The sequence below is a fragment of the Podarcis liolepis genome (genome assembly GCF_965112155.1).
Source record: "Podarcis liolepis genome assembly, chromosome: 1".
Lineage (NCBI taxonomy): Eukaryota > Metazoa > Chordata > Lepidosauria > Squamata > Lacertidae > Podarcis > Podarcis liolepis.
Window position 1 is genome coordinate 83,849,614 of NC_139554.1, and position 70,706 is coordinate 83,920,319.

The following is a 70,706-nucleotide window of genomic DNA, read 5'->3' on the forward strand; positions in this document are numbered from 1 at the left end:
AAGGTAGCCGAAGAGTCCCAGCAGGAAGATGATCTCCGGAACGAAAACCAGGAGAATCTTGTAGTAGTTCTTGAAGTGGCTGTAAAAAGGAAACGAGCAAACAACAGAGGGAGCGTGAGAATAAATGTGTCAGGATCATAAGAAGATCCCTGCTGGGTCAGGCCAGAGGTCCATGCAGTGCATCATCCTGCTTGCAGAGGATCCAGATGCCTATGGGAAGACCACACGCAGGAGCCAAGTGCAACAGCCCTTTGCACACTTAGGGACACTCAAGGAACTACATATACAAAGGCTTCCCACTTCCAACAATGTACGTAGCATACAGTCATCATGGCTACTGGTAGTTTTATTTTCCATGAGTTTGTCTAATCCCCTTTTTGAATTCCTATCTGTTGGCTGAAAGCAAGACAGGATTCCTTTGGCAGGAATCAATGGGTGAAATGGCGCCAGAGGGGTCCTTCGCGTCCCTCGCAGGAGCAGCTGCAGGTGGAGGAGCAGCCCAGTACTTACATGTAGTTGAAGATGCCAAGGCAGACCCCAAAGCTCATGTGCACAATGCCCAGGATCACAGACATCTTCATCTTGAAGGAGTTCAAGAAGGTGAGATGGTTGATGGCCAGGCTCCAGATCTGAGTCACAGGCGTGGAAGGGAAGAATCAAGAACACACAGACATGATAAGCCAGCCTCCCCCAACCTGGTACCCTCCAGATATTTTGGACTACAAGTCCCATCAGCCCTGACCACTGGACATGCTGGCTAAGGGCAGATGGGAATTGTAGTCCAAAACTACACCAGGTTGCAGAAGGCTGCACTCAATACACAGCGTGAACCTCTTATAGAAGAGGGGATGAGGATGTTGTTGCCCAGACAACAAGACCCCCCTCTCAGTCTCACTGATGTGCTCCAAAGGAAAGCAGAGCAATACGTTTGCCACCAGCTTGGCTGCAGGAGTTGCCAGAAGGAGATGTATAAGACACTATCCAACCGCCTTAGGGACTCCACTCTGGATTTGTGTAGGGTTTACTTCTTAGCCTTTTCTTCTCCTGAAGATATCCCGCAAGGCAACGGTGGTTAAGGATCAGCTTTCCGTCTCCTAGATGGGCTACCTTCCCAGGTTGATAAGCCCGATCTGCCCCTCATTACCCTCTACAGCACGTGCAGAAACAGTCTTCCTTATGCTATTGGTCTCATCTGCTCAATTTTCTGGATTCGCATGCAGGGGACAAAAAAGTCCCTAGCCCACTGAGGGTTTGAGACTCACTGGCTACCCTCATGTGGTTCAGCCATTACCCGGGGTGTGGCTACTGTCACATGTCAACAGCTTCTAGGCGCCACAGGTGAGAGCTGAGTGCAGGGTGGGGTTTCAATGGTGAATGAACTACTTGATGTGTCCCCTACCAGAGACACTGCCCCTTCCCTAACACCCCACAGCACACCCTTATCTGACCTGCACACATCAAACAGCAATTACCAGGGGTCTCACACTGTTAAATCAGTTAAAGCAGCCCCACACAATCTGGTGCCCTCATGGGCACTGCAACCCACGAAGGGCACCAGCCTGGGAAAAGCTGAGAAACAGCTCTTGTGTGCTCTTGCAGTACTTACCGGATCTATCCCAAAAGGGTAGGGACCTTTGAAAACTCCCGTGACATTGGGGTTCAGAGCAAGAACAGGGTTTCCAGCTAAAAAGTCCTCGCTGTAAGGAGAAGGAATTGCTTCAGCACATGAGAATGATGCAGCCATCATGAAAGAAGAGGCCGCCAGCATTGCTTTGGGTCATGGGCTAGTCAGTACCTCCAATTCGATTGGTTGGCCATGGTAGCGATGCTCCAGGCAGAGGGGAAGATGTTGGTGGCCTTGCTGAAGCACTCGTTGTAGATGAAGCCCGTGTAGATAGAGAAGGCGCCCATCAGGAGGATGAGGTAGCGGCCCTCAAAGAACATCTGCCAGATCTGGGGGCAGGAAGACAAGGGTATGTTTGGCAAGATGGTAAATCTCTGGTGTAGTTAGTGTGACTGATCAGAACCTGGATTAGACCCAGGTTCAAATCCCCACCTGGTCATGAATCTCACTGGGTGACCTTGGGCCTGTTGCTATCTCTAAGACTACCTCACAGGGTTGCTTGCAAGGGTAAAATGGGGGCGAAGGAGAACCAGGGCTTTTTTCTCAGCCAGAACTCAGTTCCGGCACCTCTCAGGTAGGCGCCATTGCCACTATAAGAGAACAAGGGAGGTGTTCATGGTGAGTTCTGGCACCTCTTTTTCTAGAGAAACAGAACTGGGGAGAACCGTACATGCTGCTCTCAGCTCCTTGGAGAAGAGGTGGGAGATAATGGTACCAAATAAAATAGAAACATATCCCGAGGTGTATTGCGGAAAGCATGTGATCCTTTTCCATCCACCCAAAGCATATCCCCTCCCACCCGCTGCCTCTTCCACAATCTGGGCCTCACCTCATTCTGCACCTTCTTCATGCTGGGGCGGTTCTCAGCCAGCACCATCCAAAGGGCAAAGAGGAACATCAGCAGCCCATGGCCAACATCCCCAAACATGACAGCGAACAGGAAAGGGAAGGTGATGATGGTATAGGGAGCTGCAAAGCAGGTCTAGCGTCAGATAGGAAGTCCAGGCAAACACCCCCCTTTGCAACCCCAAGAAAACCACGGAGTCAACTGCCATTTCACCGAACCTAGCCCCAAATCAAAAACCTCTCCTTTCTTTGAACTGCAGAGCATCAAATCTAATGATGCTAATCAAGTTAGATATAGAAAATATATAATCCACTCTTGCCCTGCTCTGCTTGACTTACAGCAAGGGCGAGGAACCTGTGCAACTTAAGACATTGTTGGACTCCAACTCCCATCAGTCCCAGCCAGCATGACCACTGGTCAGGGTTGATAGGAACTGTAGTTCAGTGGCATCGGGGGTGGGGGTGGGACAAACTCTCCACTCCTGGCCAACTGTGAAGACAATTCCACCCACAAGACCCATTCTAGTTTTCCTCCTTCTTCTCTCTGTCCCATAGCCAGAAAGCCCAGAAAACACACAGCCTTCCTTTCTTGGGCGCAATCTTTCAAATGTCAGTGCGCAATGCCCTGGTGCCCTCCCTCTTTCGCCGAAAAGAGGATGTTCCACTGAGCAACTGTGCATGCCCCTTGCAAGGTCAAGAGCAGGACGCGGCAAATCTGCTCACCTGGGTTCACCTCCTGATAGCTGGATACCCCGTAGGCATCAACAATGCTCTGGAAGCCGGCAGTGAACTTGTTGGTGCGAATGAGGGTTGGGGGGCTCTCAGTGCAGGGAATCTGATGAACAAAGCACTCCACCCCAGAACCGCTGCGGTGCTGTAAGGGGAAGAGAGGGTTAAACTGGGCAGTTCAGGAGCATCAAGTACAATGGTTTGCCCAGGAGCTCTAAAAAAGGAGAGAGGAATTCATGCAGCTGGGTGTGGTCCTGGCTAGTGGGGGATGGGGAAAGGGAGAGAAAGGGAGGGAGAGGGGAAGGGGAGGGAGAAGAACATTGCCTTATCCTAAATTTGTCTCAATATATTACCAATGTACAGTTGTACCTCGGAAGTCGAACGGAATCCATTCTGGAAGTCCTTTTGACTTCCAAAATGTTCGGAAACCAAGATGTGGCTTCCTAATGGCTGCGGGAAGCTCCCGCAGCCAATCGGGAGCCATGTCGAATGTTCGGGTTCCAAAGAACATTTGCAAACCATAACATTCACTTCCAGGTTTGCGGCATTCGGGAGCCAAAACGTACGAGTGCCAAAGCGTTCAGCTTCCAAGGTACGACTGTATTGCCCAGAGCTGGCCCTACCATTAGGCCAGCCAAGGTAGCAGCCTCAGGCATAAAATCCTAGGAAGCAAGAGAGCAATGGCAGCTCCACCCTACTGTTCCCACAGAGCCCCAGAAGCTACCCTGGTCCTGTGCTCCCTAAGCTAGCCTGCTGCCCTCAGGCACAGTGGAGGATACTGTGATGTAGTGGTTTAGAGCGGTGGACTCATAATCTGGTGAACCAGGTTCGTTTCCCCGCTCCTCCACATGCAGCTGCTGGGTGACCTTGGGCTAGTCACACTTCTCTGAAGTCTCTCAGCCCCACTCACTGCACAGTGTGTTTGTTGTGGGGGAGAAAGGGAAAGGAGATTGTTAGCCGCTTTGAGACTCCTTAGGGTAGTGATAAAGTGGGATATCAAATCCAAGCTTTTCAAACTAGTGTTGAAGGACAAGTCAACCTGCCAGCAAGGTGGACTTTTGTATATGGAATGGGGAGAGAGTACCATCTTGTCCTTTGCATCAGGCAGCAAAATCTCTTGGCCCTTGCCCTGCTGGGAGCCCTATTTACCTTCCTTTGGCCCAACCCACGGGGAGTGGGGAGGACAACGCACATATATCAACTCCTGACTCAAAATATTTTGCTCTTTACTTGTGCAAACAGGGAGGCGTACAAAAAGAAGGGAGAGGGGGACATGAAATGGAAGATACGTCGAAGGAGAAGCAGAAGGGAGCCAATATTCTGCAGTACATACCGATCCCTCACGCAGAGCCTGCTGCACAGCAGGAAGGTCACGGACGGGGCACCAGACTTCCCCGATGAGGCACTTGTCAGTGATGTTGAAGCTGCACTGGTTGAGGATGAAGTAGATGGCCTTCATCTTCTGTATCCGCACTTGCCAAGCCGGCAGTTCCAAGAGCACCTTCTGCAGCAGCTGGTCCAGGTATTGCTCCGTCTTGCCCAAGACCTGTTTTCTCATAAGGAGTATGAAGCAGAACTGAGGGAGACGGTGGAAGACTTGGAGCAAAAAGGGGGATTTAGGAGGGAAAGTACTTCCTTTTTTAAGGAATCAGTTGAGCAATGGAATGTGCTGCTTAGAGCTACTAGTCTGGATTTTGGCTGCACACGGGGCCACAGGAAGTACGGAGTGTGGTTGCAGCTTTGAAATGTGATACTCTGCATGAATGCAGTGGAGAAAACCATTGTGGGGAGGAGCACTTGCACCAATATACTGGCCTTTCCCGCCCAGAGAAATTAGGATCTGGGGTAGGAGGAAAGTACGTTCAAGGCCCCATCTGCACTATACATTTACAACAATGCCATACAAATTTAAACAGTCATGGCTTCTGCCAAAGAATCCTGGGAACTGTAGTTTGTTTAGGGTGCTTAGAGCTGTTAGGAGAACCCTACTCCCCTCACAGAGCGGCAGTTCCCAGAATTTCCTGGGAAGAGGGCTTGACTGTTAAACTCATAGAATTACAACCCTGAACGGTTTAAGTGCCCTTAACCTCCGGTTCCCAATATTCTTTAGGGGAAGCCATGTCTGTTCAAAGTGGTGTGATCCTGTTTTAAATGACGAGGCCTTAATTAAACCCTGTGATGCTCATCTTTTAGTGGTTTGGGGTAGGACTTGTCCTTATTTATTGCATGGCTGGATGAGCATTTTAAGGATTTTTAATTGTATGCCATTCTGGGTTTTTTTAATCATTTCACCTCTTTGTATTTTGCTGCTAAGTCACAGTGAGACACTTCTTTTTGTATAAAGAATCTAGCAAATACAATGACAACAAAGGTTGCAAACCAATTAACATACATCAACCACCCCCTCCCCTATTTAAAATCTGGAAAAGAAATTAATCATCCGCAGTGGTATACTCTCACCACTGCACCCATGCAATTTCCTTTCCTACCCCAGAACTAGAAACCATGGATCCTCTCCAAAGCTCTCTGACAGTATTTCCTGGATTTCAAGCCCGCCCTGTGTACTACCCTAAGCAGCCCTTATCACCTTACCGTGGTCAGATCTTCAATCTGAGTGCGCAGTTTATACAGTGTCTCCAAGCGCTCCGCCTCCTTGTCGGCGTAAGGATACAGGTGGCAGTGAAAGCTTTGGAGGGACACAACACAGAGTGAATACACACAGGCACATGCACACATACTGGTGGGGGAGGTGGCGGGAGGCAACACAGAGGAGCAGAGGGAGCAATTTGTTGGAAGATGGCGGGCATATGGATATAGATTTGAATTTCTTTTTTATAATTTTCCATTGTAAAATCAAATAAAAATGATTTCAAAAGAAAAGATGATAAGATAAGATAAGATAAGATAAGATAAGATAAGATAAGATAAGGTAATGTAATGTAATGTAAGGTAAGGTAAGGTAAGGTAAGGTAAGATGGTGGGTAGCTTGGCCAGTGTGTGAAGATAGGCAGAGCTGTCTTAGGGAATAAGGAATATAGTCGGTGTCTGACTTTTTCCTCAGCCTCATGGTCTGTCAGACACCACTGGAACAAGGCACAGGGGAAAATTTATAACTTATCTTAAAGACCATTGTAAACAGTTAAAATTGTTAGTAGGATTGGAATATAACTTGTAGTTTAATGGTGAATTTTGGACACAATGGAGAGATAAAAGATTTGGAAAAAGATGCAGGAGGAAATGATTAAAAATAGAACCCACAAAGGGGAGGAGGGAAGTCCAAGAGATTCATTGGAATCTTGTTCTTATGTTGTATGTTAGATATGTGACTGTAAAATCTCAATCTGAAAAACCAAATAAATAAATTTAAATGCAAGGCACATATCACAGGAATTGATTTGGAGGGTGGGTGGGTGCAGGCCTCTTGAGGAGGTAAAAAGGCATGTCATGTGTCAAACAGGGTGAAACATTGCAGGGCCTGTGATTTGCTGGACCTTTGGGATGTTATGGCACCAGGGCAGGAAAATTATAAACAGCGAGCAGAAGGAGACCAAGGCAGGCGGATGAAGGGTGTTATTCAGCATCAATAGACATCAGAGGGAACACGCACCACCCACAGCACTCACCAGTCAGCAATCTTGCGGATTTTCTGCCCAATCTGTTCCCCCCAGAAGGAGATGAGAAAGATGACCCAGGTGACGCTCTCGCCCTACACATGAAGGGACAGGTTGCTCAGAAACCTCTGCACTTGAGAGGAGCAGGAGAAGGACCATTCGGGCCTTCAGGCTAAGCCACATGACAGAGTGTACTTGCAGCCTCCCAAGCTGTGCCACACCCTGCTCCACCCAAACTCAGGCCTTGAATCTCACCCCTCCCCCTACATTGCCTGCCACCCCTCACAGGCAGCCATCTTACACCTCACCCACCCATTTTCTTCATTTCGTCTCACCGTGGCTGGGTTTTCCATGGGCTCCGGCATCTCAGTGAAGTTGGCCACAAGGTAGCCACGGCATGCGCGCCACAGCAGCCGTTCAAACACATTCACCCGCCATGGGTGGATCACGCCTGCGATAAAGCTTGAGAGCAAAGGGGAGAGCATACAAAATGTACACTGAAACTGCACACATGAGGCTAAGCACACAGTGCCCTGTGGCAACATAACAAGCCCTTAGCATCTAGATGCTGCATTTGTAGTCTACCAAGTGCCTCATAAACATTATCATAGTAATCCCTGTAACAACCCTAGAAGCTAGATGAGCATTCACCTTAGGTAGCCAAGGTCAATTTCAGATGACCTTCTTCAGATGCCCCCATCACCTGAGGAAAGGGCCTTCTCAGTGGTGGCACTCCAGTTACAGAATGCCCTCCTGAAAGTCTTGCCATACTTTCCATGCTGTTTTACTCCCTGCTGACAAAAATTTCATTCTGGATTTTGGTTACTTTTAATACTGGATGGTCCAACTGAACAGTTTGGCTAGCGCAAGGCACTTTAGACTGTGCAATGGAACACCTCCCCCTTCTCCTCTCCTTGCACACACCCTGTGTGCCTCTTAAAGCTGTTGTGGGGTTTCCCCTCAACCTTCAGGAGCAGCTTTAGGGGGCACTGAGGGAGAGGACAGGTATGGGAAATTCCTGAAGAGCTTTCCCTAGCAGAACTGCCCACTGTGATTATCATTATTGACTATTACACAATTATAATACTGTGGTTATTACTGAACATTATTCAATTATTAATAATATTGGGGTCATTATTAGTAGTTAAATAGTGGCTTATGGCCACATACAGTTTGTGACACTGACATTTTTATTTTTAAAAAATTGAACTGAGGATGTCCTGCTTCATGTTCTTAACCATTAGGCTACATCAGCTCTCACTTCAGGAACAATGGCTTTGGTTTACTTGACAAGCTTCATCTCTCATACAGAAGGGTTACCCTGTCAACCTGAATGACCTGCCCGCCCCCTCACAACTCACTTTACTTTGAGGTCAAGCCGCTGTGCCATGGATGGGTCAAGCAAAGGTTCTCTGTCAGAGAAGGTTCGTGGGCGAGCTGGTGATGCTAATGGCACCTGCTGATGGGAAAACAGCCTGTGAGAGAAGGGCCTGCTACCATCCCAGGACTCGTGAGCTCCCTCTCAGATGTCCCAGGACCAGCTTCAGTGTTCAACATCGTAATATTCTTAAATTTGATAGGCTGCAGTAATAAAATCCAGGGTCAAATTAAATGCAACAGGGACAGCCAGAGTTGTTCTTCATGTATTTGCTCATTCAAGTAAAAAAAAAAAAAAGTCACAGGTGGAAGAGTCAAGGTGATTTTTTAACAAAAAAATTAAAACATGCAGGCAAGGTGAGGCTCTCCCCTCCTAACCGGGCTGTGCTCCACCATGTAAAGTAGTTTTTCTCTTCAGTCAAGCTCATTTGCTCTACCAGAATCCGGCTAGGAGAAAACTGCTTCAAGTGATGGAGCCCAGGGAGGGAGGGAGTAGAGAGTGCCAGGCACTGACAGGTCAGTTTGTGTTTTTTTGAGCAACAGGCCACTCAGATATTGTCAAATAATATTCAAATAGTTTTAAAGCATTAGGAGAAAATCACCAGCGGGCTTGATGCTCTATGCCTATTATTATTAGTACAGTGGTACCTCGGGTTACATACGCTTCAGGTTACAGACTCCGCTGACCCAGAAATAGTACCTCGGGTTAAGAACTTTGCTTCAGGATGAGAACAGAAATCAGGCAGTAGCGGCGCAGCAGCAGCGGGAGGCTCCATTAGCTAAAGTGGTACTTCAGGTTAGGAACAGCTTCAGGTTAAGAACGGACCTCTGGAACGAATTAAGTACTTAACCCGAGGTACCACTGTAGTAGTAGTAGCTGTCACTGTGAAACATGACACCCTTTTGGGGGGGGAATGAATTATTTTCTTTTTAGCATATTTTTATTCCATATTGCCTCAAGGATCTCTTCCCCGTTATTGCATTTCATTCTTGCTGCAAATTGCTTTAAGTTTTTCCCCCCACTATGGGAAGCAATGTACAATTTCAGCAAGCCTAATCTAACTTTCAGTCAATCGACTGCAGTTGCATCCCTTTCTCCTCCAAGCGCACCAGAGAGTCTTGATGGAGCAGGAAGCGGAAGGGGCGGAACTCACTTACCAGTTGGCCAGTGAAACGCTGTCCCTCCTGCAGCACCTGAATGTGCTCCCGCAGCTCCTGCAGCCGACCAACCAGCTTCTCGCGGTTGTGGCTCACCTCCCTCAGCTCCTGCGCCAGCCGCTCAGACTGCTCCTGGATCTGCAGGGCATCCCGAGCCAGAGGAGCCGGTAGGTTCTCCTCAGGGGGTGTCAGTGTCAGGCCTGCCTTCCACACTTGCTGTGCTAAGAAAGCTGGAGAGGGAGATTAGAGACATGAGGAGGAAGAGCAGAACCTGGGACTGTCCTCTGCTCCCAAGGTCCAGAAAACATTCAGCTGCAAGAGTTTGCAATGAGTAAATACTCCCTCAAGGATCCAGAACATGGGAGATGAGAAGAAGATAAAGTCCCGACCAGAGACAAATGGCTGATGAAGATGGTGGACTACGCCAAAATGGCGAAATTGACCTCGAAAATCAGAAACCAGGAAGAGAGGAACTTTAAGAAGGAATGGGGAAAATTTACAATATACCTAAGAGAACACTGCAAACAACAAAAAACTGGCAGGATTTTGGCAGGATCCAAGTAATGCTTGTAATGTATGAAAAGCTAAGGTAAAACTACTATTTTAGAAAAACAGAGAAAATATGTGAAGCAGTGGGAAAAGATTGAAAGTGGTAACCATGGAAGGGTGGAGGGGAGTCAAAGGATTCAGGGAATCCTAAATGATGGTGATGTTTAATGTCTGAATTTAAATTTGTAATGTATAACTCAACAAAAAAGATTTATAAATAAATAAAAAGATCCAGAACATGGGACACAGTTGGTTCTACCCGTACTCAACCTCTCCTACGTTAAACACAAATCTCTTCAGCATGCCCAAATTTTATTAGATGCCAGGATTGGACACTCACCCTCCCATCTGTTCTGAACACAGGAGAGGCGCAAGGACTGTTTCTCTGCGACTGAAAGGGGCTGGTGCAGGTGCCTTCCCCCCACTGATGGGGGGCGGTTGAGAAGAGGCACACTGACACCATTTTGTGATGCTGTTGCCTTTTCCTGCTCTTTGAGATGCAGCAGCCATTTTGTGTTACGCCTTGTCCTTACGGCTCCCATTTTGGGACAGGGGATCGCGGGACTTTCTCAAAATGGGCCTACTGGCCCCAAAAGGTTGCCGGCCCTGGTATAGCCGCATTTGGCTGGACGTTGTACAAGCCTGCCAAAGATGTACCACACAAAGACACACAGCATATATTTAAACTTTGGAATTTGCTACTCCCAAGGTGTAGCAACGGCCACCAACTTGGTTAGCTTTAAAAGATAGCTTTGAAAGATTTTTCAGAGGATAGCGAGATAGCTCCGTTGGTAAAGCATGAGACTCTTAATCTCAGGATTGTAGGTTCAAGAATGTCTACTAGTCACGACTGCTCTGTTCAGTGCCAGAGGCACAATGCTCTGAACAGCATTTGCCAGGGAGCACAAGCTTCCCATTTACATCTCATTGGCCCCTGTGAGAGCAAGATGCTGGAGCAGATGGGCCTTTGGCTTGATTCAGCCAAATACTTAAGTAATTCTCAGGCTTTAGACGGGCTTGTGAAAGTCAGGAATTTCCTAAATACGCTAGCTTCTACAATTACAAGAATTACATTGTTATGAAATTGCAAGAGAGAGCTTCCACTTCCAGAAAGAAGTGAGCCTTTGGCTCTTCTAAGCTGAGCACAGGATGTCAGAAATAACCACTATAATTTTCGTTTGCTGCAACTGAATCCAGGAGGCACAGTAGGTGGTGACCAGAGCATCTAAATCATAAACAGCACTGTGAATTTGCAGAGTACACTGTAGCCACGGACGTAAGCAGACATATTTTTCCTAAAGTAAGAAAAAAAAGAGGTTTCCTCTGCTTTGTTCTACTGGGGGAAAGGCTTATTTTACAAAAGTGGATTGCTTCCTAAAATTACAAACATTGTATTGTTTGTATAAATTGCATTGTTTAAACATTTTAATGTTTGCTGCTCGGAGCTCTGCTGGCAAGAAGGGCAGGATAGAAATTTAATCATTCATCACCATCATCCAATAGTAAAAAGGGCCTTTACTATTAGTCCCCACCCTGCCCCTTCCTCAACTTCCATACTAACTACTCTTCTTCCCCAGCCAGGACAGAATCAGGACCCTGCTGTATGGGAATAAGGAGGCTTTAATTCTTTACCCCTTGCTTCAGTGCTGAATCAAAATGGACAGGGGCAAACCAGCAATTTGCATCACCCAAAAAGAGCTGTTCAGACAAACTGATCCTTTTTTGGCAATGCAGAGTGCACTTGTGCAGCCCCCAATCTGGATTGAGACTACAGTGGGCAGCAAAGGATTAAAGCCCCACCCAGTGCCAGACTTCCAATCTGGATTGGGCCCAAGTGGCTCCCATTTGCACTGGGGAAATTTTCCCCTTTGGTACAAACAAGCCCCCCCAGCAAATTGCACAAAGTGTGTGTGTGTGTGTGTGTGTGTGTGTGAGAGAGAGAGAGAGAGAGAGAGAGAGAGAGAGAGAGAGAGAGAGATGCAGCCTCCATTATCTCACAGGAAACATGGCTGACTAGGGAAGGTAACCCAGCCCTGAACCAAACAAAACACATGAGGACTTTTAAACTCTTGAAAGCACCATATACATGCTTAATATTAGCAGTAGCAGCAAGTGTGCTTTACTGGATTTCCCGCGAATCAAATATTTCACATTAACAACTTTTGACTACTGGAAAAACTTTTTGAGATACGTTTGTTTCATGTAATAGTAACATGATGTGCTTTTCAAAATGCTCTTAGTGCTTTCCCAAAACGTTCTGAGTGCCAAAAAAGTCAAACATGTTAAATGAGATCTTAATCAGCTAAGGACATTAGAAAAGAAAAATATGGAATATGCAAACCACCCTCAAATGCTACAGACTGATGATAGAGGAAGAAGAAACAGGAAGTCACAACAGGCAGGTGGAGGGCAGGAAGTGCAAATTATAGCAGCCAGCTATCACAGATGGCCAATGCACCAACTGACTAACCCCTTCTCCATTTTTACAGATGCTTCAGTTTGAACAAGGACAGTAAAAACAGGCCGAGAGGGGAAGTACAACTATCCTCAGCCAGAAACCAGAAATTACATCTAAAATGTTGCATTGTTTGCAAAAGTCTCATGATTTCCTAATGCAATTTCAACGGCCAGAAACTTGGCCCTGTCTTTTGACTGCTCTTGGCAGTGTGGAAGGCAGTTTTGTGGCAACATGGCTGGCCTGGGCGCGTCTCCAGAAGATTTTTGTCACCGACCAAATGGCAAGGTCATCATCCAAGCCACCCAGCAGAGAACAGCCCTCCCCCTCCCACTACAGGAGTGCCACTCACTGAAGGATTTCTCCATATCTTCACACCGCCGGATTTCCCCCACAAAACGTCGCTGGAAGGCGCTGACATGGGGGTTCAGCTGGAAAGAAAAAAAGCACATTACTAATGAAGAGCCCACCAAAGATTGCGCAGATAACACTGGAAACCAGGCAGCCCAATTTTCCATTGCTTGCTGACCCATTCTTAAGGCTTGCATGGCATCAAGACCCTTTCCCCAGGTATAAAACATCCATTTCTCTATCTCACCCCATTTCTACCATCTTCTCCAGGTTTCCCTGACCATTTTATTAGGGCTCATCCACACTCACCTTTTGCCCTGCGCTTTCTAGGCATTCCTGGTCCGTGTCTGAGCACTCCCCACCCCCTTTGCCCCAAGAAAACATCGCTCTTTAATACTGAATTGGAATGAACGGCAATTTGGATTTTCAACAGATTTGCCATTTGTTCTGGTTCAGCAGTGAAAAGCAGGGTTTTTTAATGGAAAAAGTGATGGAGAAAAGAAAAAGCAATCAGACAGGAGACTTAAAAGCAAAGACCTGTCATTACATTTCTGTCTTAAATTTCTGATGTTCAACTTGTTTTTAAAATTTTGTATACTATGTTTTATTTTATTTACTCATTTTATAATTTCTGTAAACTGCTTAGGGATTCCTCCCTACAAAACAAAACAAAACAAAAAACAAAACACCTTAAGAAGTATATAAATCATTTAAATAAATAAGCAGTAAAAGTCAAGGAAATCTTGAATCCCTTAGTCTATGAAAACGGCTACAACATGCTTGTTTGGTGTCCCCACCCCCCAAAAAAGGTTCCCCAAACCCTCTTGCACGTACATCACGGAATTCCACAAGTCCTTGCTCGCCTAATTCACTGACACAACTGTATGCCGAAGCCGATTGCAAGAAGAGCTGGGCCAGGCAAATCTCTTCGCTGCGGAACATGGAGCCCATGTTTGCTGGAGGAGACCAAGGTGGAATCTGGAATCTACACACATATTTAAAACGCTGTGAAAATGCTTTAAAAAAAAAAAAAAAGTTTGAAAAATACATTGAATTTGGCATAGCTCACTTTTGCCATCTAGTGTCACATTTGTATATTGCACTTTACAACAATTTAAAGGGTTTTATTTGCAGCTGCATAGGTGAGTCCTAAAAGGGAGAGGAGAACAGAGTTGATGAGACCCAAAGGGAACTAATATGCACATCACCTCCCTTGACAGGCTAATGTTCATTTGTACTGGGACTATGAAGGCAAAGAGGGATTTGGGATGTCCTCCCCTTATTAACAAGTGTCGTACTACAACGAATTGATGACTGAGAATAGGAGCAGGATTGTGCAGAGGAAAGAAGATGCCTTCAGGGACAGGTTGCCCATTGGAGGGGAAATAACAGACCAGCAAAAAGAGGCTCAGGAAGGAGGGCACAGACAACCTGCAGAAGGTCATCACTAAGAATGTAGGAAGAGTCTACATGAAGCTCAGGTGCAGTAGCAGCGAAAGCCCCCTAAGTCTACTTGGTAAAAAGGGTTCTCCCTTACCTCTAGGTGTTTCACGAAGTGGAAAGATGGCAGGAAGATGGGGCCAATCCTGCAGGAGCTCCACAGGCAGCAACTTTCCTGTTGTGTCTCTTGCAGCTCCGAGGGGCTGACTGCTTGCAGCTGGCGCCCAGACTCTGCTGACTCACATAGGATTTTCTGAGCTCTGGGATTGCGACACAATTTCCAGGGCAAGACCTGGCCTCCCGTTTCACAATGGGCGCCTGACTCAGAACTCCCAAGTTGCTCACTGAGAGGTCAAAATGTCCCGAGGTGGCAGAGCACCGCAGTACTCAGGTTGGACAAAACAGGGGAGAGATCCTTGCAGTCATGAGCCGGGCCTGAGGAGAAGCAGAAGCAATAGGCAAGATCTGGTGGTCAGTCAAAAAATCGCATTTCCCCCCCAAATCTTCATTCTCAATTTCTCTTCTCCATATTGTTAGAAGTGCCTGAGAAGTAACCTCAGTGAGTTCAGCTGAAATGACTGGCAGAATCCGAGACCAGGGGAAAGAGACGGCGGAAGAAGATTGGAAGAAATTCAAAATTTACCTTAAGAAATATTGTAAAATTAATGAGTGCTAAAATGTTGAGGTTATAGAAAAAAGGGGACTACAGCTGCAAAAGATTAAGTAAAAGAAAAGAACAAAGGAAAATTAGATAAAATTAAGGGGGAGGATTTGCTGAAATAAATTTGGGAATTGGGATGCAGAAAGGGGAGGTACGGGGAAGTCGGCGAAGTAAGGTTTAAGAAAAAAGGATTCGAAATTATACATGTTTGTTTATGTGTTTGTATGTTTGTATTGTGTATTGTTTGTGTTTATATAAATTGTGAAAAACCAATAAAAAAATTTACAAAAAAAAAGAGAGAGAAGTAACCTCAGTGGTGGATCACTTGTGCTGAGAGAAAGCGAATCTCCCCTGCAAAGAGACGGCAATAGCAATAGCAATAACTGAAGAGCAGCACCTCCCACAACTCTCTGCTTGTCTGGAGAAACTATGAAGACTTACCAACCGTCAAAATACAGTACATACAGAGATACATGTCTAGACCACAGACACCACTGCAAGGCTACGGTTAAACAGAAGATCTAGTATTCCAGGTCAGCAAACTGCATAAGGCCATTTCTTGCTACTGAAGCTACATATTCATAGCAGGGCACCCTTCCATGGGTGTCCAGGGGGGATGGGTGTCCTCTGGACTCCTGTCCCCATGAACCACAATCCCCGGATTCCTAGTTCTTTCCCCCTCCCTCTTTTCATAAGAATAAATTGCTAGCATTTATGGAACCCAAGTTATGAGGTAAAATGTGCAGCCACTATTCTTCCCATTTTTTCCCTGAGAAACTTGCCAGCTCACCGCTTTCAGTGTCTCGCTCCCACCCATGTACCCTGCAATCCATAAGCTGGTCTCTGACCGTAATAAATTATCTATCTATCTACCCTGCAATCCCCTCAGAGCATCACCTCCAAGACATGTAGGCCTAGTTTCACCCCAAGCACCTATCTGCTACTTTGAAGATCCCCTTGACTCCAGGCTGATTACTGTTTGGATGTTACTGAAGGGGGATGCACCTTATATGAGGACAGGCATGGAAAACTTATGGCTCTCCTGATATTTATGAACAACAACTCCCATCATCCCTGAGCACTGACCATGCTGGCTGCGGCCGATGGGAGTTGGAGCCTCAACAATATCTAGCGGGCGCAGGTTCCCCATCCCTGTATTAGCACTTGACATAATTAGTTAAGACCAAGTCTTCTATTCCTTTAAGGGTCTGGTCAAGAAGTGCCAGAGGTGCCAATTTATTCCGTTACAATTCTGCAGTGGCAAGAGAGAATATGTGCACACAATGAACACTGCCTTTCTTCAGCGCTCCCAAAGGGAAGGAATCCTGTCCCAGAGGGGATATATTAATTTACTGGCAGAAGACCTAGGCACTCCCTGCTGCGTATTAGGCCTTGTGAGGTCCTGTGTAGAGTCTCCAGAGGTGTCTAAGAAGCACATTTCTCTCCCTCTGTCTGTCTCTCTCTCAGAACTCTGTGTTCCCACACTACACAGAAAAAACACTGTGCAACATAACAAGACTTAAAATGAAGGAACGCTGGTTCATGAGTGCCAGACGACTATGCCACTACCTGAACATTTTATTTCTGATTATGGATTGCAAGTACAAATTCATGCATTATTTTCCCCATCTTTGTGCTGTGTTAGTCCCAGAGAACAAAAGATATAAGCAAAATAGTGTTTTTTATTTGATGAACATGGAAGTGTACAGGTGTGCCCTCTTCAAATTGTACAGCCCATAGCACAGATACTTTAAAGAAGTACCATTCTAAACAGTCATGGCCAGCCCCAAACAATCCTGGGAACTGTAATTTGTTGAGGGTGCTGTGAATTGTTAGGTGCTTCTGTTTTCCTCACAGAGCTACAATTCAGAGTATCAACAATCAACCCCTCTTCTGTGCCAATTCTGGGAACCATAGAATCATATAAAAATAAAAAGAAGAGGGCATGGAAAAGTGAAAAACAAGTGCTGCAACCTTTTTTTCCAGGGGTCATGCCTCTAATCAGTTTTTTCGCTCAGGGGGTACTCAAGGGTACGAAGTACTGGCACCTCCTCCCCTTTTTTGGTTCTTTAAAAGTGTGGCACTTACTATAATAACTTCATGGTTGAAAAAAAGCACTACCTTTAATATTTTTTATTCTGAGTGAGGAAGTTGTAAAAAAACAAGGGAGGTTCTGTGAGGTCACCATCACTTCCACAGAGGACCCTTAGCATCAGAAGAACATACCCTAACAAAAAGATACAACTTCACCTACTTGTTATCTTTAGGATTTGGAGGTGGGGGTGAGGGGAATTCAGTAGCCATAAACTGTGTTTGAAAAAGTTTGGGATATGTATACGGAATTTAAAGCACATACCCCTATACAGCACACTGAACTACACAAACTACACTTCCCACGATTCTTTTTTTGTGGGGGATGATGTATATACAGTTGACTAACCCCACCCAGAGGATCTAGAACCAGATCACTGTAGATTCCTCTCGATTCTCAATCCGGCTATAGAACTGCGTTTGGAAGCCCACCAAAAAGCAGAGGTTGGCTGCTCTTTTCACCCTCACCGCCACCCTCAAAGAACAGCCGCACACGAGCGCGGCCATTGTGAAGGCAGGACGGCATTTCCGGAAGGAAACCACCTTTTCCCCCGACTTGCTCAGGCACGTGGGTGGATGAGGAAACCCAGCACTATCGCACCCCAGGAAGGAAAACAGGGGCCCGGCTAGATGTGCTCCCCGACCCCGGCTCAAGTAAACGCAAATGGAGGGAGGCCAAGAAATCCCCTCCGCGAACCACCCGCCAACCTCCTTCTCGAGCAACCCCACAACTCCCACCCCATAAGATCACCAACCAATCCACGCTCTCGCCCCTAACCATTACCTACTCTCCCCCACCGGCAGCCACAACTGGTTGCGCGCACTGCGCCGCTGCCTCCGGATCTGCGGCTGATCCACTGCGGGAAGCCCCCTAAACCGAGCGCCGCCTCCTTCCGTCCCTCCCAGGAACAAAGAGCAGCGGGGTGGGGTAGGGGACCAGTCCCGGCGGGGCGAAAGGAGGCGCAACGGAGGAAAGCTGCTTTCCTGGGGAGACCTGAGGCCGGTTCCGAGGCAGCGGATGCAGCGAGAAGGAAGAGCAGCCCGGCATGGAGGAGGGCGGGCGGAGGCCGCTCGGAGGAAGTAGGGCACGGGTGGGGCCGGCCGGCAAGGCGCCGTACCAACCTCGCGATGCGGCGGAAGAAACGAGCGGGCGCCTTGGAGCGCGGCCCTGAGAGTGCGGAACAGGCGCTTGTCCTTCCAGGAAGGACCGAGATCTGTCCCGCCCCAAGAGGATTCCCCGCACGCGGTTCCGAGGAACTTCCTGCTGCTCCAGCGAGGCCGGGGATGGGGCTAGGGGGAGAGAGAGGAGATGGAGGACGTCGGTGGCCTGGTTGCCTTTCGCCTCCCCAGCAGATGAGGGAAAGGCACTTTCCTCCCCTCCAACAGAATGGAGGCTGATCTGTTCCCCTCCTTGGAGTAAATCCCACGTGCTGCCCCGATTCTGCACCTTTTATTCAGCGGGCCTTACTCCCAGGAAAATGTCCGGGGGGCTTTCCGTGGCTAGACAAAGCGATGCCCCAAAGGACGTGATAGTGCACGAGGGCCTGATGGCCACCCAGACAAGGGCACCCACCTCGGATGCCCACCACCTCCTTGACATGCAAGGGTTTGGTTATGTGCTTGACAGCCTGTGGCGCACCAGAACCAGCAATGGCAAAAACTGCAGGAATCTCTGGCCTGCCTAGACTGGGCACCTGCGGGCCTGGATGTGGCATGGAGGGAGGCTTATGCTCTTGCCTGCCTGCAACACTCAATTCAACTATGTAGAAGCAAATCAACAAACCAGTGGAAGCAGCATGTGTAATGCAGAGCACGCTGGAGGGCCAGCTATTTATTTATTGAATTTAATTGTGCATTTGTAACCCCCTTTTCCTTTAAAAAGGAAGTCCAAAGCGGCTAGCATCACACCACAGTTACAATATTAAAGGGCAGGACTTTTTTCCCCAGCCGGAACTCAGTTCTGGCACCTCTCAGGTGGGCACCATTGAGAACAAGAGAAGCGTTCATGGTGAGTTCTGGCTCCTCTTTTTCTAGAAAAATAGCACCATCAAGAGAGATATTTGACAGCTGGTGTGGGACCTAAGAGACCAGGATTCAAAACCCTACACTGGGTGACCTTGGGCCAGTCATTCACTCTCAGGGTTGTTGCAGGAATAAAATGGGGATGATATACACCGTCCTTGAAGGAAAGATGAGGTATAAACATAAAAATAATACAAAAAAGGCAGCCAAAGAATATGAAAAATCCCTCAAGCAGCTTTTCACAAAGTGGCAGACATTGAACTAGTGACTTGCTGTGCACAAGGGATGTTCCCTGTCCAGAGATATGGTGTCAGGCAGTTTTCCAACCCCATTAAATACGCCTTTTTATTTCAAGTCTGTATTTCTCTTTGTGGTCTGGTATTTTGAATAGCTCAGATAAAGATGCTGTTTAGCCTGGGATCTTATGCCACGCTGGAGTGGGCTACAATCATTTATTAGTAGCTTTTATTCATAACCTAATAAATCAGGTGATGCACAATGAGAGGGGAGGGTGTTAATTCTGCATTGTTACCAGTGCTACACCTGATTATTACATGGTTTCAGGGGAAAACAACCTCACTGGCCAAATGGCAAATTCTACTGGGCCAAGTCTGGCCTGTAGGCTGGAGATTCCCAGCCAGTCCTAGTTTATATTGCAATTATTAGCAACACGGGGGGACGGACAGAATACTAAGACGTGTTGCAGGACTATTCTGTTTATGATATAACTTAGGTGAAGCTCTTTGAATACCATATAGCAAGAAGGAACCTCTGGCATGCTAAAAAATAAAGGACAGATCCTTTTATGGACTGGTAATTGGTCAAACAGAACCACAGCACATGAATATAAGTACTAGATCTCTCCAAAAACCAGTATTGGTAATTCAACATACCGTACATAAATTATCTGGAGTTGGGGGTGAGCAGCAAGGTGGCCAAGTTTGCTGACAACATCACATTATTCAGAATGAGGGACTATAAAATGAATGAAAGCTCCAAAGGATCTGTCTAAAGTGGATAGACAATAACATGGCAAATGCAGCTAAATGTAAGTGTAAAGCAGTGCACACTAGTGCTAAACAGCTCCACATATACACTGATGAGGGCTGAGCTGGCAATAACCTAAGAGAAGAGGGCTATTGGAGCCATACTCAAATAAAAATGTTGACTCTGTGTGGAGTAATTATATACAGATGCTGTTCTGCACCGTAATTTGTTTTACAATAATCAGATGCCTCAGGTGCCTGTTAAGAAGTGTGCACAACTTAACAACATGCTCCACTGAACTAGGGTTGTGCTACTGTAGCCCCGAGCTATTCATCAGCAGCTTTTGTGACAACTAGCCCCCTCCACCTTATAAATAAGCAACACACTACTGTCCACTTCCATCATGACAATCCTTTATCCTCCTTTATACAATGGCATATACATGTTCAAACCAAGGTAGTTCAACTGAATTTAGCTCTAAATACAATTCACGCTTCATTAAGAGATTATACGGTCATTTGATTTGAAAAGCTACACATGTGGAAATGCCAGCTTGCTCATCACCAGCTGCCCAGTTTACAAGTTTCATTTTCTCCGATGGAAAAGCATTTGACTCCCTCTTAGTTCCTTTTTTCCCATGACATGTCTCAAATACTATTTCAGGTTTGGTTATACATACTGATTCATCCTCACTAAAAATGTATCAGTGGAAATACAGTATCGGAAATGTTTGCCACTAAGCAGATAGCTTCTCATACTTATTGCAGGTACACAACCACAATTTTATACACTGCTATCTACCTTTTCCTGCCTGGAATGTGGTGGCAACTAACTTCCCACTCCCAGTATTCAGTCTCCTCCCTCCCCCAGCCTCATAGTGGCACCCTTCAACTGTCCAGTGTTTGAAGCTTTCTGTCCTGTACAAGAGATGGTGTGTATATTAATGAGAAGAGAAAGCATTTAGGAAGAATCTTAAGCAGGTTACTATAGACTGAACTAGCAGGTCATGCAGACCTTATTGGATAGAACTGATTGAAACAGTAGTATGCAGATAGGAAGCTATTGTTCTCCTGGCTATGATCAGTGCATCAGGAGGAGGCAGCACTGTGATAAACAATTGTATGCAGATCTCAGTGTACTTTTGAGCTGAAACGCTTATCAATAGTAAATTGTTATCAACACGCTTACAATGTTTGTAAGTAGGGATTTTTTTCTCTTTGCACCAGTACTGCTTTATTCCAACCTTCCCCATTCCTACTCATAAGTAATATCTTTGTTTTCTAAGTGCTGATAGCTTTAAAGATGCTGTTGGTAGAAGAAAATTACAAAATGAGGGGAGATGGCCCAGAGTATAAGATGCCCCCTAATTTTTGACATCATTTTTTAGGGGGGGAAACCTAGTCTTAAACACTGAAAAATACGGTATATAGGCTACTGTTCCACAGGGTCAGTGAATCCTAACACAACCGTGAGCTTCCAGAATTTAGGGTCGGTGCTCTGCCACAACAGAAATAAAAGCTATGTGACAACACTGCATCAGAACAGGAATTCAAAAATGTGCAACACAACTCAGATCATGTTCCAACAGCAGAAGAAATTGGCTCCATCATTAAGAGAGGATGGGGGTGGGAGAGAAAGAATATTTTTGTTTTTCAAGGCTGCTTAAATTATCAGAGTTCAGAGATAATGCAACCCAAGTCCTGAGAGGCCTGCTGGAACTCCCATAAGTATGGTATAGACCAGTAGTGGTGCACACCATGTGAACAAAGAAAACTATTCTTTCTGCATGGAGAACAGGGTTTCTAGGACTGAACAAAATGCAAGAGGCAGATAAGAATTCTCCCTCTTATGGACAATAAGCAGCTAAACAGCTGAAGGTTGTGCCCGCTTCTCAAAGCAAGACTTTTATGAGTTGAGTGCATGTTCCTCCTTTATCCACTCAGGCATATCTTAAACAAGCAAGTACTGACAAAGCTTTTACTGCAGAATAGAGAGATAAGAATGCTTTGAGCAGTAGCTATCTTAGTACAAAAACAGCTTTTTCAACTCTATTCAGAACCAATTCAAATATTCTGAAAAAAAGCATGCAGTATAGGATTCCCACAACTGCACCAAACTGAATGCACCTAGGTGGAGGGAGCTAAGTTACCTCTTTAAAATTCTCTCTCATGTGAGAAAAAATACCTTATGAGGAAAGGTATTCTGTCAGTGGGAAGGTTCTTGCTTAGCCCACATTGGAGAAAGGTAGCTTTCTGCCTGCATCATGTTTCTAACCTTGATGGAACCCTTAACAAGTTTTCCAGAATATCTGAATTGATTCCACAACGTTCTGAATGCAGTGGTTCCCAGGGCTTACTGTAAAGTGAAGTGCTGGCCTCTAGCTGCTGCCATCTTCCCACACTGCCTCAGTGCCCCACATGGGCCCAAGTGCATTCCCACAAAATGAAGATAAGTGCAAGCTGGAGGCCAGTGCTTTGCAGCACACTCTTGTTTGCTTTGTAAAAAAAAAAAAAAAAAGGAGCCCCGTCACTGCTGCTGTGTGGTAAGCTGGTGAGAGTTGAGAAATGAAGAAGCTCAGGTAAGCCAACTGGTGGCAGGAAGGTGGAGAGAAAGGACAGGAATCTGTGCAGATGGGAACTATGTGTGGTTTGTGCGCATGCATGTTCACCAAGTCTGAGGAGTGTGTGTTTGGGGCCCCTACCCTACCAGAAATGGGAGCCATGCCCAGCATAAAAGCCATTTTGTGATTCCACACATGACACACACCCAAAATTCCAAATATGCATACCTGTCCAAAAAGTTTGAGACCACTACCTGAAATATGAGTAAATAATCTTTCCAACAGAAAAGGTCTATGAAACAAATCTGGATTCTCCTTTCTCTCACCTTATCCATCAACTGTTCCCAGACCAACACCCTTCCACTGCCTCTTAAATTTCTCCCCTTAGAGCAATAAAAACTCCTACATTAAAAGAAAAGATGGCTCGTGCGCCCCCTCATCCTTTCCTCTCCAAGTAGGACTCTGCATTCTACATTATCTTCAAAAAGTTTGCCTACAATGTCTTCCTCATTCTCAAGACACAGGGAGACAAACAATGAGTGCATGCCCTTTATTGCAGACTTGGCTTCGGCTGGTGAGGATGTGTGAGGGTTGTAGTAAGTGCTCCATCACCGGTACAAGTAGTCAGCTTGTATGTTAGCAGCAATCTCAGCTTCCCACTTGTCACCATTGTTGAGCAGCTTCTCCTTGTTGTACAGAAGCTCTTCATGTGTTTCCGTGGAGAACTCAAAGTTGGGCCCCTGCAAAACACAGAATGGAGGATGAAGTCAAATAAAAATTACATGTACACACAGATATGTCCATACTGCATACTCTCTCTCCGAGTAGCTCCATCTTCTAGACACAAATTGAAAGTGGGCAAATGTAACAGCACCTCTTCATTAGCCTGAAAACCCCCAGCCCATTCACCTCCACAATGGCGTCAACTGGACAAGCTTCTTGGCAGAATCCGCAATAGATGCACTTGGTCATGTCAATGTCATAGCGAGTGGTCCTGCGGCTGCCATCAGCACGGGGCTCTGCCTCAATGGTGATTGCCTGTGAGGGAGAAAGAGACGTAACTCACTAGCATGTGGCATTCCCCAAGTTATGGAAGCCTTGAAAACCCATGCTGAACTAGAGGAGCAACAGCAAGTTTATCCCTGCTGGAATGAAGGCAACCTCATTTGCAATCAAGAGGCTAGGGGGATTCAACAGAACTGCAAAGATGCCATGGAAGAGAAGGGACCCAAGCTTAGAGGGATGTCACAGTCAACACAGTAGTTCAAAAAGAGCCTACCATCCTGCTCAAAAAAGGAAGCCCTATTTCAAGCACTAGCTCAGCAAGGGTGTGTGCACACATGGATGTGTAGCAGAAGCAAGTGATATACCATACATTGTCATTTTTATCCCAGCATTGTAGCACCAAGTAGACAAATTATTTCACTTCTTGCTACCAGCTGCATGCAAATGAAAGAGAATGGACATTCACGTAGTTCAGATAAAGAAAGTAGGTCCCATGGATATGGAATTTACTCACAAATAGAATCTGAACAGGACTATATATAGGCCCTATTACCCAATCCATACAGGTTGTGTGAGAGTTTATCTCCCAGATGGCTTGCAGCTTTCCATTGGCTTACAAATGTCACGTGCCACATCAGAAAGGAAGCAAAGAGCTGATAACAAGGGCCTTACCTGAGCAGGGCAAACAGCCTCACAAAGCTTACAGGCAATGCACCTCTCCTCTCCAGATGGATATCTGCGTAAGGCATGCTCCCCACGGAAGCGCGGACTCAGGGGACCCTTCTCAAAGGGATAGTTGATGGTGGCAGGTTCCCTAAAGAGGTAGCTCATGGTCATAGCCAAGCCTGAGGGATAGGACAAAGCAGATGTTTTATTTAAATACACAGTTCACTCTCAAACTTGGAAGTGTGTCAAGAACAGAGTTCAAACAAATTTTAAGACAGTTATTTAACTGCTAAATATCAGATACCTAGAACTAAACTAGATTTAATATTCCAATTGTTGCAGTGCTACAGCTTGCCTGCTTACCTAGAACAAGTCACAATTACCACCAGGTACAAAGTGCAAGTAGATAAATAGGTACCCCTCCGGCGGGAAGGTAAACGGCGTTTCTGTGCGCTGCTCTGGTTCACCAGAAGTGGCTTAGTCATGCTGGCCACATGACCCGGAAGCTCCCTCGGCCTATAAAGCGATATGAGCGCCACAACCCCAGAGTCATTCGCGACTGGACCTAACAGTCAGGGGTCCCTTTACCTTTACCTAGCTCAATGGCAAATAATGCCCTGGTAGGGCACTATTTCCACTTTCCCATGTACTTAAAATGTTGGGGGAAACTAGGGGAAAGACACAGCACGCCAATTGAATGCGTGTAAATTGAGAGTTGCCTGTAGTTACAGTCAGCCAGTCAGCATGAGATGATAATACCTTGTCATGGTTCAAGACAAAACGGCTGTGGAGACCATGGATATGAGGAGGTTGCCCGCTCTCTGGATAATCCATTCTAGGACTGCATATTAGAATCTTCCCCTTCATGCCCACTCGGACAAACTGCTCAAAGTTACAAAACTAGTTTCTCTTCTTTACCAGCTCAGCCTTTCCAACCATCATTCTGGTTCTCACCTCGGATAAGTTCTGTCCACAGGACGGTCTGTGCAGCCTTGTCAGTAATGGATTTCATGTCTGTCGGCTCCTCTCTTAGATTTACATATTCTGCAGCCAAAACAGTAAAGTGTAAGCTGTTGCTGTCCAAAAACATCACAGATTTAATTGTAATACATTCCTACGAAGAATTTCCCATGTTAGTATTCATTAAAACAAAGATTTCAAAGAGAAACATTCATGTGTGGTGTCACTTTTGGGAACATGCAGATATTATCAAAATTCATATCTATGCCATGAAGAAGAGCCTCTAGGACCAACATCTAGAGACAAATGTTCTAAACTATCCTTTCAAGTAGTTCAGACAGAGAGAACACCATTATGTACTTACTGTAGGAAGCTCTTGGGGTTGTGTTGCTGAGATGTCGGGTAAGACCTAAGCATACTGGAGTCCCTAGAGAACAGAAAAGTTGGGCAACATGCTAAATAAGAATAGAAACACTAGTCCCAGAGTCCCAAAGAAGCATAGAACCACACCACCATTATTTAGTCAGATTCATATGCAACTTCTATTACAGTGTAGGTCCATAACCTTGTGATTTACATGTACACTTTGAAATGAAACTATGCAATTACTTTTCCAGAGAATTCCAGAGATTCTGCCAGAAGCACTTCAAAACCTATGCTGTGCCTTTAAGCAGGCCAATGCTACAAAATTGGCTGAAGCACTTGGTGTTTATGTAGACCATAAAGGTCGTGTTAGGAAAGTATTACAAACAATTAAGTTCCAACCACACAGTCTTCAAGATTTGCACAAGAACAATGGCATCCACAATGTGTGCACAGAATTCGTATCGTTCCCTTCAGGTTCTTCAACTGTAGAATCCAACTAGGAGACAGCCAGAACACTGGAGGACTTTCCTAAAATACTTCTTCAAAACAGTTAAATATACTATCATAAGAGGTGTCAGAGAAGTTGTTCAAAATCCAACAAGATGTCTACTTTCATCGCCCGCGGTAGATATTAGATATTAGAAGGCATCAGTCATTGCAACTTTATTTCTATGGCTTTACGGTCTACATAAACAAATATTCCTTCTTGGATTCTGGTCAAATGCCAACTTTGAACTCGAATGACTTTTTAGTTGCAGCCTACCTATTCGGGAAGCTTGGCGCATTATCCACAACACAGGCATGTTCAATCTGAGTCTAGGACTCCTCTGCAAAGGGAACAAGGAAGGAAAACAAAAACATTCTTGTAAAAAAAAAGGTAGCAGTAATCAAGTTTGTTAAATCTAATCTTGTTAATCCATCAACAGTTGTGTTTCATATGATGAATTAAAATATTCCACAGGAAAAGTGCAAGTTCACCAGGACTCAAAAAACTTGATGTTAAAAGTTTTTTTTTAAGGAGGGCAAGAAAAAATATATTTCTGGACATGTTGAAGAAGCCCCCATGTGCAATTTGTCATAATCTTAATATGGAGTGATGGTGGCATTATGCAGATATAGCATACAATTCTATACACACGTATTTGGAAGTAAACCCTATTGAACAAACCTGCTGTTACTTCTAAGCATAATATGTAGGATTATTATACAAGCCAATGTTCACTTACTAGCAAATAAGCCCTACCAAACACAGTGAGACTTCTGAGTACGCACACATACAATTGCACTGTTGACTGGGTTAGACTGTGGAAAAGTACAAAGAAAATTTCAGGCTGCACTGAAGGCTTATTGGCCAGGAAAACAATGACTATTCTCCCTTTGAAAATACAAAGGACAGCAGTCATTCAGATACTATTTTATTATCTACACCCCACCATTTCTCTCATGAGAGCCCAGTGCAGCTAATAAGAATGCAACATTAAAAACAAAATTAGAACTGCAATGCAAAATATTGGCGCCTCAATATTCCCCAAGGACACCACAAGTCTGGCCTCCCTGCAAACTGCAAAAACCCAGTTGGCAGGTGCCGGGGGGGGGGCCCATACCCATGAGTCTTAAAGCACTCAGAGTTTTGTACACTTGTACCAACACCTCGAACTGAGTCCCGTAGCTCACCAGCAGCAAGTCCAGCACTTTCAGAATGGGTGTGACACGGTCCCCGCTCGCTGCAGTGACACTGTGTCACCGGGATAGCTTCCAAGGGAAGCCCCACCAAGCACACACTGCAGCAACCCAGTGGGGAAGTTATCAGAGTGCACAGGCTGCTATAGTTAAATGTTAAAATAATCCCGGTCAGCAGCCCACACAGGACCGGGCAGAGGCATCCCAGAGCCAGAGGCGCCGCACCTGCGAGGCGCCCCCTGCTCCTTAGCGGGTGGGTATTCCTTGCCCACCCGGGGCCTAGCACGGCCCTCCCGCCGGAGACGACGACGAGACCTGGGGAGGGCGCTGCTGACACTTACTCAGGCAACCGAAAGCGCAACGTGGGGCGCAGGGGTCGATGTGGAACTCAGGGGGCGGGGCCTTGGTTCCTGTTCTCCCGCCTCCTGGGCGGTGCCAATTCGGCCTTCCCCCTCAGCCATAGGAGCAGAATAAATCCGCATGCGCACACCCCCCTGCCTGCTCCTTCAAGGCCCACCAGGCGCATGCGTCGTCACAACCTCAGCCGGCCTCACGCATGCGCAGCTCCATGTCCTTTGGCGCCCCCGTGAAGGTCCCCGGCGCACAGGCGCCGCTACGGCCTCCGTTCCCTCCCTCCGCCCCTCTCCTTCCTCCTTTCCCGCGGATAGAATTTCCAGGAGCCTGGAGGGGGGAAAGCGCGCGCTCGGCCCGGCGTCACGGAGCGTCAAGAAGGACGCCAAGGAACTCACCCGCGACAGAGACCGCAGCTCCGCTCCAAGCCGGTGGCTTGCGGGAGTAAGAACTGGGACCAATCGCCGCTTTTCTGAACGTTCATTGGCTAGGAGCTCCCCGAGAAGAGGCGGGATCTCTTCGCTGGTTGGTTGGATCGAAGGTTGGGAAGGGGCGGAATGTTTTGAGGGGAAAGGGTGGGTTGATGATGCGGACAATAACAGTACGTAATTGGCTGCGAGCTTTTTAAAAGTCCGCAGGGATTGGCAGAGATGGTTTGGTGAAGGTTCGTGGAATTCCGTCTTCGCGTGGTGCCGCTGCGGGTCTCCCTGCAGCGTAGACTTTTACTAGCAAGCGAAGTGGATCGAAGCGTACATTAAAAAATCTTATCTATTTATTTGCTACATTAATTACTGTATTTCTTCTCCACCCCTCCTCCAACCAGCTCAGCGCAGCATTCCGAGTTCTTCCCCGCCACCTCCGTGTTATCCTCAGAGGCACCTTGAAAACTAACAAATTGCAAAAGCTTTAGTGGACTAGTTTGCTCCATTGGATGCCTGAAATGCTATCCTGAGTTGCAGCATGTGCATGAATCCTTGGGGGTATTGTAAAGTGAGGTCAGAACGAAAGGAGATGTAGAAGGAACGGGGCTATTATGTTATTGCGAGTGAATGTTCACGAAAAACATCTTGACGTCGGTGAGCTAGTTAACATCTATGATAAAAAAAATCCATTGTCCAGTCCTATCCACAATAACACAGTCCCTCCTGATTACTCGTAATTCAGTAGTTTAACGGATTCTCTTTTGAAGTTCCTCTCTGTCAGTAAGATTGCCTTGAAGTCAATTGCAGAGTACCTTGGTAAGTTGAATGATTTCATATTGGTATGATCATTTCTCCTCTTCAAAATATCCATACAAACCAGTTAGCGAGATAGCTGTGTCAAGAGTATACCAATAACTTTTGTTTTGATATAAATAGGTACTGTGGGCCTTATTACCACATAAAAACAGCTATATGCCCACCTATTTTAGCTGTAAGCCACACTGAGTCCCTGTCAGGGAAAAAGGTGGGATATAATAATAATATATAATTGCAGTTTTTTTAAAAAAAGATTTAATTACAAAATAGGCACATATCTGATTTCCAGTTGTATGTAGTGCAAATAGGAATGAATACACATATATGTGCAGCTGTGATCATAACTACAAGTGAATGATAGGCAGCTTCCTCCTGTGCAACCCACTTTGAGGGCTCAGTCTTTCAGCCAATTGAGTGAAGAGGAAGGGTTTCAAAAGCTGCATGGAAATACAACCTGCCCTCCTAACAGTTGATTACAATTTACAATGTGGAGTGGAGAAAAGGTGGAGAAAACTTGGAATCTGAGAACATGCAGAGAATGATAATTCATTAAAAACATTCATTATGATTGATGAAGAAACCTGATAACGTGGATAAGCAGACATTCTGGATGGAAATTTCCTTGTTAGGAACCATTTATGATTTCTTCACTCAGTACTTCTACTGGTCCCTTTCTGTTCCTTGGGGCAGGAAATTACTATGCTAAGTATACTGATGGCACCATTTGAATAATACAAGTGAACAACTGGTTAGATTTGATGCAAGATCTTTATTACAGAAATAAAACATTTACTTGTAAAATGTTCAGTTATGCAAGCAGTGTTAATAAGGCTGCATTCATAAGCATAATTACTAGCAAGCAAGCCCCATTGAACTTGGTAGGAATTAACTTTTGAGGACAGATGCTTAGGATTGCTTAGTGCAGAAGTTATTGATGGGATGAGGAATCTGAGTTAAGGATGTGGCTAATGTACAGAAATGGATATCAGAAGAATTGTGGTTACTATAAGGGGTGCATCTGAGGGATAGTGCATGACTGCATTGAGGGTATAGAACTAAAATAAGATTTGGCTGTACAAGAAGTTGCATGGATTTAACTTTGGATCTTCTTGGAATTAAATTGGTTTAATTGGCCTCTACTTTCACCCATGAAAATATCACTCCTTAAGAAATCATACAGATACAGATATATTTGTGAGGATAGCTATTCCAGTGTACAGTGTTCACCAGTCTTTACAAAGGAATTGGTGATCATGGACATTAAATCAGTAATTAGCTTCATAAAACTCTGTTAAAAGGGAAATCAAACTCTGATTTTACCTACTGCAAAAACCTTGCAAGTACTTCGTTAACTGAAGTAGGTGGTCCTATACATTGTATGACATCAAAATATAAGCACCAGCTAGGCATTGGACCCACCAAAACTGGGGAGCAGAAAAAGGGGAGGGGTGGGAGGGCATGTAGCAAGTAATCAGGATAATGGGGCAAGGCTTTTCCAGGAGGTAAGAGTTTAGGCAAGTGCCATATTGGGAGACGAGGAGAGAGCCAGATAAAACAATCTTCTCTGTCTCCAGCAGCTAAATTCTTCCAGCAGCTCCTGGGGCCAGAAGGCATATGTGATTCATGGAGTTCACAGCAAGGTGCACATGCCTTTACGCTTGATGTCAACAAGGGAGAGCAACAATTGTAATTTGCCTTCGGTATAGGGAGGGTAGCGAACGGTGTTGATTGCTTCCAATCCCATGCAGCGCAAGAGTGTACCACGTTGATGAGTGAATGTGTCGAAGCTGAACTTGCCATGGTACTTGCCTAAGCCACTGTATCCTGCAACAGAAGAAGAAAGCATACAGTTCAGATCCTGCTTCCTGGCAAAAGCTTAGTGTTTGCCCAACCGCCTGGGCATGGCCCAGCCAGATGGGTGGGTTATAAATAATAAAATTATTATTGTTGTTGTTGTTGTTGTTGTTACTACTACTACTACTACTACTATCAATTTCTCCAAGCCAGATTGCAGCAGGTGTGCTCAGAAAGAGTTCCCTTATCACAGCCCTTGATGTTTATCTTCAAGGCATTTTCAGGGTTTTGAACCCACTTGGCAATGCATCACAACCTAAAATCATTGACTAAAGATAATCTAGTATCTCTGGGCACCACAATTCAAGAAGGACACTGACAAACTGGAACGTGTCCAGAGGAGGGCAACCAAAATGGTCAAAGGCCTGGAAACGATGCCTTATGAGGAACGGCTAAGGGAGCTGGGCTTATTTAGCCTGGAGGAGAGGAGGTTAAGGGGTGATATGATAGCCATGTTCAAATATATAAAAGGATGTCACATAGAGGAGGGAGAAAGGTTGTTTTCTGCTGCTCCAGACAAGCGTACACGGAGCAATGGATCCAAACTACAAGAAAGAAGATTCCACCTAAACATTAGGAAGAACTTCCTGACAGTAAGAGCTGTTTGACAGTGGAATTTGCTGCCAAGGAGTGTGGTGGAGTCTCCTCCTTTGGAGGTCTTTAAGCAGAGGCTTGACAACCATATGTCAGGAGTGCTCTGATGGTGTTTCCTGCTTGGCAGGGGGTTGGACTCGATGGCCCTTGTGGTCTCTTCCAACTCTATGATTCTATGATCTTATTACCTGATTCTACCTGCAAACAGTATATACTTGGATACTTTGTTCTGATGTTCGGCAAGACTTCCCACTTTACTATCACTAGTGAAAATGATCCATGGAGTGGCACATAAAAAATAATAACCAGCTTTTAAAAAATGTAAAGAAATTCAGCTGCAGGCCTCTGCACTCTTGCCTTGGAGCAAGACTTCAGCTTAATGGAGCTAATGTCTGAGTAAACATGCACAGGATTGTGCTGGACATGTGAAACACATTCCTTTGATTAAGCCTGCCATATGAATACTGGAGGGGAAGGAGATGCTGCATTCTGGCAGATTTGAATACAAAAATTTGTTGCCATATTCCTACGGAGACAGGTGGTTATCTTGGTGTATATGCTGCAAAAGTGTAATGTGTATGTATACAAATAGTACCTATGAATATGAAGCAACTACTACTTCTAGAACTAGAGGTATTGGGACCTGGCCTGAATTGAACAGTGATTCTTCCAGCCCCACAACAACAAAGTTAACCCAGAAGGATTGCTATAATTTGGTAAAGGATGGGTTCAAAGCCTAGAGCCCTTCCTGCCAGCAGATCCCCAGACTACAGCTTCTAAATGGCACGCTGGGATGCATGTTTGCAGCTAATTCCCTTTTCTATTTTGCATTTTGTGTGTGTAATCAACAAATGCACCAAGAGCAGTACGGAAACCTTTGAGGCCTTTGGCCTTCACCCATGGGAAAGGAAGGAGTATCAAATTGGGAGGAAGCATGTGCAGAGGTAGGGGAAAGAGACAACATGGGGGAGAAAGGCCTTATTCATACCTATGCCACCAAATGGTAAGGAGACCAATGTTGAGTATATAATGGTATCATTGCCACAGAAGTTGCCACTGTTTGTACAATTCAATACGTGGTTCACAACCTATGGAGAGAAAAAGAGCAGAAGAATATCAAGGGCCTTGTCCCTGGTAGCCTCAAGTTTGGGGTTTGATAGGTATTAGCTTTAGCAATTAGAGACACTTCCAACCATTTATTTTCTTCAGAGCTGCATCATCAAACTTGCTCCAATAATAGATGTTTATTGACATTTTGCATCTCAAAACCCAAATGGAAAGTCCCTTACCCTATGAGGTAGTGCTCACTGAGTACTGTCTGTTTTTGTGAGTCGATACATTTAATAGGGTTTTTCCATTCATGTTCTCTTAGTCCTTTCTAAAAGTTTCTGTACTGATGGCAGTGTCTAGCAAATCATCTGTGAACTGCAATGCAGGCATATGCAAATGTTCCATATGGGGCTCAAACCTGCAACCTTGGTGTTATTAACACCACACTCTAACCAACTGAGCTATCCAGGGGAGATCGTGTTCAGTAGTGTCTCTATGACAATCATAGCAGGTGCTCTGACTTTTAAAGGATGCAATATCAAATGCTGTGGGGCTACTGTCTAGAAGTTTGCTAAATCTAAAGCAGGGGTAGGCAACCTAAGACCTGGGGTCCAGATCCGGCCCAATTGCCTTCTCAATCCGGCCTGCGGACGGTCCGGGAATCAGCGTGCTTTTACATGAGTAGAATGTTTCCTTTTATTTAAAATGCATCTCTGGGTTATTTGTGGGGCCTGCCTGGTGTTTTTACATGAGTAGAATGTGTGCTTTTATTTAAAATGCATCTCTCGGTTATTTGTGGGGCATAGGAATTCGTTCATTTATTTTTTTCAAAATATATGAACCACATGGTCTGAGGGACGGTGGACCAGCCTATGGCTGAAAAAGGTTGCTGACCCCTGATCTAAAGGAACTGCAAGACATGTGCGCACAGCTGATGCACTGCAGGAGTTGCAGTCCTCTGTTAATAAACGGACCCCTTGCATTCAGAGTCTGGATTCTTAAAAATAAAATTACATACAACTCAGGCTTCTGATAGATAGAGGCAATGAGTGGGAAAGTTTACAGAAGAACTAAAACGTGCGTGCAAATACATGTCAAAATGAAATAATAGGTGTCTGCTGCACTAGCACCATCTGCTGGCCATTTGCAGCAGTTTCGGCAGGAGCTTACGTTTCAGAGGCAGCGAAGTCACCCCAAACAGGAAAACAGTGTTACATTTTGAAGATACATCATCCAACTGTTTTCAGTGCCCATTTGGTGAATGAATTCAGCAAACGAGGTTTTGTGAGTCTAATACAAGCCAAGTCACAAGGGATCTGGGATCGGCCGCAGCTCACTGCCCAGCAAATCCTTGTTGGCAAACATGATGTTGCCACAATGCAGCGCAGCCCCTTTACTGGGGCTGGGAGGGTGAGGTTCAACTCAGCGGCAGAGCTGATTTGTATATAGAAAGTCTCAGTGGGTTTGATGGCATCTCTAGGTAGAGACAATGCTGAGCTGGATGGGCCAGTGACCTGACTGTTTAAGGCAGCTTCATATGGGCCTATGAAAAACATACACATCTGGGGCATGAATTGACACTTAGGACTGTGGCACAGTTTCCATTTATTTCAATGGCATTTGTATAAGAACTTCTCCCAATGGATTGTTCCCATGCGCAATATATCACATTTCAAGGGTTTCCCCCCTTAAATAAGGTGGTTTATTTTAAATGTGAACTGAAATTTTGAACAAAAACAACACAGAGTCTTGTGGCACATTAAATTCAAGCTGAAATGCTATACAGATTTTCCTGAGCAGCAAAGAGCAATCCAGACCACTAGGCCTGCTGGCTAGGAGGGGTTTGGATGTTGTGGACGTTGCATGGGGTAAATCACGAGCGTGTCTGACCCCTTGCAGATTTCCCCACTTTGAATTGCACAGTAAGCCTCCACTTAATTCAGTGGAACTAACTTTCACATGAGCGTGTGTATAATTGTGTTGGAATGGCCATTTTGCCACTGTTCATGTGACATATGAAATTTTTGAAATTGAGCTATTGTTCTTTATTCATTCATGCTGCACAAAAGTTAGCTTCTAGAATTTTCATGCAATCTAGGACCTTTCCACTCACCTTCTCACTGGCTAGCACAAGACATTGCATTCTGAAAGTGTGTGTGTGTGTGTGTGTGTGTGTGAAAGAGAGCTTGCACTAGCATCAGACAAAAGGGGTGCACACCCTTCAGAGATCTTTTAAAACTAAAATATACAAAGCATTGGGTACTCCCTCCTCTTTAAAAAAGAAATAGTGGGCTCACTCGCAGGTAGGTGGGGGAATGGAACTATACTGCAATGTCTGAGCCACTATCCAAGGAAGTACATGGACACTAACACTGTCACCTTCCCCACATCCAAAGCTCTCCCAATATTCATGCTACTTGAGTGCAGGAATTGCTGTTTACCAGCAACTCTGGCTAGGAAGAAGGATTTACCTTGAAAGGCGGTTTTACAGAGCACACTGTCTTTTGTCCAGAAGCCAGAAGCCTCTGGGTGTGATTTATGCCACTAATACATATAATAACTGGTGTATTTACAGGCTGCTTTGAAGCCATGATTAAAGTCTCCGCCACCACAGCTATCTAAAGATGTTAATAACTTCAAGTATACCAGCAAGGTATTCTCACTCACTGCAAAGGTAGTTGGGCTGCCAGTTTGGCAAATGAACCTCTTGCTCCAAAATTACTATTCACTGCTGAAGGGACAAAACTGAAATATGGCACACTTGCTGGTTTTTTAAAACCCTAAATCCTCAGCTCTACTTTCTGTCACTTGGTGATCACCTTTTAATGTTAAGCTAAGGGACTGGGGAATAAATAGGAAGAGAGTTGGCCATAGACCAAATTCTGAACTACTGCTCTGCAAACTATTTTTCGAACAGCTGCACACTAGATTACTTGTAGCACCACTTTATGGTCCTTGTTCTGTGTATAGCTAGATACTTCAGTACATTTTTTATTTTATTTTTTAAAAAGGCTTAGTGGGCATGTGTTTGTATCCTTGTCCATCACAACCACAAACAACCTCAGGTTCTATGTCTGTAGGTCAGAGCAAATTAACTGCTATCAGAATTCACTGTGGTCACAGATTTTCACAGGACAAATATAGATTGTTCTTTCTTGCTCAGGCTACAATCCTATGCATACTTACGTGGGAAACAAGGCTGCAACGCTCTATGGAAATAAGCCCATACATGTTTCTTAATAATGCTGTAGCTAAGTCTTCTTTACCTCCATGGAATTCACTTCTTAAGAAACAAGCCTCGGGCTGTGCATTTACCATATACACAAACATTTGTTGTATGTTACAAAGAATCTCGAGGTCCAACTTGCCACCTTGCCACCGGCGCACTGTTTAAACACTGTGGGCATGCAGAGATAAGCTGCTGGGAGCTGCTTCGTGGACATTATACCAATGTTGATACAGCCAAGCCTAAGCACATTTTGAAAGCAGCACCACACTTCTCTGGCTGTTGGCCAGCTTCGGTCACGTTCCTGTAACCATCCCCAACTTCCTGGATTAGGAGAGCTCTGACCCTAAAGCTGATCAGAAGGTCAACGGTTTGAATCCCCGCGACAGGGTGAGCTCCCGTTGCTGGGTCCCTGCTCCTGCCAACCTAGCAGTTCAAAAGCACATCAAAGTGCAAGTAGATAAATAGGTACCGCTCTGGTGGGAAGGTAAACGGCGTTTCCGTGTGCTGCTCTGGTTCGCCAGAAGTGGCTTAGTCATGCTGGCCACATGACCCGGCAGCTGTACGCTGGCTCCCTTGGCCAATAAAGCGAGATGAGCGCCACAACCCCAGAGTCGGCCACGACTGGACCTAATGGTCAGGGGTCCCTTTACCTTTACCTTTACCCCTAAATCATACCTTGCAGTCGCAGGAGAAGGCATAGGCAACCAGTGGGCGTTGCTTTCTATTGATGTAGTGGATGGCCTCGTCCAAGTCTCCCACAGTGAAAATGGGCAGGATGGGCCCAAAGACCTCTTCTTGCATGATCGGCTCCCACTCCTTCACATCAGCCAGTACAGTGGGGGCTGCAGGCAGAAGATTGCATCAAGACACATGATATTCTCAGATTGCTCCCATGCCTTCCAATTCAGCCATGGCCTTCGTTTCACCCAAGGCTGCACTTCCCAGTGCACAAGCCCACAATATGCCTCTGAATGCCAGTTACTAGGGAGCGCAAGTGGGTCCAGTGCTCTTGTGCTCAGGACCTGCTTTTGGGCTTCCCCCTAGGCATCTGGTTGGCTACTGTGAGAACAAGATGCTGGACTAGATGGGCCTTTGGCCTGATCCACCAGGGCTCCTCTTGTGTTGTTAAATGTTTTAAATATATTTTAATTCTGTTTTGTTACATTGTTTACTGCCAAGGCCTCCTTAGGGAGAAAGGGCAGGATATCAATGTCAAAAATAAAAGGGGGGGGATATCAAAGAGGGTCTTCCGGTCTTTTCCCCACCCCAGGCTCCCTGTCATCAGGTCAGGTCACTTGCTCACCAATGTAACGGTCACACTCATCAGACTCTCCACCAATGGCCACTCGGCCACATTCCAGGAATGCTCGAAGGCGCCGGAAGTGCTTATCGTCGATCAGACGGCCAAAGTCAGGCGAATCCTGGGGGCATTCACCGTAGAATTCACGGATAGCTTGGCGCAGGCAAGGCATCAGCCTCTCCTGCGTTTCAATGGTGCAGATCACATAGTCTGGTGCAATGCAAGTCTGGCCAGCGTTGAAGAACTTCCCCCAGACAATTCGGTTGGCCGCGTTCTGGAAATTGCAGCATTTATCCACGTAGCAGGGGTTTTTGCCCCCCAGCTCCAGAGTCAATGGGGTCAGGTGTTTGGCTGCTGCAGTCATGATAATCTTTCCCACGCGGGGACTCCCTGCAGAGGGATGGCAAGATTTAGTGGAGCCACGAGAGAGATACACTACTCCCCAAACTCCCACCTCACATTCTGCACCAAGATAACCCCAAATCATGTGCTTAAAGAAAGAATCTGTGTAAAAATGAATTCTGGAAATAACATAGCCCATATTTAATTTTTCATAATTTACTGCCGTTCCAAGATCAAGGTTTGCTTTTTTAAAAAAAGTGGAAATCTGGCATTCTGTTGGGATGTGGCTTATGAGGATGCTTTAATTTTATAAGCACTATATAAAGGGTGATGGTAATAAAAATGGAGGTGGTTGTTTTACATAAAAAAGAGAGATCACCTGTGAAAAAGATGTAATCAAACTGGTTCTCCAGGAGTTTGGTTACCTCTTCAGTGCCACCTGTCACTACAGCAAAGGTTTCCTGTAAAATAAGAGAAGGTTCACATTAGTGAAATTCATGCAGGATAAGGCTACCAGTGGCTATTGTTATGAAGAGTGCAGCTCTCCAAGATCAGTGATAGTGATCCTCTGAATACCAGTTGCTGCAGAACAACGGCAGGAAAGTGTTGGTGTGCTCATTCCCCCCTGGCAGACCTCCCATAGCGATCAGGTTGGCTACTGTGGACTAGATCCAGCACAGCTCCTCTTATGCAATTCAGTTAACCACTACCACCACCACCCTCCTGAGAGATAGTTCAGTGGTGGCCCCTGCGCCACCACTTGACAATACCCATCACACCGGGGAAGGAAGACAACTGCAATGCTCAGGAGCAGAAAGAAGGCACGTCCAGTAAGTTGGCATCAGTTGTGCTCTGAGAAAACAAGAGGAACTCACCGGGTCAAGATAACAAGGCAGCGCTTCGGCAAGAAGCCTTTCAGTGTGGCGGGCTAGCTCTGAGGGTTTGAGAATCACGCAGTTCCCTGGTGGGAGAGAAGGGACACATTACTATAACGACCGGAGACAGAAAGACTACAGCATGCCTGGAAACAAGGAGCAGCATTCGCTGCCGCTGTAAAGAGACCAGTGGAAGAAGGGAGATGCTGTGAAGCACTAGATGGAGGACCTCTGATGGTTTTTCACTCACCAGCTGCGATGGCCCCCACAAGAGGCACCAAGAGAAGATTGATGGGGTAGTTATAGGGTGCAATGATGACGACCACGCCGTACGGGTCCTTGCGGATGAAGGCACAGTCAAGCTTGGTGGCCTATAGGGAAGTGAAGGCACACACAAAAATCTATGAAGCAAGTGGAGCAGAGTGAAGAAGAGTGAAGCGAGTTGTAGAAATGAAAGCCTGAATGTGCATTTCAACCATTGCTGATCTTTAGTGCGAAAATGCATTCAGTCAACATAGCTAAAATGGGGCACTTATGTGATCTTACTAAACCCGTGGGAATTTGAGTGCTGCTGGCACAGGAACTAAAGTACTAGGAGACTAGCTGCTGGAGGCCCCAGTTTGAGACCTTACATACAAATAGATGTATGTAATACAGTACAGTACAGTAAGAATAGTGAATGAGTTAAATGACTCCTTTGAACAGAACATCCATATAACAGTTTTGAAAGGGCACTGCACAGATACAAGATCCACCCCCAGTTTAATGAGCACAGCTCCTAGACTTTTCTCCCCATTTAACAGACGAAGTCATCTTTCCTCTTTTCTCAACTCAGCCTCCTTACCAAGTTCTTGCTCACGTTCTCATCCTTCATCCAGCAGCTCAGATTGTTAAGGGCATTGTTCACCTCACTCCTTGTGAAGGCAACCTCAGCGACCTCCCCTTCGAAATGGGGCTGTACAGAGGACGCAAGAAAGAAAATACATTAGCAGAGTCCATTCTGGGCTGAAGAGCCACACCATGCCGTAAGCCTTGTGGTTCCTCTGATCTGGATGACCACACTCACCCTTCGCATGTCTTGATTCAGAGCATGCAGGAGATCTGACCTCCTCTCCTCCAGGAAGCGATTCAGGGCCTCCAGCTGCCCTTGCCGATACTCCATGGGACGTGTCTTTCCCGTCAGCCAGGTGGCACGCAGGCAGTCCACAAGGCCAGCATAGGGGTTCATTCTGGAGAGAAAGCAGAAAGCTTTATTTTACTTATTTGAGGCTTGTGTATATCACTTTTCATTGTATGGACCCAAAGCAGATTGAAGAGCGGCTGCAAGACCCCCATGGATCATTTATGAAAACACCATCACCTAAATCAGGATGCCCCAGAATTGTATCATCCTTGATGGGTGTCTGCTTTCCTTATTTTGTTTATTATTGTGTGCCTACCTGGGGAGAATCATCTCCTGCTTAACAGCTTCTCGTTCTATTAATGTAGATGCACGAAACCCTATTGTGCTTCAGGAAAGGGTCAATGAAATGTTTCTCCTTCGTGCTCTGGAGTGGGGTGTGGGTCACGTTGGGGCTGGTATGCATATTCCACACACACAATAGGGTCTGGTATTTAGGAGCTACCACCACATTTACCTCACAAACTCAGCTGATAACGGTGACATTCAGAGAATCAACGGAGCCCCACTAAGAACTGGCTGCTCACTGGACAGACTGCACATTAGCAATACTTGCCTCATCTGTTCAAAGTCAAAATAACTTTGGGCTGCACTGGATTGTATTGGGCTAAGTCCAGAGCAGAGCCACTGAAATGAATGAATGTTTGTTCACTTAAGTGGGTCTACTCTGTGTAGGACTAGCATTGAATGCCACCCACTGCAACAAGAAGCAAAGGAATCTGTCTACAGCATGTTCTCAACTACTGTGGAGGGTCATCGATGGGGTGCCCACATCCACTACAATACTGCAACAGGCACACCATGATGCCCATCGGTTGAGCTGAATTTTCCATGCTGGATTTGTTCATCAAATGGTCCACCTTCACTGCCTGCACCCACTCCCTTCTTGTCTGATTAGACAGACTCCAACTGTAGTGGCTCAGTAATAAAAATGCTAGCACAATTGCAAAGCTAAGCAGGGTACAATATGGTTTCAAACTGGATGGGAGACCGTGTGCTGAGATGCCTGCATTGCTCGGAGCTGGCTGACCTGACTGGAAGAATCCGCAACCAGAAAGAGGAGGAAACACAAGAAGATTGGAAGAAATTTAAATAATATTTAGTGAGATATTGCAATATAAGATAATAAGAAATTCCTAGAAGTAACAGATTAGGCTAAGGGATAGAAAAAGATTAATAATGATGACTATTATGGATTATAATTGGAAGTAAGGATAAGAGTTTGTAATGAAAGAAGATATTGATGTTATAAATATGAAATTGGAAACTGCTAAATATGAGATATGATGAAATTCAGATTGGAGGGTTTCGAGAAAGTCTATTAGCAATGTAAATATACCTGGGAACAAGAAGAAAAAATTCTTCTTTAATTTTTTGTGTTTTTGTTGCTGTTAAGTTTTTATGTTGTGTTAAGTGTGATGTTTTCCTTAAGTGTAATGTGTGTTATAAGAGAAAACCAATTTTAAAAAAATTGGGGGGGGGGGAGATGCCTGCATTGCAGTGGGTTGCACTAGATAACCCTCAGGAAGCCTCCCAACTCTACAATTCTGTGATTTTATGATTCTGTAAGAAAGGAGATGTAGGTGCCACAAGACGGTGTGGAAGGACTAGAAGGGAGAACAGAAGACTAGAGAAGAAGCAGGCATGAGAAGGCACGCCCCATACATTTAAAGCACATACACATCCCATGAATCCTAGTTTGTTAAGGGTGCTGTGAACTGTAGCTTTCTGCAGGATAAAGCAAAGCAAAAAGTTTAGCACCCTGCGATCCAGGATCGGTCTTACTTCTGGAGAGGAGTATCATAACCTATGAATAACAGATGTTGATCAACCTCCAAAAACCTAACCCAAACCTCCAAAAACCTAATCCTGTTTCCTGAGCTATTTCCATCTCCAACTTTTCCCATTGAATAGGCTCCACCCTGAGACCTGGCCTGGCACTTGCTGCTGCAACAACCTTGCTGCTGCGTACAGGTTGCATGGATGCGGTCCTGTCATGGTGAGTAGCATTGCCCTTGTCTCAGCTTCCCAGCAGCTGATTGGACAGCTTTTGCTGACAGGAAGACTGCCAGTTTGAACCCAAAAAAAGGTTGGTGGAGAAGTGAAAGAGGAATGGGGGAAACCTCCACCCAAGCTTTCCCCTCTGATTATCCTAGAATTTTTTTTCAGGACAGTTGTGCAAGGCAGGAAATGAGGAGGTAGGATTGCTGGGGATTCTTGGGATTTTTTTGGTGTAGGAATCTCATTGAACTTTAATTCCTTAAACACTGGAGAGCAGGACGAGTTGTTGTGGTTCGAGAACAATACTTGCTTTAGATTCCTGGCTCAGGTTCATCATTGTAATCAAACTACTTTTAACGTGCTTTCGAACTGCTAGGTTGGCAGGAGCAGGGACCGAGCAACGGGAGCTCACCCCGTCGCGGGGATTCGAACCGCCGACCTTCTGATCGGCAAGTCCTAGGCTCTGTGGTTTAACCCACCACGCCACCCGCGTGGTGACTTTCTTAGTGCTTATCCATAAACCAGTTTTGCCAGTCCGCTTACATTGTGCCTGATTTGCAGCTGGCTCCACGCTTCCAGGCGTGGGCAGCTGAGCTAGCAGTCTTGATCTGCCTGTTCTTTCTTTCTTTCTTTCTTTTAAGTCCTTTGACCAAACACATACTATAATCTCTCTGTGGACTGAAGCAGCTTTTGTTTCAAATTTAAACAAGGCTTGAGATCACACTGTCTCCCTTGGAAACCCTTCCCTGATACTCAGTACAGAGAGTTAAAAAAAAACGTTTGTACCTGTTTCCAGATGCAGGTGCTCACGAGTTTTATCATGATTGCATGTATTCCAGGGCTGTGTCCATGCTCAAAGGAAATCATGCCCTGGCTGACACAAATTGTGTGTTTCTCAGCAGATCAGCTGACTGACACATAGAGGAACTAGCTGACCCAGGTAAGGCAAATGCAGTGCAATTATTGAGCAACCTGCAGGACATGCCCGCATTGCAAACCTTTGATTGCATAAACCTTTCATTGCAAACCTTTGATTGCATAAACCTTTCACGTGGTATTCAGCTGAGTTTTACATAGAGTAGAAATGAAGGGACCTAAGAGTTATGTTCATTCATTTCAATGAGTCCACTCTGAATCAATTCATCTGAATAGTTTTTCCATGATGGTTGTGGAGAAGAACAAATTGCATTGGAAGAAGTCTCAACAAAACACCCATGCCATGGCAACCCAATATTACATTATGTATTTTGTGTTTTTATATTGTAAACTGCCCTGTGATCCTCAGATGAAGAGAGGTATGGAAATTCAGTTAACAACAACAACAACAAGAGCAACAACAACAACAATGGGGTGGTTGTGGAAACTGGCTGAAACAACCAGAAAATGGGCCTGGGTAGATAAACAGTGTGGCTTCTTCGCTATGCCAACCTTTGTAGTGACTCCTACAGTCCTGTTGTTGGTTCACTTATAATAGGAAGGCAGCAACCTATTATGCTTCTTGTATAGAATTGGAGCACTGGGCATGGATAGAAAATGACAGGCAACTATGTAAAAAGTGCATACGTTGCAAACAAGTTATATACATGCCCAAATGACCTGTATTGTGGTGGAGCAACCATGGGTTGTGTGACCCATTGAAATTAATAACCACGACTAACTTAGGTCCATTAATTTCAATGGGCCTATTCTGAGCAAAATGCAGTTGGATGCAACCCCATTTCTCAAAGCACCTGAATAAAATGCAAAACTCAGCATGTAGACTTCACCGTTTTTGTGAAAATGAATAGGTAAGCTTGCATTCTATGCTCTTACAGTAGTATTCCATAGTATTCAAACACGCAAATCTATTAGAAATATTTTGGCATGGATTTAGATGGTGCAGGACACAAAAAGAAGGAAAATGTTGGCTAGGGCAGCCGGTGAGAAAGATGGAGAGAAGGGAACTCAGCAAGGCATAGGGAATGCAGTTCTGAAAGTCCACCTTTTTGTTTTCTTTTTTAAATGAACTATGAGGCACACACTCACCCCAATAATCTTAGGAACAGTAGTTTGTGAAGGAAGCAGGGAATTGTAGCTCTGTGAAGCTTAAACTTCAGTTCCCAGGATTAATATTTTTTCATGGGCCATGTGTTTCAAATGTACATCTGCAGCCTGAATCCTTCATGGGCATTAATCGCCAATTTTCAAATGTTTTCCCAAGCTGCAAGGATCAAAAACCTACCTTAAGAAATGTTGAGATTTCCAGGGAGGCAAGTTCTATTTTAGGGTCTAGTCTAGATTGTGTATTTCATGGTATGGTTCCCTATGAGTAGCTCTGCATATAATGCTGTTTTATGCATAATTACTTAGCATGCATTTAGGTGCTGTAAAATCTATATATTTTAAGTAGTTTTCCATTGAGTTGAGTGGGACAAGTTCACACGAGCAAGGACACCTTTAAAATGCAAAGGTCTTCTACAATTGTTATCCTGCTTATCCTCACAACTGAACTATGAACTTAGTTGTTATTATTCTCATTTTTACAGATGGGAAAATAAGGGTGTGAGAAAGTGATGCTAACAGGACTATTCTAGTGAGTGCCTAACTGTAGCAGTAAAAGGAGGAAGTTGCTTTCGTTGGTGATGATAATGATGCCTCTTTTATCACAGTTAAAGGTACAGAGTCTCTTTTGGGAGAAGTGGTTATATTAACTGAGTCCCAATCCATACTTGGCTCTCTCTCCCTCTTTCCAACCCCCTTGTGGGATGCAATGCTAAGCACCTTTTCCTGGAGCCCCACTGAATCATCTGACTGTAAGGTAGGGCTGCTATACATCCGGATCTTCCAACTTTTGGGTTTTCCTAAAAAAAAAATTTGGGGGGTACGTAAGGTAAATATGCACAGAATTCAGGTGCAGTGTGACTTATTTGTGTATCCTCATCAGACTCTGAAGTTGTGACTATGTACTGTACACATACCTGAACTGAACAGAAAATAGGGTCCAGTAAACACAAGAGATCCTTTCTAACTTGTCCTCTCAGTGCCCATTCCTTACCTAGATAATTCACCGCCCTTGTTGTCTTGGCTTGGACTAGGAAGGTCCTGGATTTTTTGTTGTTGTCCTGAAGAGCTCCCTGCTTGTCCTGAAGAGCCTCGTCCTGAAGAGCCAGAGCTTCCTGCTTGCCCTGAAGAGCCTCGTACTGAAGAACCAGAGCTCCCTGCTTGTCCTGAAGAGCCAGAGCTTCCTGCTTGCCCTGAAGACCCTCGTTGTTGTCCTGAAGAGCCAGAGCTCCCTGCTTGCCCTGAAGAGCCAGAGCTCCCTGCTTGCCCCAAAGAGCCTCGTTGTTGTCCTGAAGTGCCAGAGCTCCCTGGTTGACCTGAAGAACCAGAGCTCTTTGATTGTCCTGGGAAGCCCCATTGTTGTCCTGAAGAACCAGAGCTCCCTGCTTGTCCTGAAAAGCCTCGTTGTTGTCCTGAAGAGCCAGAGCTCCCTGCTTGCCCTGAAAACCCTCGTCCTGAAGAACCAGAGCTCCCTGCTTGCCCTGAAGACCCTTGTTGTCCTGAAGAGCTACAGCTCCCTGGTTGTCCGGAAAAGCCTCGTTGTTGTCCTGAAGATCCAGAGCTCCCTGCTTGCCCTGAAGACCCTCGTTGTTGTCCTGAAGCGCCAGAGCTCCCTGCTTGACCTGCATCACTTTGGAGAGGAATTTCCTGGAATTTGTGTTGTTGTGGTTGCACCCCTGCACCTTCTGTGCTCTGCATATCTTTAAGTTGTTTGGGGATTTCTGGAACTTTGCGCTGCTGTCTTATGTCCCACTGTCCTGAGAATACACTTTGCACTATTTCTCCAGCTAGAAAGAGAGAAGAAAACAGAGTAAGTCAACTGTGCTCTCTGACTGGCAGAAATTCCTATTGGCTTTGGGTACAATTGCACCTTCCCAGGGAAAGGTGGAAAGTGTTCTATTCTTAAACAGAGCTGACTTAAGTGGTTCTTAGCTTGCATTGGTGTTATGTCTATGGACTCAAAATAATTCTAAATTCTCAGGGGACATTTGCACCTTGTCTTGCTCAGTGCCTCAATTTATTTATTTATAGTGTTTCTGAGTCACCCCATAACCAGAGTTCTCTGGGTGGTGCAGTTTATTCAAATAGCAGCATTTATTGTTTTAAAACAAACTTAATCCAGAAGTTCTCAAACTTTTTTATCTGGGCCATACTTTCAGAATAAAAATTTACTTCGTGCCACATCAGTTTTTTTACTGATAAGAAATACATTGGGACAATATACATTCTGCAATATAATATGTTATAAAGAATATAGACAATCTATCTTAATTGTTATAATATAATGCAGTTAATGAGGAAATGAAGGACCCATGCTGAGAGAGACGGAAGTCTGAAAGTATGGAAGAACTGTATTTTATTTATATGCAATATTTATTTATTTTTGTAAAAAAAAAGTTATTTCTACATAATATATTTTTGCTAACCGACGGGTGGTGGGGTTTTTTTGTACTCTTGTGATACAATATTTAAAATCAATAAAAAATATATATAATAAAAAAGAAAGAAAGAAATACAGTGGGAAACACAACTAGGATTATCATCAACATCACTTGCTCCCATTTTGAGAAGATATTTATCCATATTCAGCAAATAAAAAAATATTATTTTGATTCAGTACTACACTTCACTGAAATGTTTAAATGTTTCTTTGACTGCTCTTGAATCTTCCTACGACACTTGCCATCCTCTCCTGCCACACCAGTGTGGTGCACCACATCCTTTGAGTACCACTGACTTAATCAAACCTAAAAATCATAGCACAACACTAAAATGATGTAGGTGAACTAATCAAAATGCACACACACTGCACAGGGCAAAATAAATTAATCAGAATAACAGCCGAGACTCACATAAAGGATATCAATACAAGGTGTGGAAATGACGCTCTAACAACTTTACAATCCCTAGAAGAAAAGAAAGGTCTTCGCCTGGCACTGGACAGCTATTAATGTGGACACTGTTGAGCCTCTCTAGTGAGAAAAAAGGGAATTTCACCAATGGAGGGAGCTTCTCCCCATCATTACACCCAAAGCCCGCTGTATATGTTTGGGTGACAAAGCAGCAAGGCTGCCAAGTGGACCCAGGCATTGCTGTGCTGGCAAACAGCCTTGCTTGTTGGAATGCCTTGCATTGTACTTTTCTGCACCTCAGCTTTTCCCTTTTGCGACCGAGCACATTCTGGATTTGACACACACACCCAGGTGGTAGTCAGTCTCACCCTGGCATTGCAGGGCAGTGACGGCTACTGCCCCTAGGGACTGGTAGGGTGGAAGATGGGGATCAGCTGTAGGTGGAGCAAGAGCCAATTACAGAAAGGGCCAACTCATTCCAGGTTTGTCCTCATCCTCCCTGCTGCTGAATCCTACAAGGGACCACACTGAGACAAAGGAACTGACCGGCAGTGCCACTCCCTGGGCTGGTTGTAAGTAGTAAGGCAGGCATGGGGGGGCTGGCTGGGGGCAGACTGTGGTTAGTGTGGCCGTGCCCCATAAGCCAGCCTCCACTATTAGCAGGTTTATATAAATGCTCCCTCACATTCCTCCCTGTAGCTCAAAAACTAGCACAGCAGGCAAAGGCTACTACATTTATTTCTTTATGTGCACAGATTTGCAGGGACTTTTATATATGGCAGCCACTCTGCAGTGCCAAGTGTCTCAGTCCATTCTGCAGAGCATGTTTGCCCCTTCAAGTGTCTTCTAAAAATCAGAGCACGAATTTCCTTCACACAAAAGTCTGGTACTCCCATAGCAGCTCAAAAAGCAAAGGATACATAAAATTAGCCAATTTCTCTTTCTTTCCCCGCCCACCCTTGCGCCGTTGACTCAAGCCCTCTCTGAGCTATGTTTCAATTTTACGATTTGACATTCCCAGTCTGACTCTGAATTCCTGCCTTGCAGTTCATTTCTGCAAGAAATAAGTGTGCCTGTTATGTTTACTGGTTGCTAGTGAACATAGGAAACACACAGAATGGTCACCTGGAGGAAGTTCATGCAACGTGTGCAGCCTAGAATGAAGTCCCTTGTATGAGTCAGTATCCTAGGTTAATCAGCGCATTCTGGAATTAATTCCTGGTTTAATTAGAGCTGGCTCACAATTCGTTAATCTCCTCCACTCGCTTGCAGTTGGAGCATGGAGATTTGGGACTTGGATCCTGACTCCATGAGCCCTTAGTGGGGGTTTGAGCTCTGAATTCAGAGACCCTTGTCTTTGAAACAGATTGTTTTTGTTTTTTACTTCTACACATAAAAACAGTAATATGTGAAGGACGCTTATTGAAAACCAGAAGATAGCATCCATCCAGAAGAGAATGGTGGGGTTATTAAGGGTGGGGCCTTAATGACCCCTTGGGAATCTGCTTGTTTATTGGGCTTGCAGTGAGCAATGAGTGTCCTAACTCTGTGTTTAAAACAAGATCGCTGTCCGCATAATGTGTCACGTGGATAATAGCTGACTCAGATTTTCTGGCTAGAACTGCCCCAGAACTGGCTAAACTTGTCTTGAGGAAACAAAGCATGAGTATGAAGGAACTGTCTAACTAGGAGAGACTAGGTCCCTTCCTAGAATCTGAGACTTCTATGATCCACAAATTGGTGTAATTGTCCTCCTCATTCTGCATTAAAGTAATGGAGGGAAATCATTTTTTCTCATGCAATAGCATCACAAGCCTGAGGTCATCTCTTGACTCCTTTCTTCCATTTGCATATCTCTCATGTGCAGTCACAACAATCACAACATGTCTTCCTTTTCAAGATCTACTCTTTCCTTTCTGAATCTCCTGCTAAAGCCTTTGCACATCCTTCTGGTAGTCTCTCCCCTAGACCAATGTTTTTCATTGTTTTTAAACACTGCTTCTGATAACCTGAAAACACGATACAATGCTGTGGGCCTTCTTCCTACTGTATCTTCCTCTAGTCAGTTGTAAATGCATTGGCTAAAACCATGTTTTCCTTCAAATGTTATGACCTTGTCAATTCTCTTCTTAAATCAGGGACAGGGAGCCTGTGGTCCTTCAGATGTTGAAACACAGCTCCCAGCATCCTTGACCACTGATGGTGCTGTCCGGAGCTAATGGAAACAGGAATTCAACAACATCTGGAGGATCTGCAGATAAACCTTTCTCCTTAACAGGTTTCACATCTAACCTGCCCTCCTTCCTTTTCAAGTTTTTTTTGAACTATATATTTATCCATATATTTATCATTATTTACTTCAGTAAAAATGTCTCTTGGTTGCACCTTAATCTGCAGACATACTGGGGTGGTATACAAAGAGAAAGACATATAAGGCTCCAATATGTATGTTCAATCAATAATTCAACTAAATACATGAACTGGCTGATTCACACATGGAAGCAAGTAATCACCTGGTGTTTAAAACACATGGAAGGAAGTGCTACAAAACAGATGGTAAGAAGCATAATTAACTTGCATAATTCATTGCCACAAAACATCATGTTGTCTTAGCTTGGATGGCTTCAAAAAGCAACTTCAGAAAAACAGGACAAAACAAATTCATGGAGGTCAAGTCCTGTCAATGGTTCATAGTTAGGTTCACTAAATGGAGCCTTCATGTTCAAAGATGGAGTAGCTTCTGCTCTGTACCAGTGGCTGGAGACAACCTGGTTCTAAACAGACAATGACATCACCTTCATGCTCCTTCTGTGTGAGCTTCCATAGGTGTTTGGTTAGCTGTTATTGGAAGCAGAGTACTGGAGCAGGTTGACCTTAATCTGATCCAACAAAGCAAGAGTCAGCAGGCAATGAATATGCCTGGAATTAATGCTATCCCCTAGCCTTCCTTTCAGCATAGTCATTGCTTCCTCTCATGTCATCTGCTGCTAGCCCCTGAGTGTCCTGCTCATACTGTTCTGGCATGCTGTTCCCTATGAGTGGAATCCAGTTGCTGCTGTTTGTTGGAATCCAGTGAGCTTGTGCTCACAAATGGACTTTTGATCCTGCAGATTCCTCTGCTAATGAAAAAGGGAAACAATTTTGTTGTTGATGATGATGATTTGTTCTTCCCCCTTGAGGCCCAATGCCACCTTCCACCATATTCCGGAAGGTCACCCAACCCTCTGAGACCAATTTTCAGAGGACACTGGGGACTATAGAAGTGGGGGGGGGATAGACAAAAACTGCCTTTCTTCTTTTTCTCCTACCAGAGGCATCTATTCAGTCAAACACTAGGGACATATAGGAAGCTGTCTTGTACTGAGTCGGACCAGTGGTCCATTTGCTCAGCACTGTCTGTACTGACTGGCAGTGGTTCTTCACTACTGAGTTTTTGTTGAATGGATGGTTGGTTTGTAAAGGTAAAATGGATTTAGATTGTAAAGTTGTTTGTTTTTAAAGAGAAACCGCTTTAGGGGACAGTGGTTCTTGGAAACAGGTGACTTGGCTAAGCCAGGGGTCAGCAACCTTTTTCAGCCGTGGGCCAGTCCACCATCCCTCAGACCATGTGGTGGGTTGGACTATAACCCAGAGGTGCATTTTAAATAAAAGCACACGTTCTACTCATGTAAAAACACCAGGCAAGCCCCACAAATAACCCAGAGATTCATTTAAAATAAAAGGACACATTCTACTCATGTAAAAACACGCTGATTCCCGGACCGTCTGCAGGCCAGATTGAGAAGGTAATTGGGCCACATCCGGCTCCCGAGCCATAGGTTGCCTACCCCTGGGCTAAGCACTCATTCTTCCCAAGTAGCTCTTTGAGGTTTGTATGTGTCTGACTCTCATTGCAGTTCTACATCTAGATGCGGCATGGAGAAGAAATCTGATTCAGTTCACATTTAAAGGTGAACTAACCAAATTTGTACTTTCTGAAAAAATGTGCAAACCGCAACACCAGGTATCCTTTGGAATTCGCAGTTATCTGAACTTGGCGGTACAATTTTCTAACCAATGTTGGTTTTTACAAAAAATCATATTGGGGCAAAATATGCATAAAAATGAATATATTAATGAAAATAACAGACAAAATTGCATTATATATTGGGAAATTGCTTGAAAAAATGTGTATATTATTTAAAACTGCTTACAGTTTTTTAATGCTGGTTTCATGGTATGTGGTTTTTTGCTTAAAATATTGTAAGTCACTTTGAGTTGCTGTGGCAAAACAAGTGACTAATAAATTTAATTATTAAGTAATAATAAAAATAAATTTAATTAATTAATGTGTATAGAAAAGAAACTGATACTAAAATGCTGACAAATTTTCATGATATTTTAAAATGACAAATTGCTGCAGAAATATGGAGAACTGAATTTAAGATGAGAAACTCAGAAAACTCAAATTAACAGATCATCTATCTGTAACCTAGATAGAGGATTTATCTGTTTTTGAAGCTAAAATTCAATGATTTTGTGCTGTGATGATACCTTCAGGCACAAATGTTTCATGCAACTGCTCCAATCAGTTCCCTACTAAGAATGTCGTCAGGGATATTTATGGAATCACTGATAACTTCATATGACTTGTCAGGAATAGGGTCTTCGTGTTTTAGAATTATTCCTTCCTTTCAGAAACACTGGTGGATACTCTGTGCAGAGTAGTGGAGAGTGGCAGAGGAAGAAATGGGTCTGCTTGATCAGAGTCTGGAATTATAGGGGAGCCTAATCTACTTAATTTATTTGAGTTCTTTCCAACTAAATTCTGCTCAGGGCAGATGGACATGAATGAACCTAAGACATCTGAATTAACTTCAATGGGTCTCCTCTGAATATAACTAGTATTGGATGAAACCCCTTTTCATGTTGTTATCTGTCACTTTTTACATCATCTAACATATCTTTTGCATGGCTTGAGTTTTCAAACTGCCCATTTTTTTCCTAGAAGTGGATCTGGTTGTCTATGTTTTAATTTTTTTTTAAAGCCTTGATGTGGGTGAGTTTGTGCTGATGCATGTCTGATAATCTCTCAAGATTGCCGGTTTGCATGTTATCTGATTTTCTAGATGCGAATAATATAGGCTATCAAAGGGCGGGCATAATTTACCATGCTCCAAATTTCCTCCGGCTCATAGCATTTATGATTAATTGCAACTTGTTTTGGCTCAGCCCTATTAAATGTTAGGGAGCGTGTGTGTTTTCTTTTCTTCATGTATGCCAATCAATTTTGGTGGTTTTTGTTTATGCAAGGAAGGTTCAGCACGAAAGATGGTTTGGAAAAACTTAAGTACGGTAAATAAAATGACAACAAGTGAAGTTTCCTCTGAAAATCAAGGGCATTCTGGTTTATACAGCCTATATGTCAAAACAGCCTAGCCATACAAACCCACTGCAAAGTAGGTAAATAGCATGCATAGTGGTGCAGAACCAAAATGTCATTTTTCGGAAGCATCACCATACCTTTCCTTCTGTAAACGTCTTTACTCAGATTACCTCCTTATGTCTTGTCAGAAGTGACTCAACAGGTTTCCCCCTGTACTAGATTACTGTGCTGTTTTGTTCCATTTAGGAGAGAAAATAGTATTCTTTTTTTCACACTAAGCTGCCTAATAATCTTGTGGGTGTTGTCTGCAGCCTCTGTGGGGCCCTGGCAAATAAAGCTTGTACCTTGGTTCATAGAGCAGTGTGATCCCCAAAGCTGGCATTGTATTTACCTGAGCAGTTCTTGCCACTCTGGTAAAAACTGACACCCCAATTTAAGGCATTCATACTTTGTTTTAATTCTGTTCATATCAGTTCCTATGTCACACTTTTAGTACTGTTCTAGTTATGTCTTCAAATTGTGATTGTATAAAACAATAAATTCATATGTTAAACGCAAGGTGTGTGTTTTTAAAAAATAAACTAGTAGAAATGAAACTGTATGGCTACTGAGCACTTCACATCTGGCTATCTATATAAACATTTATTTAAATTGGGGAGAAGGGTTACATATTGCTATTTTACTATAAACAAAAACAAACCCCAATCAAATTAAATTTACTAGACAATGCAGTAATTTTTTGTAATGGTCACTTTCAGAAACCTTTTTTAAAGCTTAGTCTTACTCCAATATAAAATTGACCTGTTATGTAATATGACCTAAGAGTTTACTGACATATGTTGTTGACCAAGTTGGTAAAAAACAACAACCCAGCTGCTTAACTGGAAGCTAGGAATAGAGAATCTAAACATTTCTTTGGAGTCAGTGGGTCTGAAATTGTTTCAAGGTTACCTCAGTATTGCCAATACCATACGTAAGTACAGTACAGAAATGTGTTCTTATCACAACAAATGTAATATAGGCATGTATGGAAACTGTTACCATTGCCATCACCCTTTTTAAAATACATGCAAGCCCAGACTCAGTCCATTTTAAAAGTGTTTTAAAAGGAAACAGAGGACTACAAGAGCTTCCACTAGTACAATGGGGCTTCCCCACTGTCTCCCCTCATGTGCCCCCCACAAATTTGGCTTGGGGGTCAAGGGAACCCCTAAAGCAGCACATGGCGAAGAAGATGGGAGATTGTTCCACCTGGCAAGCTGACAGAACAACTGGGAAAATGTGATATTGAATTACTCCCACAAATTCAACATCTCTAAAAGAAAATGTCAGATACACATCTGCTTTGTAGTTGGGGAACCTTGGTGAGGGCAAAATGTCATGTGATAGCCTTCAGTGTCTTTGCTATTTACATGAGGTCTCAAATCACCCGTGAATTAGCTCAAATTGGCTGCCTCCCACCTTTGCCTTTGCTGAAAACGAAAATACTTTATGTGGTTCGTTGGACTTGTTGAACTCTGTTGCTACCATTTGGTTATCTGTTTAAATGTAACTACACCCTGCATTTTAGTTATAGAGATTAATAAAACAGATAATATAATTGTATTGTATTCTAATTGTATGTTTTTCTATTGCTGTCAAACCAGACTGTTTCAGAAACAGGGAGCTGTCTGGGCATCCATTTAACTTACAGAACCGTAGAACTGAATAGTTGGAAGGGACCCTGAGGGTCATCTAGTCCAACCACCTGCAATGCAATAATCCTGTTGCCATGTAAACAGCCAGCTAGTCAACAACTTTTTTTGTCAATTGAAGACCATTTCAGGCAAGAGAGGGGAAGGCCAAAGCCCAACCTCCCCTCCTAAATGTGGCAGGTTGCCACATCCCCTTGCCACACACAATGCTCCTTCACACCCCTCTTTCCCTCTGGGGAAAGAGGCAACATAACACCACCCAGGAGGCCAGATTTAGTCAATGGGACTCCAGGTGTCTTCCCTAGTATCCAGATTCCATTGAACCTATTACAGCAGGAAGGAGAGACTTATGCCCCCTCCAACATGTTGTTGAACTACAGTGCCCATCATCCTTCACCACTGGCAGTGTTCACTGGGGTTTATTATCCTGACCCCCCAGATCTGATGTGGGGAAGGGGAGGGGAGAAAATTCCACTGTACTAGTGCTTGTTGTGCTGGTTCTCGCTAGCGCAACTGTTTCATCGAATCTTGCCTATAATTTTGATTACCGTATACCATTTCCCTGGTAAATATGGGGAGCAGGAGACAGATAATTACTAGTTCCCTCACCCCAGAAATTGCTGTTCTTGCTCACAATGGAAGCTTTCCTGGATGTTGCTAACAATGGACTTTTGGTCTGGTTCTAGATTTGTCTTTTTTCTGCCTAGACAGAGAATACAGTAACAGCATTCATCCCTCTTGGGGCTCAGGCAGGATTCATCCCAGGCGCCCCAAATGTTTCACAGACAAAGTTCTCCTCAGTGTCTTGGATAAAGGAGTCCCAGTGATGTCTTCTGAGGGAGAAGCTAAGGGACATCACAGCAGCAAATACCATCATGTGACTCAAAGTCGCTGTTGCTCAGTAGATTTCTGAATTTTCCTTTGTTCAAGTAACTTCCATAGCATAAGAACAAAAGCCATTATTAGTGATAGGTTGCCCAAAAGCCCTTCATAGCCAGAGGGTTTAGCGAGTGCACTCAATGCTGTGAACTACCATGACCTCTGATAGAGTAGGTTGCCATTTGCCTCCATCCTAATACAGGCCAGACACTTTATTATTTTTAATGTTAATATTTGCCAGTTTATCTTCTTGCAAAGTAATTCAAGGGGACTGACATTAAAACCAATTCAAAGCAACAATAAAAAACCTACAATTCAAGCAATACATATAAAAAAACACTGCAAAACAAAAAGGCAGGACTACGGGCCCTGCCCCACTAAAAGACACCACAGTGCTATTCTTCAAATTAAAAGGCCAAAAGGCCAGGAATAGAGAAAAGGCTTTGCTTGGTGCCTAAAGCTGGATAAAGATGGCGCCAGATCCCTGGAGAGTGCATTCTACAAACTGGGAGCCACCACTGAAAAGGCCCTTCAGACTCCCTATATGGCTTTATAAAAACTGTTGCTAAAATAGCTGTCATTGTCAAATGTCCTGCTGGCCAAACATCCTCAACACTTCCTTAGCTATACAGTCCAGCCAAAGGCTCAGGCCACACATCAACATTTCCTTGCGAAGCTTCTTTTCACAATGATCCTATGAAGGAAGCTTCTTATTCCCATTTTACAGATGGAAACCAGAAGTTGAGATATAGCAACATTCGGGGCCTTGCAGTGTCTAGAACCAGGACTGCATCCTGCATTTCTCAGATCCGATGCAAGAGCACCAATATTTTATCTGTAGTTTTCGCTAACTCATTTCCGTACACAACATCCCCTCAGCCATTGACAACACTAGGGATGTGCAGATCTGAACATGCACGTAGAACATGCTGTTATCCGTGTCCTCTCAGCTATCCAGTTCCTTGAAGATGAGATGGAACTAGCACCCCCTAGAGGGACAAATCTGGATCTCATCCAACCAACATTCATAGTAGTACCTCTTTCCATTGCTGCTGCTGCTGTTGTTGCTGCAATCCTCAGCCTGTCTTCCTGCTGCTTTATGTCTGGCTGGCCCTGGGTGCTACTGATGAGAGGAAGCCTCAGCACCTTATTTGTTTCTCTGGGAACTATCTTTGACTCAGCGCATTTTTGCTTCTTTGTTTTTCCTGCCCTTCATCTCTAGGGGAGGTGATTGGGTGCTGGCCAATCCACTTAGCAGCTGATTGGGGCTGAAGGAGATTGGGGCGGGGCCTCTGCCCAAACCACAAGATTAAGCAATGCAAAGGATATGACTGGAAGGGTGGGGATAACCCATAAAAGGGCACGTGGAGGCAGTGCTGGCCTTATGGAACTGCATGGGCACAACCTAGAAGGCAGGAGAACTCACGTGAAGGCAATAGGACCTTAAGTGTAAGAAAGAGCCCCTTTCCCCTCAGAAACTATTGTTTCCTTTGCAGGACAATCTTGAAGAAGGTGACCTGAATGTAAGAGAGAGACATGTCTCTTCTTCTCCCCACGCACAAAGCAAATTTGGAACGTAATTTTCTTTGCCCATTTCTCATTGTTGCCCAGGTAATAGTGGTACCCCTTTTGTGGACCTCTGGCCCAGAAGTTACTTTCTTTTACACACACACACACACACACACACACACACACACACACTCTTCCTTGAGATGCATTCTGGAACATACTCCCCTACTGGCAAGCAGAGATTCTTGGATTAACATCGCTGTCATCATTCATTGTTATTTTGAGGCATATTGGAATGAGATGTGTCCCTGAAACACCGCGATCCGAATCGTCATAATCCTACACATTGCACAGGAGCCCTGCCTGCTCTTTGCACACCTGAAAATAATTCGTTTGCTAGATGGTGTCATCTTTCAGCACATAATGAGAGAGTTTTGGTCTTAATCTGCTTGAAGAGGGCTCTTAATGAGCATCCTGTGCTGGAGGCAACAGGTAGGGCTGGGAAACCTTTGGCACATTTGCTGTGTACTTAGAAACCACAAGAATCTTATCGTGGCTGATTCAGGTATATGTGGCCCTTGGACAGCACATGATGGGTATGGTGTCTCAGTTCTGGAATGCCTGGAAATAGCAGGGTCACACTTTCCAGATAATCGTGATTCACTTCTGAACAGTGTATTCCTGTGGCCAGGTTGTAAGGAATCAATGTATTTCCGTGGCTGTTCTTTTCATTCATTTTAGTACAGCCCCAATTCATCTTCCTCCCCAAGAAAACTTATTATAAGATTAAGCAGCCGTATCTTATACAATGTTTTTCCTACACACCAATACATGTGTGCATATTACAGGTGGCACCTCACACATGTTGCAGATGCACCATACATGTACAGCACATTTAAAACACATTTTCCTTCCAAAGAATCCTGTTTGAGGGCATCATCATGTGGACTACACAACCTGAATGGGAACACTGCAAACACACAATAAACTCAGGTGTGGCAAGCCCAAAATTGCATATGTTCAGTCTTTTTTTCCCCTTCCTCCTTGCAACTTTCAAAACAAGTATGTTAGAAACAAATGTCTAAATATGTTGCCCATTGTAAACAGCAATATGGAATAAGCATGGACAACGTAATGTTTGAGATGCACTCTATATAGGGTACTGCTGCATGATTTTATAAGGAGCCTACATCAGAGGGATGATAACAGAGATAGTTAGCCTGACTTCTGATGACACAGATTTGACACATTTTGTATTTCACTGGGGCAAATACGGATCTGACAAATTTTTGCTGCCTGAATGCTGTTTGTAAGCAACAAGTTGCAATTTGACTGGCTCTGAGCAACCATTGCAAAAGGATCCTTAGCCAACTAAGCAGCCTGTACATGCTTATCAGGGAGCAAATGCTTTCAAATCTCAAAACACTGACTCAGACTAGCTTATTGCTTTCTGTGTAATAGGTCCCTAGATTCAATTGACTATTGTTTAAATAAAAGTGGTCTTTTTTAGGTGGGTCAGAACACACTACTGGGTCAATGCCTGATCTACAGTGGGTCACAACAGCAGCACTACCAGTATAACAGCATATGGGAAAGAAAGAAAGAAAGAAAGAAAGAAAGAAAGAAAGAAAGAAAGAAAGAAAGAAAATATGTTTGGGTTGAAAATGGTTCCCAGACCTGAAAAGGCTGAAAACCGCTGCACTCACCAAACAGCCCACATAGCTTTTCTATAACAGCAGGGTATGTATTCAGTGCCTTGAATGATTTATGATGTCCTGCAGTACTGGCAGAAATAAAGACGTTAAAAGCTGCTTTTGTAGCCTTAGTGGGTTATTGTTGATTAAACAAGCTTGAAAGACAAGGTTCAAATTATAGTTACTGAAGTGGGTTTAATTATGGTTTATGAAGTACACATGTTGTACATTTCCTTCAAGCACATTTGCTTTGTACTACAGGCAATGGGGAAAAAGATGTGCACTGTATTTTATCAATCTGATTTAGAGATTATTTCCCAGTTTTTTTCACAGCAGTTCAAAGCATCTTAAAGTAATTGGCCTCAGTCAGTATTTTATTACTGTAAACAATAAGCCTTCACAATGTTCAATAAAAATTCACAAGCAGACGAGAAATAAAGCAATCGCCCTATAACAATTAATATGCAATTTAAACTTTGCATCCAATAAACACTGAGTGGCAAGCAGCTTGATCTGTTGCTCTCAGCAAAATGATGATGATGAGTCCTTTATTATCAGAATTCTAGCTTAACCTTCACTGGAAGGTTCCAGGGCAGGATACAGCATTGAATATGGCCTCTGCCGTGCTGCCTTTTGTTTATCTGTGTACCCACAGGTGCACACCTCAACACTGGGCTTGGAAAATTCAGGACACCATAGCAAAAATGGGCTTTGCAAACTGTACACAGTATTGACTCTCATCTCCATCGTAGAGCAGCTGTTAAAGAATGCAAGCAACTTACAGGTCTCTCTTGTGTTTCTCTTACCACAGTCATTTCCAGACCACCTGCTTACTGAGCATTCATCCTTCATTGATGGCAGGGTAATTAGATTATGTCGGCTATTTAATGATTTGTTTATAGGGAGGTTAGATGATGTTGCATCAGATGATGTTGCATCAAAAACAAGCATTATCCCATACTTTCCTGTGCATTTTCCTGTCCTTATCACACAAAAAACGTTCAGTATTATGGGAAAGTGAGTTTGCTGTGCAAGACCTCCTCATCATCTGCAATTGTGTAACCTCTGAGTAGTCTTTCTATAAGCAAATCAGGATGAATGCTGAATAAATATGCCTTTTGGAGGAGCCCAAAGGTGTGGATGAAATATAGCAGGATGTGCATTGATAAATAATGTGACCCAGTGGGAAGTCAATTGCAGTTTTACAAACTGGATAGCATCAAGAGCTCTCAGGCTGGGAGATTCAGAGGTTTAATTTGAAATTAGGCTAGCTTGTTGGTGTCTCTGGTATCTTCTCTCTCTCTCTCTCTCTCTCTCTCTCTCTCTCTCTGTCTGTCTCCCTGTCTCTTTGATAATGATTTATTAATTTTCCAAAAATGACAAAAAAGAAACACAAAAATTAAAACAATAATAATACAATAACAAAGCAAATATAAAAATTCATATTGTAAATCTTAACTCAGTTGACTTCCCTCCACTCCCCCTCTTGGCTCCATTGTATTGACTTATTCATGCACGTCCATAAAGCCTTATACTCTTAGCAATCCAATTTTCAAACCTTATTTATCTTAATACAAGTGACTTATTAAAGTTCTACTAATGCAAAAATCTGTACACAACCCTTGAAAAGTATACATTAAACATTTCCCTTTTTAAAAAACAAAACAATATCCTCTTTCTTTCTTTCTTGGGTTTCAAATTATCTAATATTTCCTGCATAGTTCATTAATTAATTCTTGCCAATCTTCTTTGTCTTCTTTGGTGGCAGCTTCTTCCTTCTATAGGGATGGGCTGATCTTGGCCTGGCGATGGTATCTTTTCTCTCTCTTACATCATGGAGGCTGGCTTTTATTATGGGTGGATGTTCTGTATTTTATTAATATTATTGCTACAAGCTTATCGTGGGCTTGGCTAGAACAATAAACTTAAGAACTGAACAGAACTTTGTAGCATATAAAACTGGGCTGGCCAAGTGTGCCGTTCTCATGCTGATTTCAGGAGCAATAATAATAGCTGCTCAGGGTATTGGGGCATTGGAGAGAATTTCACCATGAACCTCTTACTTTTTCTGCAGCACGTAATACATTTTATTTGTTCACAAACTTTATGGTTTATGCCCTTTGCAGCCTTCTCAGTAGTGGTGCCCACCCTGTGGAATGCCCTCCTATCAGATGTCAAACAGATAAACAACTAAACAACTTTCTGAAAACACCTGAACGCCTGTATCAGGAAGTCTTAAATATTTGAAGTTTGCTGTGTTCTTATTATGTTGGAAGCCACACAGAGTGGCTGGGACAACCCAGCCAGATGGGTGGGGTATAAATAATAAAATTATTCTTTTTTTACAGCAGATTTTTGAAGAGAAAATTTATACCACTGCCACTAAAGAAAGGTTACGTAACTCAGGAGTTCTGAAGCTCATTGAGGAAATGCCACAAATCATGTATGCATGATGAGTAAAGGGATATAAATATAGATGCATAAACATCCTGTCCCTAGTCACACCCCTTCAAGGAAGTCTACCTCATGCTATCCATGGTACATTTTTGCACTGAGGTAATAACAGGGTCTGCTCCATACCTTTGCCCCTTCAGGTCTCTGGACTGACTGCACATTTCATGCAAACATGAGGTGCTAAACCTTGATGGTCACCTCAAGACTGCCAGTATTTTGTGTGACTCATTCAAAGGCAAGACTTTAGCAGGGCCTCCTAACTGGAGTTTAAAGCAGGTGTATTCTGAAACATGTTCTCGACAAAAGATTAATGCATTAGTGCTGGATTTATTCCACTTGAGCTGTTGTTTTACGATGCTTCCCCAATGCTAACACATTATTGCCATCTGGACAGGATATAGTGCAACAAAAGCAGGACAGTAATAGTCAGAACATTTGTGGTATAAAAAGTTACAGGATTTCAGTTTATGCACTGACTGAAGATAAAGCAGAGTTGCTAAACCCAAACCTTTGCAGCTGCAAACAGTTACTGAAAATGGAATAATCAGTGCTATTTTTCCAGAAAAAGAGGTGCTGGAACTCACCATGAACACCTCCCATGATCTCTTAGAATGGCAATGGCACCCACCTGATGGGTGGCAGACCTGAGTTCCAGTGTGTTCCAGCTGGAAAAAAAAAGCCCTGGGAATAATTATGACATGCAATAATAAGGATCTCTAAAGTGGAATAAAGGACTCTGTGACCCTAACACAACAAATCCCCCTTTAATTTATTTATTTATTTAATATCCCACCCTTCCTCCCAAAGGAGCCCAGAGCTTTTTGCAGTTAGGAAATTGTCAGGGAAACGTTAGATAAACAAATGATTAAGAGAAAGACTTGTAAACACCATGCAAGTCAATCAAATATATCGGAAGGACAATTGACATTATTTTCTAGAGATCAGTCCATACCATAAAGCATATCTGTTAACTAGGGACTGAACTCACAGTAATTTTTGCAGTCATTTGTTTTCAGAATTACCTTGCACAGAATCTGCTCATAAAGTACTGTAACTTGGTTTACAAAATGCCTTTTAAGTTGACGTTGTGTTCTGCAAACCGATGCAAGTTGTTTCAATTATCTCTTTTCTGTTCCAACTTTTGCAACTCTTTGTTGCAACTTCAGGTCTACTAATGTTAATAACTGGCTGCCATCTCCTTGGGTTCATTTGTGCCCCTAGGGTCTTGCGCAGTCTTTGTTCTTTGCCCAGCAAAGCTTTTTCATCACCCGACAATTCCCTCAAAATCACACCTTCCTGCAATTTGCTTTCTCCTGCATGAAAAACGGATTGGCTCACTCAGCTTGAAATAACAATTCCTTCTTGTAGTCTTTTGATAGTGTAAAGCAACCATGATAGTTCCCCTGCTTTTTTGTCTGTTTGACTTGTCTTCATACCTCATACATAGATCCTCATTTATGTAGGGTTTTTTTTTGGGGGGGGGAGATTAAATTATTTTATGAACATCTATGTGGTAAAGCAGGTAAAGGATTTCACGGTACAGTGGTACCTCAGGTTACAGACGCTTCAGGTTACAGACTCCACTAACCTAGAAAAAGTACCCCAGGTTAAGAAATTTACCTCAGGATGAGAAGAGAAATCGTGCACTGGCAGTGGGAGGCCCCATTAGCTAAAGTTGTACCTCAGGTTAAGAACAGTTTCAGAAGAACGGACCTCCAGAATGAATTAAGTTCTTAACTTGAGGTACAACTGTATAAAAAGAATGCTTCTACGTTTGTCTGCAAACAAAGCTGTAAACAAAAGTGGGGTTGCAATTATAGACTATGGGAGTTTACATGTGAAGGCAGCACTGAACAGGGAGGTGACTGGGGTAAAATAATAATAATAATAATAATAATAATAATAATAGTAATAATAATAGTAATTTACTGTGACACTAATAGTAGCTGTCACTTCATATCTAGTATTAGTTTTGACTTTCGAAGTGATTTTTTTCTAGAAAAATAGGTGCCGGTACTCACCATGAAGTTGTTACAGTAAGTGCCACACTTTTAAACAACAACAACAAAAGGTGCCAATACTGCGTACCCCTGAGTACCTCTTTTTTTAAAAAGCAACAACACTGGGCTTTTGTCATATGTTGCTTAAAAATGCAGGTGCTGCTAACACAGTGGTTTGACTTAACCCCAGGAGGCGCACTTCATTGTCTCTCAAAACAGGTGGATGCCAACAAGATGGCTGAAATGCAGAACAACTATTTTCTGTAACAGTGGCAGGCATACATTCTGCAAATATATTTTTAAAAGCACATGGGGCACAGAATGGGCTCGGAAATTGTTGCAGACATTTGCAAATCTGTCTAGACTTCAGTGGAAGCCCCAGTTGTGGAAAATTCAAGCATTTCCCTACTGTTAACATGTACAAATGAGTGACAAGTTTCTTTTTCTATGAATACCACAGCATTGATAATTTTAGAGATGACTTGTGTAACACCTCTTTTTGGATGGGTGGGAAGGATCTATACTACCCTTAGTTAGAGCAACTAGATAAATGTGCTGTGTTGTTTTAGCTTCTGCTATATTACTTTTGCTTTTACTGTGCTGCTTTGGTTTTGATTCTTTGTTTTAATATTGTGTGGTTATTTTTGTGGATGCTACCATGAAATCCATGTGTGGATGAAGGTGTGGTCTAAAACATTTAAGATATATATACCTATATTAAAAAAAAGGAGCAGCAGCTGACTCATGAGGTCTCACCCCAATTTTGGTTTAGGTAATTGCTGAGGCCATGGTGAGAGCCAATGGCCCCACACAGCATCTCTTAAAGGATTGTTCATGACCATGACCATATAGATGCTATCGAGCATGACTCAGAACATAACCTGAGAAAGCTAAGTCACCTGAAAGAAAGAAGCTACTGATGTTTGGCTTAGCATAAACTTGGGTTTAGCCTCTACCCATGGATTAAAATCATTAATCATTGGCCAGCTTTGAATTGTTCAAAGTGTTTTCTGACTCTTATCGCTTCCAACCTCACAACAACAAGGCCATTATTATTCTTGTTTTGCACCCTGTACATCACAGGTGGCCAGTGTGGGTGCACATGTGCCCACAGATGCCTTCCCTGAAACCCACAGGGACAATCTTTTGGCTGAAATTAGGCTTGGATAAACCCTCCTGTGGCCAAGGGAATATATATATATCTCAATATATATATATCTCAAGCCTAATTGTGGCACAGGAGCAATTTCAGGTTGGGAGGAAACATCTGGGGTGGGGATGCACATGACATTTTCTCTGGTTTGAGGTGGGTGACCCCTGCTGTATGTGAAACTCATTGGCATCAATCTTTGTTCTTGCTCCCCCCCCCCCACTTTTGTAATCCTGTGCAGTGTGAGAAGAAACTGACATCTGTGAGAGCTTGCATGTGGGAAGAGGCACTTACCTTTCCCTAAAGGGTGTTTTTTTCTGTCAAAATCAGACACCCCAACTAAGGGTCATCTGTTTATTCAGCATTCCTCCTGACAAAGCTTATGGTTAGGCTATGTCCGGTCTTCATTGAGCTTTTGTTTTGATTTCTTTGTGGGGAGATAATATGACAATGAACATTCATTCTGAATTCATCCTTATTCGCTTAAGCAGTATGGTGTAGTGGTTAAGAGCAGTAGACTCGTAATCTGGGGAACCAGGTTTGCATCTCCGCTCCTCCACATGCAGCTGCTGGGTGACCTTGTGCTAGTCACACTTCTTTGAAGTCTCTCAGCCCCACTTACCTCACAGAGTGTTTGTTGTGGGGGAGGAAGGGAAAGGAGAATGTTAGCCGCTTTGAGACTTCTTAGGGTAGTAATAAAGCGGGATATCAAATCCAAACTCTTCTTCTTCTTCTATTTTTATTTTGTTTGCTTGATACATCTTCCCACTATTCATTCATTCACCCCATATTTTCCACCCCAACTGCAAAAAGTCTTCCCCCCCCCCAGAAAAGAAGATTTGCTGTGCTAAGGTGAAAGAGTGTTTTAATTCACTTCTATTGCACCAGTGGCGTAGCTAGCTGCTCAGGCACCCGGGGGTGGGGCAAGCTGTCTATGGGGGTGGGGAGAGCCGGGCAGGGCACTCTGGGCAGAGCCTGCATGGAGTCCGCCCACCGCCTCCCCCTCTCAGCCACCCTCCAGCTGAGAGGGAGGCAGTGGGCTGACACAAACCCCACACTGCCCGAAAAGGCAGTGCGGTGGTTGCAGGTGCCCGAACCACTGTGTCACTCCCAGGAGAGACGCATGGCTTAGGTACTCTTCAGGCCCTGTGGTAAGTGCCTCCCCCCTGGGTGAGTGGCGCCCAATGTACCCCATCCCCCAGCCACACTGCTTTACTGCCCAAACCTAAATGTGCACTCTGCACTTGAATCCACCCCAAAGAATGGTGACAGACTGGAGGCACTATCAGTAGGAAAAGAAATATGCTCTTTTCCTTGTTTCTTCACAAGATACTAGACCAGCATTGAACCCTGTTTCTGATGCCCAGGCTAGCATGAAAATATATGGAGGCAAAAAATGGGGGGGAGGGACAAAATAGATGTGGCTGCTCCGTCAGAACTTAAGTAGAGGAGATGTAGAACATTTGTATTCTTATTTGACAGCTGGAATTCCAGACACAGCCCCCTTGATAATGGAAGAATGTCTGCTCCCTCAGCAAGGACAGGGGAGAAATTGGGTTCAGATTGCATTTAAAGTCAAATCTATCAAATTCAAAATAGTATGGGAACTGAAACACAGGCACCCTTTGAAATTTAACTTTATCTGAATTTTCAAAAATGCATATATTATGAGAGAGTTTGCATAAAAAATAATTTTATCATGAACATTGCTTGCAGGAATGCATTATGCTAGGGGAAATTGCTTACCAACCTGCACACATGATGTCAAAACTGCATATAAAAATCTATGTATTAGGATAATTTCACACTAAAATTATGATGAATTTTCATGAGGATTTTTTTAAAAATGCAAAAACTTCAGAAATGTGAAGAACTGGATTTAAGATTGGAAAGAAGAAAAAAAACACCCTGAAAGAATTTGAATTTACATATCCTTCACCCTTACTCTCAGTAGTGATTCCTGCATCCAGGGCTAAACTGTGGCAAGGTCTGACTTGAATTAAATTTGCCTTGGTTGCAATAATGTGTAGGCTACATGAGTATATTTGGTTAGGTAGGGGTGATCAATGAATGAGAGCTCTGTGTGTGTGTGTGTGTGTGTGTGTGTGCGCACGCACACACACACAGACACACACACACACTTTTTTGTGCTTTGGTGAAATGAAGATGCAAATAAATATCCAGGGAGTTGGGTCCCACAGGGGCCAGGGAGTGAGAAGGAAGTTCTGGGTGCTGGAAAGCAGAGAAACTCAATGAGATCCTGTGCAGTTTAACATACCACATCCCTTTGCTAAAATTTGTCAGCTGGCTACACAACATTCTCTGAGCAGATGATGCACTACTCATGTGATGATTAATGCAAGTTATTCTGATGCTCTCCTTTGTCCTAGTTGTGAATAATTAAGTCTTTATATTTAATGCTTAGTCCTTATTCTCACTGTGGACGTCTTACTGACGTCATGGAGCTTGCTACAGTTTAAGTGACATATGGGCCCTTGACCATCATTCCATTCTGAGGCAAATATTTCTCTTTCTTAGATATCCCAAGTTCAGTTATCAGAGTGCTCTTGAAGATCCTTCAGAAAGCTCTGCTATGTTTGCTTTTTCATTCCATTTGGCACCTCTTTCATATATTTTCTGTTTGTTATAATAATGAAAAGTAAATAATGATTCATTGTCCTTTCAGAACACTCAGAATCTGCTGCCTGGGGCAGCAAACTCACTTGATGTAAACGGTAGGGGCCCCTTTCCCTCCATGCTCCTCATTTTTCTCAACTTTTCCTTGCACACAGACCACCCCCCATTTTATTCCACCTCACTCCTATTCTGCAGCCCCCCTCTGCACAAACACACCATGCTGACATATCCTACTGTATCTTAAAGTTGAATAGAATCTTAAGGAGCAAGCCTGTCAACTTATTCAGTTAGAGAATGTTAAGTTCAGTTGAGGGATGTTGTACGTACTTGAGTGTTCGCTTGTTAAAGTATATTTTCTGAAGTACTACACTGAGTCTGGACCTTCATGTTGAAGACAACGTATGGTACCAGGAGTGAAATACATGATTGTGGGATGGTACTATAGAATATTTGGGGTCTTGGCATGCTTTACCTCTCGCACATGAGGCAATTGAGGAATGGGAGAGGCAGAAGTTTAAAACTGCCAATTGTTTCCTTTCAGTATCACTCCCTTCTCGTTGTAATCAAATAACAGCAGAAGTTTGAGTAAAGCAGGGATGGAGGAGCACTGAAATGAAAACTGTGGTTTTTAAAAATGACAGAGCTTTGAAAAAAGCAGGGATGGAGGAACACCGAGTTGTTGTTGTTGTTGTTGTTGTTGTTGTTGTTGTTGTTAAAAAACAAACCAGTTTTAACAGGGATAAATAGCAGAGGTGGATACAGTGCAGAAGCTAACATCACACAGCCTTTCCAAACTCCTGTCTTACTGTACACAAATCTTGTTTTAAACTGCCCCTCCCCACTTCAGTGTTTCCCACTGCTCACTCTGCACAAACCTGTTCAATTGTTTAAAAAAACATTTTCCTGTGTTCCTCCATCCCCTGCTTTTTTATTTGCTTGTTATTTATTTTCAAATATAAGAATACAGATTTTAGAACCAAAGGTACAACTATGCAGTCCCTTTAACCACAGTACAGTATGCACATATTTACTTGGAAAAGATGCCTTAGGGTGGGGGGCAATGCTAAATTCAAATCTGAGCTCTAATAGTTTGATGTTTCAGTTTCTGTGATGTCTGATCCTGGAATAAAATATGTTGAAATTTACTTCCATGCTTCTTAGTTCTTGTTATCCTATTCCCTTTGATCTCTTGTAGTTCACAGGATCTTCATTATTTCAAATCTAACATTCTGTAGATGACACATGCATCATGTGTTGATAAGTATTCCATGATATCACAGCTATTCAGCCCATGACAGGGGCCTTACAGGAGAGCTGAAACAGCTACGTTTCAGCCATTAACCACTGTTGTTGTCATCACCATTGTTATCGTAGAACTGAGTAAAAATTGCCATCATATGAATTTCTCTTGGTTTGTAGCTTTTCAGCAGTCCTTCCACCTGGCGCCTAACCTATCCTAAAAAACTTTCACATTCAGTAGCAGTGGAAATGTAAACAGCTTCTGTTTCAAATAGCTGAGTAGGTGCTGGCTGCCAATTATAATAAACATTAATATGTAGTAGTCATAGACTGAAGCATGTTAATCTACACCCACCTGAAGACATTACCATAATTCTGCACTTACAGGGCACTATTATCGGGTTGCTAATTCCGGCAATTGTGTGAGTCATGACCAGAGAAGTTCTATTAGCACCTTTAAAATTCCTACCATTCCACCACCTGGAAAACTTTGAAGAGGTCAGTCTGAAGGCTGAGCCATCAACAGACCACTTCAGCTACCAAGTCTGGGGTTTTCAGACTAACCATAAAAAGTAAATAAATAAGATGTGTTTTTTTTAATTCCCCCCCCCCCACAGTTTAAATTGAATTTAAATTAAATTTATGCAATCTCTTTTTCCCTATCTTTTTGCTAACATGGAATAAACTTCCTATCCTTTCCCAATGGATGTAACCTTTCTGGTGATGAATGTACTTATCATTATTACCTTATGCTTTCTGTATGTTCTAATACTTTCTTACAACTATTTGTACCTTTTTGCTTGTTTCAGACAAGCATCATTCAAACGCTGCCATAGATATTGTACCACTGTTACTATTCTGTAGATATCTCTTATACATATCCCATTTTTGAATAAATGATTGCCTAGTATTACCTCTTAAAGGTAAAGGTAAAGGTACCCCTGCCCGTACGGGCCAGTTGTGACTGACTCTGGGGTTGTGCACCCATCTCGTTTAAGAGGCCGGGGGCCAGTGTTGTCTGAAGACACTTCCGGGTCACGTGGCCAGTGTGACGAAGCTGCTCTGGCGAGCCTGCACCAGCGCAGCACACGGAAACGCCGTTTACCTTCCCGCTATAAAGCGGTACCTATTTATCTAGTTGCACTTAAGGGTGCTTTCGAACTGCTAGGTGGGCAGGAGCTGGGACCGAATGATGGGAGCTTACCCCGCCGCGGGGATTCGAACCGCTGACCATACGATTGGCAAGTCCTAGGCGCTTGTATTACCTCTTAGTCTTAGTCAATTGCGCCATTTCCACATATTCCAGGAATTTGCACTTGCCAATACAAGATGTATTTTTTTATTCATTCAATTTCTATAATAGCCTTCATCCAAGGATTGTAGGGTGGTTTACAATATAAAAACACAAAAATACACAACATAGTAACAAACAAAATAACAACACCCACCCAGCCCAGTTTCAAAGGTCATAAATTGTTCAATTAGCCAAAGGCCTGGGTGAAGAACAATGTTTTTGGAGGGCACCTGAAGATATGTAACAAGGGCGTCAGGTGAGCCTCCCTGGGGAGAACATTCCACAAACGGAGCCACCACAGAAAAGGCCTTTTATTGTGTTGCCACCCTCTGAACCTCTCGTGGAGGAGGCACAAAAAGAAGGGCCTTAGATGATGATCACAGGGGCTGGGCTGGTTCATATGGGGAGAAGCGGCCCTTTAGATATCGCAGTTGTGGGCCATTCAGGGCTTTATAGGTCAAAACCAGCACTTTGAATTGGGGCCATAAACTAATTGGCAGGCAGTGCAGTCGGGCCAGATCTGCTGGGCTTGATGTATTTCAGGATCAGGATGTAATCTGGCTCAGTCAGAGATCTGCTGGATCATAACTATACTCATCCTGGCAGTTCTAGGATTGTTTCCTTATTACTACAGTTATATGCCATTTAATACAGTTTCTAAGCAGTTTACAAAATAACAATTACATAAGAAACAATGAAACTGATAAAATGCAATACAATGCAATAACCCCCTCTAAATAGCAGCACATTTTGAAACATTATTAAAGTCAGGGCTTAATTTCCTCTTCAGCCTCCCACTTGCCAAGGTGGTACATCCTCATTTAAAGCCCATCGCTGAGGCTTTGGTCGAAGAAAATAACATGAACTATACTGTAGATGCGAATCCTTTCCAAACTTATTTTTGTTATGCCTGAAAATTATTGCAAGGCTTGATAATGAGCTCCAACAAAACCTCTTTGTTCCAAAGGAAGCTTTGACACAAATATCTGATAAATGCCACCCACCATTGCTGATTTATCCATTTAATAAATAAATTGCAGGCTACATTCTTTAAGAAACTTCAATGGAACAATAAACACTTTGCAATACTTCAGAGTACGATTGTTGTTGTTGTTTAGTCGTTTAGTCGTGTCCGACTCTTCATGACCCAATGGACCGGAGCACGCCAGGCACTCCTGTCTTCTCAGAGTACAATATACATGCTCAAACAAACACAGTAGAGGTAGATGAAGATCAAAAGGAGGCTACGTAATCTGTCCCAAGGTAAAGGACCCCTGGATCCTTTCAAGGTCAAAGTCAAAGGTGACTATGAGATTGCAGCACTCATCTCGCTTTCAGGCCAAAGGAGCCAGCATTTGTCCACAGACAGCTTTCCAAGTCATGTGGCCAGCATGACTAAACCGCTTCTGGTTCAATGGGATGCCGTGACTGAAGTCAGAGTGCATGGAAACGCCGTTTACCTTCCCACCGGAGCGGTACCTATTTATCTATTTGCACTGGTGTGCTTTCAAACTGCTAGGTTGGCAGAAGCTGGGACAGCAACAGGAGCTCACCACCATCATGTGGATTCGAAATGCCAACCTTCTGATTGGCAAGCCGCAGAGGCTGAGTGGTTAGACCATAGTGCCAGCCGCATCCCTATAGAGCTTGTTGGCGAACCTGCTAGTCACAGGAGCTATGACAAAGCACTAAGCACACCAGCGTTCTCTCTTTTTTTGAGGGAACTGTGTGAGTGAGAAATTCAGTTCAGTTCGCATTTAAAAGTGAGCCTCTCCAATTTGCACTATCATAAATAATACTGGAACTGAAATACGGCCATTTTACAAAATTCACAATGCTTCTAATTTTGCAGTGCAGTTCTCCAACCACATTACTTGTACAATAATGTGTGTGTGTATGTGTATGAATGTGTGTGTGTGTGTGTGTGTGTGTGTGTGTGTATACACCCCCCCCCCCGTATCTTTCCATGTATAAGACTAGGTTTTTTTACCAAAAAATTATGTTTAAAATTGGGGCTCATCTCATACACAGGTAGTGCTGAGGGGTGCTTTTTTAATTTGGAGTCCCCAAAAATAGGGGGTGTCTTATACATGGGGCCATCTTATACACGGAAAAATATGATGTGTCTGTGTGTGTGTGTGTGTGTGTGTGTGTGTGTTCGTGTGTGTGTTTGCAAGGGTAAAAGGTGAATAAAAAACATATAATAATAGCATACAAAAACACATTCTATATGAGGAAATTGCTTTGCAAAATATGTGTGTATAGGGCAAAGGTGCATACAAAAATGTTGCATACAAAAATACTAAGAGAAGCTCACACTCATGAATTTTCATTAGAGCTTAAAAAGAAATTGTGAACCCATCATGGAGTACTGATTGGTTAAAAAGAGAAAATTCATATTGAAAAGTGCTGTTTAAACGGTATTTGTTTTCAAAAGACACCTGGAAGGTGGGGAGGATGGTTCCTTCTGAACCTCCACTGGTAGGGAGTTCCACAGGGCAAGGGATTGCCACATTAAAGGGGACAACGGATCTGTACTCTGTTGTAGGAATGGAGAACCCTTTCCAGGCCAAGGGCTTCATGCCCTTTGGGCAGCTGTCAAGGGACCACATGCCAGGGGTGGGCAGTGCAGAGACAAAAGGGGGCGGAGCAATGCATCCCAATGATATAGTAGGCTAGTTTCTACACACACACCTCTCCTCCATTCAGGGAAGCAAGAGGCATAGTTAGAGTTCACAGACAAATTG

The 70,706-nt window shown here is 43.9% G+C and overlaps 3 protein-coding genes across 19 annotated transcripts in view; all 3 read right to left on the minus strand.

Annotated features, from left to right (window-relative positions):
* TCIRG1 (T cell immune regulator 1, ATPase H+ transporting V0 subunit a3) overlaps positions 1 to 18,168 on the minus strand; it is a 24,781-nt gene extending 6,613 nt beyond the window's left edge. The window contains exons 1-17 of one of the 10 annotated variants that reach the window (XM_083466276.1): positions 17,677 to 17,986; positions 15,111 to 15,152; positions 14,238 to 14,695; positions 13,535 to 13,685; positions 12,702 to 12,780; positions 9,346 to 9,575; positions 8,172 to 8,269; positions 7,146 to 7,272; positions 6,823 to 6,905; positions 5,792 to 5,885; positions 4,533 to 4,745; positions 3,194 to 3,344; positions 2,454 to 2,593; positions 1,796 to 1,953; positions 1,607 to 1,697; positions 511 to 629; positions 1 to 79 (exon numbers count right to left, since the gene is read on the minus strand). The exon at positions 1 to 79 is cut by the window's left edge and continues 135 nt beyond it. In XM_083466276.1, the coding sequence (XP_083322402.1) occupies positions 1 to 79; positions 511 to 629; positions 1,607 to 1,697; positions 1,796 to 1,953; positions 2,454 to 2,593; positions 3,194 to 3,344; positions 4,533 to 4,745; positions 5,792 to 5,885; positions 6,823 to 6,905; positions 7,146 to 7,272; positions 8,172 to 8,269; positions 9,346 to 9,575; positions 12,702 to 12,780; positions 13,535 to 13,651 (1,779 nt within the window). In that variant the 5' untranslated portion in view covers positions 13,652 to 13,685; positions 14,238 to 14,695; positions 15,111 to 15,152; positions 17,677 to 17,986. The other 9 variants (XM_083466281.1, XM_083466275.1, XM_083466280.1 and 6 more) reach the window with 9 other exon arrangements.
* Positions 18,169 to 20,297: 2,129 nt separating this feature from the next.
* Positions 20,298 to 28,014, minus strand: NDUFS8 (NADH:ubiquinone oxidoreductase core subunit S8). 6 transcript variants are annotated; one of them, XM_083467751.1, is made up of 8 exons: positions 27,888 to 27,988; positions 26,685 to 26,760; positions 26,222 to 26,285; positions 25,457 to 25,519; positions 25,087 to 25,176; positions 24,139 to 24,311; positions 23,371 to 23,499; positions 20,298 to 23,201 (listed from the first exon to the last, which is right to left on the minus strand). In XM_083467751.1, the coding sequence occupies exons 1-8, from the start codon at positions 27,971 to 27,973 to the stop codon at positions 23,070 to 23,072; spliced, it is 813 nt and encodes a 270-aa protein (XP_083323877.1). In that variant the 5' UTR covers positions 27,974 to 27,988; the 3' UTR covers positions 20,298 to 23,069. The 6 variants fall into 6 exon arrangements, with proteins under 6 accessions (XP_083323877.1, XP_083323879.1, XP_083323880.1 ...); XM_083467753.1 differs by lacking the exon at positions 27,888 to 27,988 and adding an exon at positions 27,480 to 27,659; XM_083467754.1 differs by lacking the exon at positions 27,888 to 27,988 and adding an exon at positions 27,133 to 27,428.
* A 1,462-nt stretch (positions 28,015 to 29,476) lies between these two features.
* ALDH3B1 (aldehyde dehydrogenase 3 family member B1) lies at positions 29,477 to 55,150 on the minus strand. 3 transcript variants are annotated; one of them, XM_083467145.1, is made up of 12 exons: positions 55,020 to 55,150; positions 44,815 to 44,979; positions 44,187 to 44,583; positions 39,038 to 39,200; positions 38,816 to 38,926; positions 38,222 to 38,342; positions 37,972 to 38,057; positions 37,476 to 37,557; positions 36,758 to 37,144; positions 36,130 to 36,296; positions 32,164 to 32,263; positions 29,477 to 30,551 (listed from the first exon to the last, which is right to left on the minus strand). In XM_083467145.1, the coding sequence occupies exons 1-12, from the start codon at positions 55,027 to 55,029 to the stop codon at positions 30,358 to 30,360; spliced, it is 1,983 nt and encodes a 660-aa protein (XP_083323271.1). In that variant the 5' UTR covers positions 55,030 to 55,150; the 3' UTR covers positions 29,477 to 30,357. The 3 variants fall into 3 exon arrangements, with proteins under 3 accessions (XP_083323271.1, XP_083323270.1, XP_083323269.1); XM_083467144.1 differs by having other exon boundaries at positions 44,187 to 44,522; positions 44,640 to 44,979; XM_083467143.1 differs by having other exon boundaries at positions 44,187 to 44,979.
* Between the last annotated feature and the right edge of the window lie 15,556 nt (positions 55,151 to 70,706).

Excerpts from the sequence above, each read along its gene's own strand:
- NDUFS8 (XM_083467751.1), bottom strand. The coding sequence starts at position 27,973 with ATGAACGTTCAGAAAAGCGGCGATTGGTCCCAGTTCTTACTCCCGCAA. Across the intron at positions 25,177-25,456 it reads AACCCCAAGAGCTTCCTACA|AATATGTAAATCTAAGAGAG; the intron begins GTAAGTACATAA and ends TTTTGGCTGCAG. Across the intron at positions 23,202-23,370 it reads CAGTTGACGCCATTGTGGAG|GGGCCCAACTTTGAGTTCTC; the intron begins GTGAATGGGCTG and ends TGTGTTTTGCAG.
- ALDH3B1 (XM_083467143.1), bottom strand. Across the intron at positions 37,145-37,475 it reads TGATTACATCTTTTTCACAG|GGAGTCCCCGCGTGGGAAAG; the intron begins GTGATCTCTCTT and ends ATCCCTCTGCAG. Across the intron at positions 36,297-36,757 it reads TGAGTGTGACCGTTACATTG|CCCCCACTGTACTGGCTGAT; the intron begins GTGAGCAAGTGA and ends TTCTGCCTGCAG.